The sequence below is a fragment of the Protopterus annectens genome, chromosome 2.part2 (assembly GCF_019279795.1).
Source record: "Protopterus annectens isolate FY-2018-M chromosome 2.part2, PAN1.0, whole genome shotgun sequence".
Taxonomy (NCBI): Eukaryota; Metazoa; Chordata; order Ceratodontiformes; family Protopteridae; genus Protopterus; species Protopterus annectens.
The window spans coordinates 1,145,185,867-1,145,257,955 of record NC_056730.1 but is presented as its reverse complement, the minus strand read 5'-3'; positions in this window follow the sequence as shown (position 1 = coordinate 1,145,257,955).

The following is a 72,089-nucleotide window of genomic DNA, read 5'->3' as shown; positions in this document are numbered from 1 at the left end:
GACTTTGTATCCTTCAGAAAATACATGCTAGCACAAATCCTGTTATTCTAGCAACTTTCTAAGATAAAAAGAGCAATATTTAAACTCTAGCCCTGTTTTTTGGGCCATTGTATCCACATTATTTTAGGCTTTGTTCAGATTTGTGGCACTAAGAGGTTGAGAGATATCATGACATGGTATATAATAGTTGCCAATTATTTGGTGCATATTAAAGGGGGATAGGAGTTCTGCATTCCTGGGTGTGTCCTTCTTTGTATAAGATGCCTAGTAACTATGGACTTGTTGTCAGTTTCTCATTCATTCCCTATTGTAATATTACCAGCTTACCATTTTTTCTTTAATGTAACATAGGCAATTAATTCTTCAAGAACAGCAAGCACTGAATTTGTAGCTGAAACACCGAAATGTAAAGTTGTTTGCCAGTTGCAGTCTCTTCATTAGTTATGAATCTCTGAAATGTGGAATTATTCAGATGAATTTTACTTCTATGGAAATTGTGCTTATAGATCAATACTGGTGGATTGCAATGACAAAAGTTTGAGCGGCCTTTAATGGTTAAAATGTTTTGAAATGGGCAGTTTTGTCATTATTGGGTCATGCATTTTATTTCATTGCTTACTGGAAAAATGTTCAAAACTACAAATTTAAAGCACACTCTAACAAGTAGTGCCGTATTATACAAGGAATATAATTTAATACAATCAGGAAAGTGAATCAAGTACACATACATGCATGCACAGCCCTAAAATGTTTGCAAGGAGAGCCTATGGTATGAAAATAGTCCAAAGATAAACTTAATTCTACAGTAGCCAGATGCATTTTATTTGAATGTGGGTTTTAATACTGCTTCAATGCACGTGAGTTTTAATGGCGGAGAAGTTTACTGCTCATGCTAAATCTGTTTTCATTGTGAGACTATATTATTTGTTTAGAAAATGGCTGTTAGTGTTTGTGCATTTTATTTCAATATCTATAATCATTGTAGAAATATAAAAGAAAATAGTACACGCACTGATAGGTTTGAACAGTGTTCATGGCAACTGGGGAAAACAGCTAAGCAATGGAATACTGGTATGGCTGGGGAGGGGGCTGCTGCAGGATGGGCTGCTCGTGGGGGCCCCAGTCTATTACCTTGCCTAGGGTCCCATTTGACTATGATCCGGTTCTTCTAATAATTAAACTATGAGAATAGTTTACATGGACCCTTTAAATCCTGAAAAAACACTCCATGGTGGCAGCATCTTCTCCTTTAAGGAGGACCATGTGTGCTTCACCTTTACGCATGCCGATTTGAGTTAGGGCGGCACAGTGGTGCAGTGGTTAACATTGTCACCTCACAGCAAGAGGTTCTCTGGGGCTGGGGTGCCTTCTGTGTGGAGTTTGCATGTTCTCCCTGTGTTTCCTCCCACATTCCAAAGACATGTATCTGGAGCATTTCTCCCCGGGCCTCTGCTGAAAACAGGCTCTGTGGAACCTAGTCGGACTTTCCCGGTCAACAAATGATAAATAAAATAAAAAATTACTGTTTTCAAAAGCTGGTCTTGGCCCATAAAAGTTTGGGAACCACTGCATCAAGAAGATCTATTGGTGAGTGACCTTTCCTTATTTGAGTGTGTGCAGCCCTTTTATTCCTCTTCCTCTGTCTTTGCTCATGATGAGAAATAGTTTTGATGGGCTTGGGAAGTATGCCTGGATGCTTGGGTGGTCCAAAGAAATAAGTCCTTATGTCAAACAAGCTACTCTTCTCTTCGAAAGAAGTGCCAGCTTTAAATATAACTGTTAAGGCCTTCAGGAATTATTTCCCATAGTTTTATGGATGGTAACAGACATTACAACAATAATGTGGTATATAAACTAGCAAGGCAGTACTGGGTCATAACAACTTTGCAGGCAGGCCATGCAACACTGAGAATTAGACTAGCATCAGAACTTGAAATTCACAGGTGTTTGTTGCTAAAGAGAAATCCGTGTCCTGAATGACTAAATCACAACGTGTATCTGGACCATAAATGACAACACAATCTGGAGATCTTCAGAAGGCTAGCATCCATAAAGTGGTACTAGAAGTGGTCTTCTTTGTACCTTGTCTGAATGTGTAGTTATTGATGCTTTACACAAGGCAGCAGAATGCTGTATACAGAAGACAGGGAAGGATCCATTAAAAGTTTTCTTTCACTTTTCTATCTTGCTCAGAGTGATGATAAAAGTGAAAGAAAAAAAGTTTTTTGTTGCTCCCTGCCAGCTAAGACCACCTTTGTTCTTCTTATTTTTATACACTATAAACAAGCTTCTTCATCTTCTTTCAAGAGAAATGGTGGCCATTTCTGTGATTGCAGTATATCAGAGTATTATCCCTCTTCCAAGGAATGGTGATCTCATTGTTAGTGTCTATATATATATATATATATATATATATATATATATATATATATATATATATATACATAAAAATGAAAACAGATTTTTTTTAAGTTTCTGCAGGGGGGCAAGTCCTTCTGCACCTCTCACACCCTCTACTAAATAAATATTCTAACTCAGAGATCCTACTACAGTGAGGAAAATGGTAAATGTCCCATTCTGCGCTGGACGGCGATCTCCATTCAAAATGTTCAAAGTTTCAAAACTTCGATCTTATTGTCTTGACCATTTGCAGTTCGAAGTTTTGAGCTTGTGAAGGGAATCCATACTTACATATATATGCAGCATCAGTGTTTGAAGTGCAATACCACACATTGGAGGATTTTCCCCTGCAAAAAAATGCTTTAATAATTTAAAAATGAGACAGTAAGTTATAATACTCTCTACTTTTGTAGAGCTGTATTTCAAAGTGTCAGGACTTGCATTACTGGGTCTTGCACGTCTGATAAGAGTCTCCAGGGAAGATCTTTGGAGTCACTAAGAAAGCCATATATCCTGCTCTGTCTCTCTGTGTCTTTTTCTAACACTATAGCTCACAGCATGGAACCTGATATTCTAATGCCTAATTGAAATCTACTTTCTTTTTTTTTTTTTTAAATTCTTTTTATTGATTTTTAGTCATAACATAACAAATCATATCCAACAACATGACTAAAAGATATGTACAGACAAAAATTCCTCTACATACATTAACTATATACAAAGCCCATCTATGTAGAACCCCCACGCCGGAGGTTCGAATGCTGTGTGATTATGTTAATATACATTCATATACCAATTTCCATGCATCCCTCTGTGATGGATTTAGCCTCATGGAATACCACAAGTATTTGTGAGCAGAAAAATGCTTCCCAGCTATCTGTTTGAGTCCTTTCCATGAAAGGGTCGATCTATCTTTCCAATTTAGGGTGATATAGTACTTTATCAGCATAAAGGATGTTATTAGGAAATGAATATTCTTAATGTCCATGCCTACCGGGGGTATATGAAGGAGGGCGAATTGCCATGAAAGCGTAGATTTTTCATAACCCATTTTTTCTAATTTGACTCTGAGGGCACACCAAAGTCTGTAAGAACATTTGCAACTCTAAAGATGTGGATAATATCTGCTTCCATCATAGGGCAGAATTGGCAAAAGGGTGGGACTTCCTTGTACATCTTGTTTTGTAAAGCAGGGGTGTAGTATGCATCATTAACTATCATAAGTTGGGTATACCTGAACTTTAACAGAGGAATAGCTTTAGAAAATTTTTGAGTGGCTTGGGCAATGGACTTAGAGGAAATCGAGGGGTCTTGTTTTAACCAAAAATCAGAATGGATAGCCTCTTTCGAGCATCTAATCGCTGAGATTAATTTATAGGAGTGAGAGACCATTTTCTTTTTACGAGTTAGTAGATTCCATAGTACCTTACACAACTCTATTTGAGGATCGGGAATATCTGTATCTCTCCAGAATTTGTTGCAAATGTCCATTAGTTGTCTAATCATGATGGTATTCATAATAATAGGTTCATAAGTTAGTACTAGGCTAACTGCCCTTGCGAGCCATTTTAAGCCTAACCAGTTATCCCCTGTGAGATTCAAACCCTGTACCTTGTGTTTGTAAGGCAAACACCTTAACCATTAGGCCACTTGATCGAAAGCTTAAACTTGTTTCTGATGGAAGAAGTATGTTCCATCCTGCATGAGAAGAAGTCCAGAACAGTTTTACTTTTGATCAGTGGGAACGTATTCAAATTAACCAAATTCTCGTTTAGTTTAATGTTAGGATTAAGGTGTAAAGGTTGGAGAAGATGAAAAGCAGACTGTAGATCTAGGGATTTAAACAAGTTTTGTGTACATTTGATTTGAGACCATAGGTCATTTTGAATTTTGTACTTTCTTTTGGCAGATATGTCTAAGAAAGGTAGGGCCATGGGATTAATGGAAAGAGACTTAATATAATTGTGATAAAGCTTGACCCAAGATGGGCACCAAGCATTTAGTTCCTCTCTGAAAGTTGCAACATTAATTATTCTACTGCTTCTATTTATTTCATACAATAGTCTAAAATCTGGAAGGCTTAGACCACCCTTATCTTTAGGGTATATAAGTTTTTTATAGCTTATCCTGATGGGTCTTGGGTACCATATAAACTTCGAGAGAGATGAGTGTATCTTATTAAAGACTTTATTATGAATCAGGTTGTTGGTAGCATTTAGAACATACAGTAGTCTTGGTAGAATGTTCATTTTGATAATGGCTACTCTCGCGAGAACCGGGAGTTTTAGTTGAGTCCATCTTTCCATATCCTTTTGTATCAAGCCCCAACATCTAGAGAAGTCCCCTTGGTGATGTATATTTCTATCTGTTTGGAAAGATACTCCTAGGTATTGAAAATGGTCATTAACTTTTATGCTAGGTAGAGATCTTTCACTGGGTAATTGCGAGTAAATGTTAATTGGGAAGATCGTTGTCTTATCTAAATTCACCTTATAATTCGAGAATTTGGAGAAAGTTTGCAAAGCACTATTAATTTTGTTAATATCAGAGTTGGGAAGGGAGTAGTAAATATTCAAGTCATCTGCATAAGCTGATAGGGGTATTTCAGTATTAAATAATCTTGGAATATGGTGGAATGTTCTCTGTTTAATTAGTAAAAGTAAAGGTTCAATATATAGGTTAAATAAAAGTGGTGATAGAGGGCATCCCTGCCTGATACCATTATTAATCATTATCCTTTTGGAGCTATATTTGTTTATTTGTAAAGTAGTATATGCATTTTTATAAAGGGTATTAAGAGTGTGTATAAACTGTGCAGGGAAATTAAATTTTTGTAGAACCGAGATCAAGAATTCTTTGCTTATTCTGTCAAATGCTTTGGATGCGTCGATTGCAAGGGCGTAGATAGGGGTACGCTTAATCAATGATAAAGAGGACATAGCATTTAGGGTAAGAGTCTGGTCAAAGGTTTGTCTTTGGTTTATAAACCCTGATTGTTCAGGAGAGATGATTTTATTAATCACAGATTTCAATCTACAAGCTAAAATTGCTGCCAAAATTTTAATGTCTATATTAATGATAGAAATGGGTCTATAATTATTAGGGTTGGTACTGTCTTTATTTGGTTTGGGGATTAGAATAGTTCGGGATGCATTTAGGTGAGGGTCGCAGACATCTTTCTGAATAATGAAGTTAAATAGGTGACATAGAATGATTGTTAGTTTCTGGCTAAAAGCTTTATAAAATTCCACCGTGAATCCATCTGGTCCTGGCGCTTTATTGTTTTTAAGGTTATTGATCGCAGACATAGTATCTCTTTGAGTGATATCGGCTGCTAATAAGGATTGATGATGCTCATCTATATTCGGTGTAGATAGATTGTCAAGGAATATGTTTAGTTCCTGCTTGTCTATAGTACTAGGGATAGGATCGTATACTTCTTCATATATATCTTCAAATATCTTTATTATGTCTTGTGTGTTACATATATAATTTTGATGGACCTTAATTCTTGAGATAGGGGGAGTATTACTATGTTGATTAATTAATCTCGCCAGAAACCTAGAGGGGAGTTGAGCCCAATGTGAATAATTAGCTAAGGTTTTTATCTCATAGAATGATAGGTTATCAGCCTGTAGTGATGTTAATTTTAACTGTAGTTGGTTAATCTCCTTTTCTAAATCCGATGAGTAGTTTTGTTGAATACATGTTTCCAGGGATTTCAATTCCTCCTGTATACTCCTCTCTTTAGAGATATACTCGTTCCTATAATAGGTGGTGAAATCTACTTTCTACTTAGGAGCTGCAAGAACTGTAGAAGATGAAGCCTGTTGCAAGAAAATATTTGTTCAAGTGCAAGATATTTTCATTCTGGTAAAAAAACGTTGTTCTCTTTCAGGTAGACTGTGCCAAAATTTTATATTGCCTGCCTCATCTAAATGGATTAGGACCTTCCTTTTTTCCCCAAAAAATGTCAGTTATACAGTGTTGTCTACCATGAAAAACAACTTAAGCTTCATTTACCATAGTGAGATGTTTTTTAAAGTAGTTCTTCATCTTATATCTTTAAGCTTCTTCAGCGCTGTTTATTTGGTGACCTTGACATTTATTTATTTATTAGAAAGTGCTTCTTCTTTTAGTGATTACTTAAGAGAATTTCAGAATTGCAGGCTATTATATTCTCTAAGTTTTACATGACTTTTTGTAGGGATAGGGCAGCCTTTTGCACTAACCCTTCCTTATGAATAAAATGATGCCAGACAATACCTTAATCTAGAAGGTTCAAGTTTCCATCTTTCCTCACTCTCAAAATCCAAGAGAGCATATTTTGTACTTCTAATGCATAGTGTTCTGCCTGTATTTCTGGAACTAGAGTTTTATATGTTTGATCAGTTTGTTTCAGTCCAAGTACATGGGGCAAAACCTGTCAGAAAGGAAACAGTTTCAACTTAGATTGCCAGCTGTTTTTATTTGTGTTATGATTAATGGACACATATTTGCAAATACCCATCACATCTTTTTAAAGAGGTTCTTTTGCATCTGCAGTCATCTTTTGAAGTGTTGCATTGTCATGTTTTTGTGTAACAGCTATGTCTTACTTGATTCACAAGTTCTCACAATATAAGTTAGAATGCATATCTAAGGCTAGAGAAGGCTTTACTACAGCTGTTAAAAACATACTCAATTCACTTGAATGTTAACTTCCATTTATTTTTATTTTACCAACAACGTGCTTTCATCCCCATACAACTTGAAAGAATTCCTCCCCACCAATGAGCCTAGTTATATCAAAATGGTCCAGTCAGTAAAACCTATTAATTTGCTCATTACATCCAAGTGACACCTCCAGGTGCATCTGCAGTTAATTCCTACTGACACCACTAGGCATCAAATATTGCTTGTTCATATTTGCATCAATAATTCCAAAACCATACTATGCAAAACATTTTAAAAGATTTCATCTTAAAGCTTACACAATGACAAACATAACTGCATTAATATTTGACCTCTGTCAAGCGCAGGTAAAGAGATACTAACTGCTGCTTTTATGACATTAATTTATATAGATATACTTTTCACATTTTTCTAAATATCTCAACAACCAAGTAACACAGACAGAACTCCTTAGCTTCATATGAAACTTCTCAGCTAGATGAATAAAATGTTGCAGACAGTATGCGTGTAACATGAGTGGTTGCTGAGATATTGTAAGTTGTTTACAAAATATTACAAATGTAATAGTTACTGGTGGAGATTTAATAAACTCTCTGAAGGAATGGTGTAAGTCCTACATGGAGGTTGCCATGACTGTGTCTGCAGCTCCCCCTCAGCAGCGCGCCTTGTATATTAATGAAGGTGTGCTACTGAGGGAGAGCCATGTAACACGGTTACTGAATCAGTGCAGGGGGTGTATTATGGTGTCCAGAGATGAGTAACGCACCCCCTACACTGTCAAAGTGCCAGATGGCACTGAAATATAAAAGTTAAAGAGTTTATTCCCTTTTTCTAATGTGTGTTTGACCAGTGTGGCGCTTAGCAATGGACATGTGCTAGATATCTAAAAATTGAAACCGGAATACTTTTAATTTTAACTTCAAAGGTTATGTTTAAGCATAGCTGAGCGTGTTTGCATGGCACAGCACAGTGCTCAGCAGTGCTTAAACATAGCTGAGAGCTATATAGCAGTAGTCATCATATCCATACAGCTGAATGCTTAGAGTCATGGCCCTGTGTGCAGTAGGTGCATGGTTCAAATACACAGGCCATTCAGCTTTTACATCTGATAGCAAAGTTTTATAAATTAATTAATTTTTATTTTATTGATGTACGTATTGACAAATGTTAACTGAGTTAGTCCAGCTGGGCCAGTAGCCCATTATCAGTGGGGACCCGAGGAGAAAAAATCCAGTTACACACAAGTCTACAATACCTAAAATACATACTTCAAGATAAAGAAATGAAAATACACAAAGTCAGGAACTATAGAAGTGCAATACATACACATAATAATAAAGTAGTAGTAATGAACAAATGATTTAGTGTTAGCTATTTTTTTTATTTTTTTAAATGTGGTTTGCCCTTAGCTAATCTCTGCTAAGCACTGCTAAGCCATGCCAAGCAGTGCTTAAACAGGACCTGTTTTAGCACTTCATAGCATTGCACAGCTCAGCTTAGCTACTTTGGGCACTGCTAAACAAACCCTGTTTAAGCAGTCCTCAGCTAAGCTGGTTTGTGCACTGCTAATCATTGCTAAGCATTGCCAGTTTAAGCACTTCTCAATTAAGCTCAGTGGGTTTGCGCAGTGCTAAATGAAGCACCACATTTTTAAAAATGGCCCAGTGGCAGCAAAGGGTGGGAAAACAGCCTTATTTAAGTGCAACAGGTGGGAATACAGCCAAAATCTGTTGGAGTTTGAGCTTGGCAGAGACTATAGCAGGAGTTGGAGAGGGTGCATGCTTCTGGAGTCCAGGGTTATGTTGCACTCCTTGTTAAAGACCATGACGTCTGGCTGCTGCAGGGTCAGTTCCAGGGATTGGAGTACAAGGCAGAGGCCTGAGACTGGCTGGCATGAGACCTCACCAGTGCATCTGGTATCCCCCGCACAGGCAAGCAGGTAAGTCATCATTAAGATGACCTGAAGCATAGGAAGGGGGATCTCTTGGCCACCTGGTCCAAGATGCCACAGATGGGAATGTCCCACCAGTCTGTAAGTATTGTTATCATTGCTTTACCAATTTGTACTCTGAATGTGTGACAGACAGGTATGCATAATGGTGTGTTTCTCTCTCCACAGCTGCAGAGGAAAGAGCTCACAACCTGGAAGCCCATGCAGGGCACCTGGCCTGGCTGCTCCATGAGTGTGGTGAGTACAGATGTATCATGCAATCTACAGTCATATAAACAAGAAAGAGTAACTTAATATCTGCCTGTAGATGTATTCAATTTTGATTGTACTGCAATGAATGTGGTCATAGACCTGGACTGATATAACTGAGTAATGCCAGGTACAGTTCAATAAAGATGAAAACATAAAACCTGATAATGTTAAGGAAATAAAGTTTCAACTGCATTCATAATTGTTAAGGAAATAAAGTTTACTACTGAATAAATTGTAGAATTACAGCTGTCTTGCAACACATACATTATCTGAAGGGTTCATCAATAAAGACTGTTAGATGTATACCAATCACTGCTTGATGTCACCCATAATAAATCTGTATTGTGCAAAATGTGTATATTTTGGGCTGTTGGTTGATAACTCGAGTATTACAAGTCCTGTGAGATAAACAGGGGAATAATACCGTGAAGTGACTGAAGGTTAGCTGATAAAGACTGTTTTGCTAAAGTGTAGATGTGGAGCTGTACTACAAGATATAATGCAGTTTTATATGTGTTCTGCAATAAGATATAGAAACTAGAATAGTAATGGCTAAGGTATAATAGTGTGTTTATCTGAGGATTGCCTTGTGTTAACCATTGCATTTCAGCTATATGCATTCCTGAACATAGTTATGCTGCTGTAGGCAAGTATGAAACTGCAATAGCTGTAGACTGCAAATATACCATCTGCAACTGTATATGGGTCAGATAGTCAACTCAGCAGTTGAATATGGTCTGTACACATCACACATACTCCCATCCACTAGGGATTAAATGTGTACATCTGCATTCCAAGTATTAAAACACAGTTCACCTAGTATCTCTGCCATGCATGAATCTCATCCATGTGTGTTCAAGTGTCACTGCAGTCTTGTATAATACTCTACTGCTATTACTAGGTCACAGTTTGTTACCAGGTGAGCTCTAGTTATATATTAGTCCATCAATATTCAGCAGTAGCTTAGTGTAGTAAACGCTAGATATGATATACATTTTCTCATACACAGACCAGGGTTTGAATCCAGGGACAAGTACTACTAAATATTTATAGAAATGGTTATGTATTGTTAACAGATGTTCTCCCCACAGGAATTACAGGTAAATAAATGGCTGTAGTAGCTGTTCAAATGGGTTAATAATTTGTGTGTCCAGATGTACCAGAGTGTTAACAGCATTGCTCAGCAAGGTGCTTTGACTGCAATAAATAAAATGTCAACAAGTACAATACTAATACAAGTTATTGAAACAAATAAAACTGTTTAATATTGGCATGGCTGTATGCCTGGTGTGTCTGTGAATGTCTGCTGATAGTCTAACCTCATGCCTGTCAAGGATAGCATGATAAGCGTAAACTCTCTGTACTGTGCACAATACATGTCTCCCAAGTGTGATGCTGTCATAGACTGTGATCACTGTTGCCAAATCCCTGAGACACAGATTTAACAACCAGATTGGTGGATGCCCACGTTAGTGTAAAGGGCTGACAGTGGGTGTCCTCTACTCAGCTGCAACAAAGGTGCTATTCAGGTTTTGGTTGAATACAGTGCCCTCTGGTGCTGCAAGGTCATGCTTGGGGTCATGTAGGATGCATCCTGTGATATTCTCAGCTCCCATGGTGGCTGTATACCATGACTATGAGATGGCACAGATGACCTGTTCCCTACATATAAGGGGAAGGGACAGGTACTGGGGATGTCCTGATGTACTGATGGGGGGGGCAGGGGGTGAAGTTTACACTGACTGTCAGGCTTCAAGTATGCTATACCTACAGCACTTGTATATCTGGTTTCCTTGACCACCTCTACTGAGCAGATCTGAGTGCTTCCTTTGATGTTGCAGAGATATGTGAAGAAGAAGATATGATTGTCTGTAGTGGATGTCACCAATGCGGGCTTGGGGTTTGCTTTGCAGGATTCCAGTAGTGCTCTTACTTGCTTTTGCAGGCTAAGGAGACATTGCTTTAAATTGGGCACCTGCACCTTCTTTGTTTTGGACAGCAGTATGTCATCCCTGGTATAGACACTATTTATTGCAGATGTCCACCACACAGGTTTACGTACCCTTGCAGAGGATGATGTAGTCCTGTCGGGTATACCTGACTCCATGCATGTATACAAATGCATGGATAGCACTTTTGTGTATTATTGGATGTTGGTGCCAGTTCCTACATGGTGGTGGGGGCTGAGAAGCTGTTTAAACCATCCCTCAGGAGGGTATATTCAGCTATGGAGTTGTTTGTATGTCTGACCCTAGCTAGATGGGTATTGTGGGAGATAGTGACTGCAAATGTGGACCACTTTATGGTTGGTTTGACCATGGAGGATGATAAAGACCTTCACCTCATGTGGGAGTAGAACCTAGCTGCTCCAAGGTGTTTGCATTTCCACTGTTGATGGATCTCTGGGCATTTGTGTGCTGGCATGAGTAAGTCCTCCAATGTATGTTTGTGTAGTTAAATTCACCCAGGAGCAGTACAGATTTGAATCCTGATGGAGTTGATAAGGTCCATATAGGCAGCATGGGCTTCCTGGTCGCATGTGGGAGTGGTAGTTACCTGTGCTTTGAATAGATGTCTTTGCAATGGTTAACTGCTCCTGCAGTGTCTCCTGTGTGTCTTACTGTTTGAACAGCCTGGGGGTGTGTATGTCTTTTATATATAGTGAAACCTCACATCCCATTGCTTTACTGCCCACACGTTAGAGTATGACTGTATGATAGGATGGTTGACCATGTAAGGCTGGGGTGCTCTCTGCAGCTTTGAACCATGTGTCTGTGACTACACACATGTCAGCATTTCCCAGGGTTAAGACTTATTGCAATGGGCACAGATTCATGTTTAGACTTCTAGCGTTTAGCAGCATGGCCTTCAATTTGTGATGTGCTGACAGTTGTATGTTGGTAGTGTTAACCTCACCACTTTTCCTAATAAAGGCACTATGGGGGTGACATGAACCATTGCCAGATGCCTGAAGTCGGTTGAGACAGATAGAGGCATTCTCTGGCAAAGCATCATGGTCTGTTGATCATATCATCCCAGGCTGTCAGGTACTGGATCCCCCTTGAATGGCACCTGAAACCAAGCCAGTTGTTAAGGTCAATAATTTCCTGCATTGTATTGTGGCATCATTCTGGGTGACAGCATAATGCTGCATAAAGCTAGGGACATACCTGCTGGGACACATAATCAGCGTGCTCAGCCATGTCTCACTGCATATAGTCCAGTGAGGTACGTCTTAGGTCAGGCACACCAACATGGACTGTGACAGACTCATAATATTACCTGTTGTTGAGTGACAGCAGTGTGTATGTGATATGGAAGATTCTGGCACCTGACAGACAAGAAACTGTGACCTTCCCCATATACAGCCTGGTGAGAGGCACATTTGTGTGACTCACAATGGAGTCTCCTATGACTAATATGTTTGACTAATGGTAATGTCTTTGTGGCTATGGATCACAGGTGTGTGGTTATGTGTGATATGTGCTGTGGAGGGCTGTGGAGGTCACATATGTCTTTGCCTCGGAGGTCTCCTTTGTTTGTGAATGTGTATGTTGAGGACCTCCACATATGTGGGTGTGTGTTGTGTAGGTGTAGGCTGTGTAGGTGTGGGTGGTGTGTGAGGTGTACTGATTGTGTTGACAACCTGTTCGGTGCTAAATATGTGGGCTTGAGAGGCAGATAACATGGACTGTAGGTTCCTAATGTCATTGCATGTTTCACAAATTGTGTTCCTTGGTGGTGTTTGTAGATGGCTATCCATGTACATGAGGCAGTTGCTACACTGTGCCAGGATGCCCATATCAACCAGACTGGCAGGGGAAACTGTAGGACATTGTCAAGCCATATCTTCCAGAATCTGAGGAAAGAAGGCCAGGGAGGCCTAAGGGGTGGGCCTAGAGCCCAGGTGTTTAAAATAAAAGTAGGAGGCTGATACTACTGCATACAATGTAGACAGGCTATAAAAAAGCAGTAATAGATGCAACCAAAAAGATACAGTTGAACACCTTAGAGAACACGCAGCAAGTAGCAGAAAACAGCAAGATCAGGTGGTAATGCATGATGTATTGCCACTATGTTGTTGATAGCCACATACATACTGTGGTGGTAGATGGTGGGGTATGATGTAATAGTTAGCGAAAGATAGTGCTGGCAAATGTGGATGTGCAGGGTGTGCACATAATGGAGAGCAATGTATGTGGTCCTGTCATGTATTCCCTCTTCTTGTCTTTCAGGAGTGATGTACAGATGCAGGAACCCACCATTTTCAGCAGCAGAAAATTATGCCATAGTTGATGGACTGAGACACCATCACCAGATCCTGCTATCCAGGAGTCACCATAATCAGCAACAATGTGCTGCAGTGTGGGCAGACCTCATGGCATCTATAAATCACATTGGGCTACAGGAAAGGAGCTATGAACAGGTATGTCACTGGGCCACAGATATGATAAATGATGCATGACAAAGGGCCACAGCTGTGGCCAGGGACTGTGCTGGTACACAACAACCACTCTCGGCCACAGAGGAGTTCCTGCTAAACCTGAGATCAGCCATCAGCTTGCAAAGATCCATCACCCCATATGTTATGGAGGCAAGTGGCACAGCTTCCACAGTGGAGGAGCATCCAGGTAAGCCTTCTGTGGTCATCACTTTAATACTGTTGCAGTCATAGTGGCAGGCTGTGCATATATGTATATGGTTGTCAAGTCAATGTGGATTTGGGTGGGGCTTTGCAATGCACACATAGTGTGAATGTCAACAATGTGGGCAGTGTCACAGTTCATACTGTACATGTTGATATATGCACATATTATCCTGTATAAATGCCACATTTGTGTCTGCTGATGATACTGCTCCCCCACAATTCCATAGGTACCTCTGGTGTGGCCAGACTCCAACATCCTGTAGATGGTGAGTGTGAAACTGTTTTGTTATGACTCATCTATACCCTAGGCATGTTAAGGGCTGCCAGTTTGCTGTGAACACAACTATGAAGGCTTAGCCATATTGCAGTACTTGTATGTTCAGTTGTGGAGGGGTTCACTGCAGTGCATTACATCGGTAATCACGTTAGCATAAATGCAGGAGTTGTAACATATTTGCATGTATTTTTGTGATGGTCTAGGCAGTTTGCTATAAAGGGAGGCATTAGTATGGTGGAAACAGCTGTACTGTGTTTTAGGTGAAGGTCCATCACATACACTAACATGTTGCTTATCTCACAGGTGTATAGTACTGGCAACAGTAACTGGACATAGCTGCACTTCATTTTGTTAAGGGCCTGTCTTGTCTGTATCTGTTGTGGTCTGCTTCTGTGTTTTGCATGGGATCAGTAAAAAGATGTGGTATGTAGAATGCATTTGTGACACCTCACCTGTGTGTGTGTGTGTGTGTGTGTGTGTGTGTGTGTGTGTGTGTGTGTGTGTGTGTGTGTGTGTGTGTGTGTGTGTATGGATCAGCAGACATAATAGTGCAAGAAATAATGGAATCATGTTGTCTTCCTTCTCACAGGTGACTGTGGGGTTTGGAGTTTGTCCTCCTCACAACCTGATATCAGTGTCTCATCGGACTCTAATGATGATGGTGGCCATAGTGAGGCACAGGTGGGGTTGTTGGGGCCTGAATCTGCCACATGGGTTGATATCCCACTTCCTCCTCAATGTCCCCGCATACAGTCAGTATACCCACACATACCCAGTCACCTGCAGCCACAGATATTGGACAGTCAAAGGGTGGTAGTATCAAACAGGAGATTGTAGTGACTATGGCATTTGTGGCTGTAGACAGTAGCCATAGCCAGACAGATGGTGAGGTTCCACACAGGCAGATTGACAGGGGTGCTTGAAGAAGGACTGCTGCCCATCCACCACCTCTCAGAGGTGTCACATTATGTGTCACCCAATGCATGTTTTGGTCCATAATGGAGGCACAGGCACACTTTGAATGCAACTCCAGGTGGATGCTCAGGATCATGGATGCATCACTGCCTGGCATCCATAACTCCATCCATGGCATTGATGATGCCTTACATCATTTCGATGATGTAGTGAACAGATTGTGGGGTGAGACATTGTCACTCATTAACCATGCAATGTCTGTGCTTGAAAGTGTGGTGGGGGTAGGGTGTCAGACACATGGACTTAGATCAGCAACAACATCAGCTGAGAACCCACATGGCCATGCACAGTCACACTCCTGTAGTGGCAGTCCCACCAGCACTACTAAAGGGAGTGTGCTGTCCATACCACAATGTGGCAGGCTATGGGCACGTGATCCTGGGTGGTCCCATGAAGGACACGGACCCAGCAGACACCAGTCACCATCAGCAAGTAGTACCACATCTGACCCTGGGCATGGTGGTGTCAGTGCCACTCCTTGCAGAGCCAGTTTCCATGTTCATGGCCAGAGATGGGTGAACTGTATATTCTGCCATGTATGGTCCACAGCTGTCCAACATACCCTTGTATAAGGCTGGCACGTGGCTTGACTGTGTACATGCACATACTCACACATCACTGTCACATGCAGGTCACCACCAGGCATGCACAGCTCCTCTCCATGGCCCAACTGACCACCACCTCTCCAGACACACACATATGATGTCAACTGTGTAGCACAGCCTAGGCCTTTGGCAACCCCACACCACACCCTGTGCATGTGATGATACCTGTGACACATCCCTGTCATCCATACCATTGATGCAGGGACATGCAAATATGTATCTGATGCACAGGGTGACTATAGTACAGTTAATGACAGTTTGTAGTGCAGTACTGCTATGCATTGTAAGGTGCTGGCTGCTGGCATGTGTCATGAGTACACATCAAAGTGTATGTACCTTTGTTCCATGATGCTACATTGCTGTTAGTATTGCTGAGTGATTGTTGTCTCCCAGACCTTTTTCTGTTTCTGTTCCAGGTGCCTGTGTGTCTACGCCATGGGGACCTGGTGCCAATACAGTGGCTCAGGATAGCATGGTGGCAGTGCAGAAATGTGACTTCACCAAGGTACAGCTGTATATGTGCATGGTTACCAAGGTGCATATGTGTAGAACAATGTATCAGGCACAATGGGGGCAGACAGCGTAATCTTGCATGCATACCCCATGACACAGCATGCTAATCTTGATGCATATCACCTGGGAGTTCAGTAGGATCATTGGTTCATAGAATCATAGAAGGTTACTAGCATAATGGCCCTGTGTCCCTTGCAAGGCTAACCATTAGTTTATCCCCAACAGAATCATCAATCAGCAGCTGTTGCTTCTGTCACTAAATGACACCAGTGGGACCACTGAGACAGATTTGTGGTTTCCCAGCCACTCATCACAGTTGCATTTGAAGAGGGTCTGCATGGTATTCTGTTTGATGTGCATGGGAAGTGCATTAGACAGGGCAGCCTCTGGGAGACAATCCTGTCATTCCAGCAGGTTGTGTTGATGTGGAATATCAGATTCAGGTATGTCATGCTTGTAATGCAGAGGCATTAGACTCACATATATGGGGCAGCTGTTGAAGGGCATGGTCCAACATTGCCTTGTAGGTGTGACACAACCCACCTCTGGGCAACCTGTTGGATACAGAGTGGAGCACTACTAATTCAAGCCTGTCTGCATGGTACAGGTGTTGGAGGCCATGGATTACCATTGTGGGTATTACCATGGCCTTTCCAGTTGGTGCAGATGTCTGGATAGGTACACACCAAACAGGGTGTTGTAATACATTATTGGTCTACTGACTGAGGACTATACAGAGATAATGACCATCTTTTTTATGAATGCAATCCGTTTACCTATGAGGTGAACCATGTACAAGGCTTTTCTGACCACTGCCACTACATGATGGTTGAATGCAACATTGTTATCAACCTGAGTACCCAGGTCTCTCAACACAGGTTGTGTGTTTAGGGAGTTTCAATTGCTGTGGCAAACAGTGGGGCTGTGTCCTTGTTGAATGGTATGTTGGTACAGTTTTCTGAATTTAGCTTGAGGCCAGGACCTTGGCACCAGTCTGTACTTGATGTAAGACCCTGCTGCAGTGTGTTAACATCATTTGGTGGGTCAATGACAGACAGCACACAGCTTACAGTCACCACAGCCTTGCTCAGTACCTACAAATGTGGATAGTGCAGTTAGTATTCATGCCTAGATACATGTGGGTTATTTAGGGGCGGCAGCTACTCACAGAGCCTCAACAGGTATACATATTGCACACACATAGGCAAGACAGATTAGGGTTGCCACCTTATCAAATGGCCAATGTGGGACACTTCTGGTAGTATTGTGAGTGTTGCCAGGACAAACCATACCCATGGCAAGTGCAAAGGACAGGACTTCTCTTTTTTTGCCAGTATGACAGCTAATTTTTGTAGCATTTGCATAGATTATGCTATTACTTATAACATTAAGGTGTTTCTGATGTAAAATGACTGCTTTATGCAACTATTACACAAATGTAGGACATGTTTGTTGTCCTACACTCTCATTACATATGTATTGTTTTAGTTGTTTTCACAGGCTACACCTGGCCAAACATGGACTACAACCTGCACGGTGGGACAGGTGGTGGCCCTAACACAGTCACACTGCTGCAAGGGGATATATAGACACAGACACATACACATACACACACACACACACACACACACACACACACGCTCATGAACTGCCCTTGAGAGTAGAACTCCTACTTGTCTAGTTGTACATATTATAGTGCTACATACATATCATATGCACCACAGAACTTATATGTTTTTGCACTGTCTGCCACTACTATTCAGGTGGATGACATCTGCAGGCACAGTAAAGATCGCCACTGGGGCATTATCAGGTTTGCACAGGCCCTTAAAATGGTATAACTGCTGCACACACAGGAAAGACAGCCACGCTGCTGCAAGGAGATATGCTTACACACATGCATACATTCACAGTGTTGCCAGATTTGGGATTAGAACTTCTACCTCTGTAGTTGTATACATTATAGTACTGCGTACTTATCACATGCACCACAGAGCTACTGTATTTAGAGAGTGCCTAACTGTGCTTCTAAGATGAATGACATCAGTAGGGCCTGACTAGGTTGCCAATGTGGGGGGTTAACAGTTTGCATAGGCCCTTAAAATGGTATAACCATCACACACACACACACACACACACACACACACACACACACACACACACACACACACACACACACACACACACACACACACACACACACACACACACACACGACAGCCACACTGCTGAAGGGGATATACTTACACACATATACACTTACTGAGTTGTTAGATTTGAGATTAGAACCCCTACCCATCTATTTGTATGTACTACAGTGCTATGTATTTAGTGTATGCACCCCAGAGCTTATGTGTCTAGAGAGTGTCTAACTGTGCTTCTGATGTGGATGATATTAGCAGGCCCTGTAAATTAAGCCAGTGGGGGGGGGTTAACAGGTAGACACAGGCCTTAATGTATTAGCATTGCACACACACATAGGCAAGAGACACACACTGCTGCAAGGGAATATACTTACACACACTCACTGAATTGCCGTTGCTGGGATTAGAACCCCTTCCTCTCTAGTTGCATATACTACAGTGCTATGTACTTATTGCATGTACCACAGAGCTTATGTGCCACCACGGAGCTTATACATTTGGAGAGTGTCTGCTACTGGGGTGTATCACATCAGAAGTTGTGATCATTGCACAGACACAGGCCTGTTGGGTGTGTGTTTACTGCTGTATGTGGAATATCTACACAAACACACACACAAGGTGGCTGATGTGAGACTAGAACCTCTATCTACCTGCTATTACACACTACAGCTCCCTGTACTAATGGCACACACCACTGATTACAAATGGTGTACAAGTGGCTGCAGCAATACATCACTCTATGCCTTTCTGTGTCTCTTTCTCTCTATCAATCTCTCTCTCTCTCCCTCCTCTGTATCTCTATATATATGATACATAATATATATATATATATATATATATATATATATATATATATGGGTTACCTTAATTTCATCAAAAGCTCATTTCACTGACAACTCATTTCACTGAAACTCATTTTGTCAACAGTTATATATAGCCTGTTCCCACTGTAGTGCAATCCTGTAGTTAGAATATATAGTAAGGGGGGTGTGGGGGCATACCCCCCAAATATTATAAACTTTTTAAACTATACAGATGGATACTTACAAGTGCAATGAATAACTGTTTCCAGAAAACAATATAGAACCAAAGTATGTGGGGGCTTTGCCTCCCACACCCCCAATGTGGGAGGCTGTGCCCCCCACACCCCCCCTTACTATATATTCCAACTCCAGGATTGCACTACAGTGGGGGACAGGCCATATATAACTGTCAACGAAATGAGTTTCAGTGAAATGAGTTGTCAGTGAAATGAACTTTCAGTGAATTGGTCCTACTGATTTGACTGTCAGTGAAATGAGCTTTCGATGAAATGAAGGTAACCCATATATATATATATATATATATATATATGTGTATGTATATATATATATATATATATATATATATATATATATATATATATATATATATATATATACATACATGTATCTATATAAAACTCTACAGATCCATATATATCTTATATGTGCTACATATTGATAAATAAGGGCGATCATGTCTGATGGGGATAAGGATAAACAGTTATGTATACATAGCTGTCTGCATGCACAGAGATATATGGACATTTCAGTTCTATAGTCAGATGTGGCTTTAGACATGGGCTGACATTGGCTAAGTGTAGGAGCATGCACATTGTGACCATCAGTAATTACAAGGGGACTCCAGGTCAGACCTAGCTGTACTCCAGTCTGGGATTTTGTGTGCTACAGACAATAGGTTGCTGCACCTGATTACACAGTCCAGCACCTCCCTGATATGATGCCGGAGGGATTTCCTGGCTGTACGCTGTCCGTAACATCTGACTCATATCTAGGGTGTGTACTGAGTGTATTAGACTGAACAGGGTTTTGCATCATATGATTGGTACATTTTACATAGCAATGCGACTTCCTGGTACATCAGTGGCAGATCATTATAGATTGATGTGAGGAAGCACTGACAGACATTTGGGTTACTGACTCCATACACTGCTGGGAACCCATGCTACTGCATGAACTGTTCTATTCTGTACTTTCTACATTTGTCTGGCCAGTAGTTCCTCCTTCTCCTTATATGTGGGCTTTTGTCCTCCCCAGCTGGAGTTCCTGGCTTTCTCCACTGTTGCTGCTCTATGTAGTTATAGGTATGCTGTGACTGGGGTATGTGATGTGACACCACACATAGGGTTACAGACGTCACACCTCTGACTGTACCTACTTTGCAGGATGTCCAGCCTTGTGCCCCATATGTCTGCTCTGGTCCTCAGACTGTTTGTGTTGTACTGCTATTATAAGGCTACATGGTGTCCATACCTCTCAACCTCTTAGAGACAGAAATCTGGACAAAGCCATATATAAAAATGGGACACAAACACAGGCACAAACATAGCAACAAGTTTTTAATATTACACTTACAAACTTAGACAGTTGGTATAATAACAGGCTTTGTATTCGCATTAATTTTCTGATGGGTATGAAGTGTGCATCTCAACTGTCTGCCATTATTTTCTCACATCAACATTTATTGATTTGCCAGTAGTTTACCAGAAAATTTCAATGTTATGAAAAATGGTCCATAAATAATGAGGCATAAATGTGGACATTCTGTGACACTCTGTAAATATGAGGGGTATGATGCTGCCCACTGACTTGTTGTAAGTACTGACACAGTTACTTGATGGGCTTACCATCCTGCTGCTACACCTACTTGTACAACCTGCTGTTCTACTAGCCACTGGGCAGGTAACTCAGAGCTATCTGCAGCCCCCTGTCCCTCCATTATCTCTGTCTTTGTCCAGCTTTCTTGCAGTGACAAATAGTGACATATGGACAGTCTATAGAACTCTTACCATAGGTGTAGCTCACATGCAAAATAGTAGGCACAGCCAGTCTCGAACCATGGTAATGTACTTAGCCCACTAAGCCATGACAGCCACCAGACAATGCAGTTTAATTCCTGACACTATCAAACACAGACATACATAGCACATCGACCCCTGCATATTGTGGAAATGGAACATATCACCAGGCTGATTCAGACAGCCCTGGGATTGTGTGGTCTGCTGCTACTACCTTGCATGCATAATGTTGCTGCAGTTGTATGGGAAAACAGATGTGTTGAAAGTAGGTGACTCTAGCATTGACAGTCAAATATCTGTCCTATGACCCCGCTGTTTGTAATTCCATTGCCTAGTGCAGTGGATTTTGCTGGCTTGGGGCCTGCTGCACATTATGGGGTGGCCGGTATTGGGCAGAGAGTTTGTGTTGTCCCACATAGCTGACAGTTGTCTACCGCTATCCCAGTAGCCCACTCTATTCCCTTGCATACATGTGGCAGGTCCATACCGATGCTACCATAGTGTAGTACCCCATACATTTGTTGTAATGAAGAGTGACTTACCTTGCACCTGCAGCACTTGATATAATGGTGCTTCAGGGCTGACTCTGTCGAATGCATGCAATACACAGTCAGTACATGTTAAGGTACAGGTTGTGTGTTGTGGCTGACATCCTTTTTAGTATGTATGTGAGTCGAAGTGAGGTGTCAGTCCCTAGGATGTCAGTGCATGTGCTATGTGTTGCCTCTTTGTCAGGACCAGGGCATACTGGGCATGCCTACATCTGCCTACAGGAACAGGCTCAAGGGGTTCCTCCTCTGAGTCCCACTATGGCTGTGGGGACATTGGCACTGGTGGGAGTCTGTGTGTCCCTTATCTGTGATGTTCCTGCCAGAGCTCTTTCGCAGGATCATACTGTGTAACATGGCACATACTGTGAACATGTGTGCACATGTGACTGGAGAGTATTGCAGGGCTCCACCAGATATATATAGAGGCACTAGAACCATGACTTGAGCAGCCCAAACACACACTCTATGATGTTCCTAGTTTGTGCGTGTGCCTCATTATGGTGTTCTCCGATAGGTGTGTGTGCATTTCTGATGGGTGGTGTCATCATCCATGGTTCCAGTGCATAGCCAGTATCCCCCGGTAGATGGCTGTATGGGATGTCACCCCTGGCAAATGTCTGGTACAGCTGTGATGCATGCCAGATGTGAGAGTTGTGATAACTTCCAGGGCTGCCAGCACACAGATTCATGATGGTGCCCTGGGCATTGCACATGACCTGGCAGTTGATGGAGTGATACCCCTTGTGGTTGTTGTAGACTCTGCCCTCTTCACCAGGTGGTGCTTTGATGTGCACATGAGTGCAGTCTATGGCAACCAGTACCTCAGGGTAGTGTGCTGCATGGTGGAAGAGATGCATATTGCTGGCCCTCTCCTCAGGGGTGTGGGGTAAATAAATGTGCTCACTGGCATGTGCCTGCATGGCATCCAAGAACTGGTGGAGTACCCTGGATGCAGATGCCTGTGAGGCCCCCATTATGTCTCCAGTTGGTCTTTGAAAAGTGCCTGTAGCTAATATTTTAAGGGCTACACATACTTTTGTTTCCACTGGGATGGGTTCCCCTCTGTTGGCTCTGGGTCTGAGTTGAGGGCAGCAGAGCTCAGTGAGTTCTTCTAGTATGTCCCTGTCCACCCTGTAGCACTCTACAGTCTCTAGCTCATGTAACCCCTGGAAGGTTACCCTGAGTCTGAACACTCTTCTCCTTCTCAGTGTGGGCCTATTGTGAGCATCAGCACTGACTTCAGCCTGTAGCACTTACAGAAGTATCAGAACAGCAGCAGCCCCTATAATTTTGTCAGTTAAAATTACCAAGTGTGTACTCTAATGGTGCAGCGTATGTGGGAAAAATGATATTGTAGGGTGTATGCATACTTGATAGTGATGTGTTGCAGATGCATCCTGTGTGATTGGCACACTATGATGGGGGTTTGAATGGGCCAGTGTGTGTTGAACAGGGCTTATCCACCATTTTATTTATTTATTTTATTTTACATTTGTTGACCGGGAATGTCTAACTGAGCCAGAGCCCTTTTTCAGCAAAGTCCCAGGGAGGAAAGCTCCATAGTAATACAAACAACCAGAATAATCACAGTTATACTAAGAAGTTAAAAACTTAAAACAGTGATTTAAGACTAGACTCCATATTCTAGACGTTAATAAGGTTAAAAGAAAAGGGAAATGTCAGGGATGCAGAAAATGTTTTATAGTAACTGAAACTGTAGCTAAGTCTAAGGATGTTATTGTAGGGAAGGGAAGGAAAATGAGAGTGTACAGATAATGGGAGGGAGTAGACTAAGAAAAGTGTACAGATGATAGGAGGATGAGAAAGTAAGGGAGGAGTGGGTTAGAGGAAGAAGGGGTGGATGGAAGTGAAGAACAATAGAGAGTGGAGTGCTAGTGATATGTTAGTTAGAAAATTTGTTTTCAGGGAGGGTTAGAGCAATGGCAGATCCATTGTTGTTTGAAATGCTCTTTTAAGGCCAACTTAAATTGTTTGGGATGCTTTAGATTTCTGATTTCAAGAGGAAGTTTGTTCCGGGCTATCGAAGGGTGATAGCTGTATATATTTTGACCTGATTTGGATTTAGGTTTATAAATATCTAATAGATCAAGAGATGAGCTCCTAAGATTTCTAGTAGGGGAGTAGTGAGTGATGAGAGAAGACAGGGCTGGACAATAGGTTGGCTGATACAAAACTGAGTGTATGGTTTGGAGATGGAAGAGCATGAGAAGGTAGGGTAGTTCAAGCCAGTTTAAGTGTTTCAGGGATAGACAGTGGTGGGATTTATAGGTTTGCTGAGCAGCAAATCTAGCTATATTATAGTATGTAGATTCAAACTTTGTTAGTAGAGAGGAATTTGAATTAGTGAGAATTTGGGAGCAGTATTTTAAGCAGGGTCGAAGGTAAGCATGTGTAAGTGTGATTCTAGCTTCATGGGTGAGAACATTTTTGTTTCTGTATAAAAGTCCTAATTTCTGGTGAGTTTTTGTGATACAATTATTAATGTGATGATCAAATTTTAGCTGATCATCAATGGTAACACCGAGGAGTTTTGTGCTTGATTCAACTACAATAGGGGTATTGTTAAGTGACATTATAAAGCCATGTCCAACCCGGAATTAATGGACATGCTGCTGAACCTCAGCACTGAAATAAATAGGACATGCTGGAGGGACAGATTCATAACCCAGAGGCTCCCTTCACTCTGGAATAAAATCCCAGTCCAGGTTAGGCAGAGACCCTCATTGACTCTCTTCAAGAGGAATCTTGATGAGTGGATGGGAGATCGTAGGTTTACCCCGGGTATCACTTCTGTGTCACTGTTAGACGGAGGCACAGTATATTAACCTCGAAAAAGGGCATAGCCAAATAAATTTAAAATGGGTGGCGAAAGCCAAACACATTCTGACTAGGCTTATAAATGCCCTAGGGCAGATAGCCTAGTATGAACCTATGAACCTATGAACCTATTATAGAAAAGGAAGATTTGATATGGTTAACTGTTTGGGGGAGAAAGAGTAGTAGTTTTGTTTTTTTTAGGGTTGAGGATGAGCTGATTGTTAGAGAGCAGTGTCTCTACTGAATTAAATGAGGATTGGGTCGCAGATAAGAGCTCAGAGGGGTATTAGCTATGGTTATGACTGTAGAGTCATCTGTGTATTGGACTATGGAAGAATGTAGACAGGAAGAATAGAGTTAAGTTGGTAAATTTATTAAAAAGTAGTGGTCCGAGAATGGGTTCTTGAGGGACACCCATTTGTACGGAAGGGGAGTAGATAGTGCAGAGTGCCATCTGACTGATTGCAGTCTGTCTATGAGCTAGCTAGAGAACCAAGCTACAGTGTCAGGGGAGATATTAAGATCAGATAGTTTGTTCAGTAACAGAGAGTGAGAAACAGTATCAAAGGCCTTTGATAGATCAAGGAATAGACAAGAGACAAGTTTGTGATTGTTTTTAGGTAAAGAAATAGTGTTAAGGAAGGAGAGGAGAGCAGTAGTGGTGCTATGTTTTGGTTGGAATCCATGCTGTGTAGGAGTGAGTAGTTTTTCCTCTAAGAGATGTTGTATAACTTGTGTGTGTATGCATTTCCCTAGGACTTTGGAGAGAGGGGAGAGAATAACAATAGCTCCGAAATTTGAGATTTCAGAGGAGTTACCTCCTTTGTGAATGGGTAGAGTATAGAGTTGTTTCCAGATAGATGGGAGTTTAGATTCAGAGAGAGAGAGAGAGCGATTAATAATGATAGATACAGACAGAGCTAAAGAGTGGGCAGCTATCTGGAGAAAGTATGATGGGATGTTGTCAGAGGATACATAGCATGGTTTTAGCCTAGAGAGCAGAGCTTTTATGTAGGAAGTGGGAACAGGTTTGAGGGAGAAAGTCTTAGGAAAGTTAGCAGTAGATGAAGTCTCGTGGCAGTTGGAAAGAGTAGTGTTAGGGAGGTTGGGATTAAATAGTTTGGATATAGATTCTATGAAGTAGGTATTAAAGGAGTTGTCAGTTTCGTCTGGTGATTTGTCAGGAGATGGGTTGGGTGAGGTAGGATTGCCAAGATGTAGTATAAGGTTTATAGCATTCCAGAATTTTTTTGGATCTGATTTTAGAGTGGTTGGGGTATTGTGGTAGAATTCCTTTTTGTCTTTATTAATGAGTTGTTTTACCTGATTTCTTTGTTCTTTGTAGGTGGACAGTGTCTTTGGATTGTAACCATGTTTTCCAGGCTCTATCTCTGGCTTTCATAAGGGTGTCAGTAGTTTTTGATAGCCAGGGAGATATGTTTGCTTTGATCCTTATTTTTCTAAGTGGTGCTACAGAGTTTAGGATGTAAAGGAAAGTTTTGTTAAAAACTTTGACAGCTTCATCTAGTGGGAGCTGGGTAAGAAAGTTCCAATTTATTCTGGATAGGAGTGTTTTGAATGTTTCGGGATTAAAGTTAGAGAGATTGTGGCAAGTGATGTGTCTGTGTAATTCAGGGAGGTGGTTAGTATATCAGAGAACTTTTATGGGTGAGTGGTCACTCAGGGAATCAGGAAGTGTTTGGAGTTTATAATATTTTGAGGGATTAGAAACAAGTATCCAATCTATGAGAGTACTGGGAGAGTGAGAGTTATTTAAATGGGTTGGTTAAGAGATTAGCTGAGTAAATCCATATAGATTTATATGATGTGAGGAGATAGGGTTATTAAGGGTTAGTCAACTGATATTTATGTCCCCAAGGAGGATGCTTTTGTTTGGTATGTTTTGAGAGAAATAGGAAAGTATGCTTTCCAGCAGGGGGATATTATTGCCTGGATGAATGTAAATGGCTACTATGGTAATAGTAGTATAGTTGTTGAGTAGAAGGTTGACTGTTAGTATTTCAGCAGGAGAAAAGGATGGGATGGATTGTGAAGGTTGGGAGATAGTGAGGTAGTTTGAGTAGACAATAGGGACTCCACCACCCTTTTTTTTGGTACGGTCAAGACGGATTATATTGTAGTCAGGTGGGAGAATATCTTTGTCTAGGTTATGGGGTTTAAGCCAGGTTTCTGTTACTGAAATAATATCAGGGAGTGATTAGATACCCATGCATGGAACTGGATGACTTTGTTAAGGATGCTTCAGGTATTAATAGAGTAGAAAGAGATTTGTTTATTTGTTGAGGAAGGGTGGGCAGAGTTTGGATGACTATTTAAAAGTGAGCCAGTGTTGGAGTTTGGTCCAGAATTCGAGTATGTCACCTGATATCAGTAGTCTAGTTAGGTAGTATTGGGTTTTTCCTGCAGATGAGTAGAATCGTATATACTTTGTTTTGTTTTTAGAAGTTAATGAATGAAGATGAGGAATTTTTATTTTGGGGAGTTGGGCATTGATTGGAAAGATAGAGGCAGAGATAATTATAGGCTGCTGTGAGTAGGAGAAACATTTATATGTGGATAGGTAGGGTGTTTATAAAAGGGAGATAAAGGAGTGGAAGGTGATATAATGGTAAGTAGGAGGATTAAGGAAAGCAGCAGTAAGGTAGAGGGAATTGAGCTGTGCATGGTAGAAGAGGGCAGTGTATTTATGGGTGGAGTTAGGGTGAGGGAGGGAGGACTTAACAAGTGAGTGATATGGTAGTAATAAATAGAAACAGGTTGGCTGTTTAATAGTAGGTTTGAGGGTGTGGTATGGTAAAGTTTGATATATGAAATGTAAATTAGGGAGAAAGGTAATAGGAGTATGTGAGGTGGGAAAGAGGTAGGAGGGGTTTGTGTGAGGGAGGAACCAGGTGGTTAGGTGTAAAGGAAATGATATGGGGGTGGGTGAGAATGGGGGTGGGAGATGAATGAAGTGAGCCTGAGCGGGGCTACACTGCACTGGAAACAGAGAATATTCACAGGAAAAAGGCAATCAGTAAGTAAGATAAAAAGGGGAAGGAAAGGTAATTGTCCAATTTAGAAGAGTAGGTAAACAGTCCTAGCCTTGCTAGCCCAGTTTACAAGGGGGTAATTTTAATTTGCTAGAAACTTTTAAAACAGGGATAAATGGACACCAGGTAAGGTTTCAAGGTTAAGGCAGGAATATGGGATAGGGAAAGATTCACAGAGAAGTAAGTCAAGGGAGTAGGGAGACTAAGCAAAAGTGATTTTGTGCTCACTGCAGCTGCTCTGTACTAACAGTAGTCACTAGTTAGGATATTATTACATTTGAAATAGTTTAGGCAGATTAACTATTTCTCATACTTTTAGATTTATTTTGAATGGTGACGCTGTCTGATGAATACTTTGGCCGCACTGTTAAACAGCTTTTTTATTCCAATACTGGCACTGAGTTACTGGCTTACCATGGGATAGAGGGGAGTTTTAGATTTATTTTGAGTGGTGATGCTGTCTGATGAATACTTTGGCCTTACTTTTAAACTGCTCCTTTATTCCAATACTGGCACTGAGTTACTGGCTTGCCATGGGGTAGAGGGGAGCTTTTGATTTATTTTGAATGGTGTCGCTGTCCGATGAATACTTTGGCCGTGCTGTTAAATGGCTCCTTTATTCCAATACTGGCACTGAGTTACTGGCTTGTCATGGGGTAGAGGGGAGAGTTAGATTTATTTTGAATGGTGACGCTGTCCGATGAATACTTTGGCCACACTGTTAAATGGCTCCTATATTCCAATACTGGCACTGAGTTACTAGCTTGCCATGGGGAAGAAGGGAGTTATAGATTTATTTTGAATGGTGACACTGTCTGATGAATACTTTGGCCGTGCTGTTAAATGGCTCATTTATTCCAATACTGGCACTGAGTTACTGGATTGCCATGGGATAGAGGGGAGTTTTAGATTTATTTTGAAAGGTGACACTGTCCGATGAATACTTTGGTTGTGCTGTTAAATGACTCCTTTATTCCAATACTGGAACTGAGTTACTGGCTTGCCATGGGGTAGAGGGGAGAGTTCCAAGTGAGCACACTATTACCTAAGCCACCAAGCAGGGGAAGGACAAGATTGTCTTCCCCTAGCTATTTCCTTTTTTTTTTACATTTTTTAAAATTCTTTCACTGCTAAGCACCGTGGTGCTGTGCGCAAACCCTCAGCGCTGGTATAAACAGTGATCAGCAATTTGGTCACACCCCCATGCACAGGCACATTCACCTTTTCTTAAACCAGCTAAAACACGTGCTGCAGGACAAAACACAGCTCAGCAACATCTGACACACCACCCTACTTAACTGTGCTTAGCTGAGCACAAACAGGCACCTCTGAGCTCCAATCTGCTTACACATAGCATGACACATCCCCTTTTGAGGTCAACTACCTGTTCTACTAATATCTATATAGTTCTAGCTCTAACACGGGTTGTATCTGGGGACACAGTGGCCCTTCTTGCTAGTAACTCAAAAAGCCAAATGCAGTGCTGCTATCAGTTGAGGCAGGAGACTCACGTAAACATAAAAGAGAGCAATCCAAATCCAAGTGTGTGACCCTCCAGTGGCAATGAAAGCAGAGATTCAAAGGAACTTCAAATAAGATGCATTCATAAAATAATAAAGTTTATTCAATGAGGCGCCAAGGCTTCTTCAGACTCTTAAAACAATGAATAAAACTGTTTGAATCATTTTTAAACCATCCTTAAGCTTCCTATTGGACATTACAAATTGATATGTCACATGTTATCTTGTCTTAAAGGAACAGATACTCAAAAAGTTAACATAGTTAAATGCAACAATATTTAGAAGGAATACTTCCATCCAAATATACAATTAATGATCAGAATGTCCATGCAAATAAGTAAAAATATGCATATCCTGATACATTCTAAAAATAAAAGGAGCATTGTGCTTGGTCTATATCATTCTACAATCATTAAAAACTGTTGCTACATTCATTAAAAACCCTGAACATTCTCTCTCCTCATGGTGTTAAAAACATTAAAATCCTTAGATAAACAGCAAGTTTTATCGCGTTTCAATATCTAGCATCTCTACTAAGATAGTGGTGTGTCGAATGCAACTTTGCATATATCAGGTTAAAAAATTAATATAGCGAGAACTCTGTACTAAAAATGTAAGCGTACCTTTACCACAAAACAACATAGCGAATATAATGTATTTCGCGATGTGCCTCATCAAGGAGTCAGACCTCATCATATCGGTGAAAGGCTGTTGTCCAAGATTAAAAAATTCCACAAATAGGAACCTCTTAGATTCCACGTAAAACAAACTGTTTACAAGTTGTAAAGTGCCGTGTGCTGTAGGAACTCTGAATGCAATTGAGTACACCCTAACTTCATGCGCTATGGTAACTCAACGTGCGGTGATTGACACAATAAAGCTTGACACAATAAAGCTTGACACAATAAAGCTTGAAATTAGCACAAAGCACACATATAATAATACCTAAGTATAAAGCTCCATAGATGATAGGGTCCCTAACTAGTAAAAAAGCAAAAAAAAGCAACTACTTCCATGTACATAGTTGGTGCTAAATATAACAACATTCTAAGTTAAAAAGGTCAAATGAAAAATGTGAAGAGATAATTTCAAGCTTTATTGTGTCAATTTTTATGTGTTACGCCTAGCATTCCACTATTTATCTGTTTTTATCTTTTTATTTTGTATTAGTTAATGCCATCTCTGCCATGTTCAGCGAACACTTTAATAAGTGTACTCATTAATATGTACACGTTTCATTGTTTTAAATAGTGACACTTTGTGATCAATATATGCTTCTAGGGCATAATCGTGCTTACAAATACTGTCTATTTTAGGCACAGGACAGCACGAATATAGGCTCACCTTTTTTCTTAGAAATTTAAACATTGTTTCTGTTGTTCAGTACTTAGATGCTTAGAACGTGCTCACCGCACGCTGAGTTACCATAGCGCATGAAGTTAGGGTGTACTCAATTGCATTCAGAGTTCCTACAGCACACGGCACTTTACAACTTGTAAACAGTTTGTTTTACGTGGAATCTAAGAGGTTCCTATTTGTGGAATTTTTTAATCTTGGACAACAGCCTTTCACCGATATGATGAGGTCTGACTCCTTGATGAGGCACATCGCGAAATACATTATATTCGCTATGTTGTTTTGTGGTAAAGGTACGCTTACATTTTTAGTACAGAGTTCTCGCTATATTAATTTTTTAACCTGATATATGCAAAGTTGCATTCGACACACCACTATCTTAGTAGAGATGCTAGATATTGAAACGCGATAAAACTTGCTGTTTATCTAAGGATTTTAATGTTTTTAACACCATGAGGAGAGAGAATGTTCAGGGTTTTAATGAATGTAGCAACAGTTTTTAATGATTGTAGAATGATATAGGACCAAGCACAATGCTCCTTTTATTTTTAGAATGTATCAGGGTATATGCATATTTTTACTTATTTGCATGGACATTCTGATCATTAATTGTATATTTGGATGGAAGTATTCCTTCTAAATATTGTTGCATTTAACTATGTTAACTTTTTTGAGTATCTGTTCCTTTAAGACAAGATAACATGTGACATATCAATTTGTAATGTCCAATAGGAAGCTTAAGGATGGTTTAAAAATGATTCAAACAGTTTTATTCATTGTTTTAAGAGTCTGAAGAAGCCTTTGGCGAAAGCGCTCACTCATTGGAATAAACTTTATTATTTTTTATGAATGCATCTTATTTGAAGTTCCTTTGAATCTCTGCTTTTCGTTTCATTGCCACTGGAGGGTCACACACTTGGATTTGGATTCTTCTTGCTAGTAAGCCCAGCTCATTTGCATACATCTACTTGAATATACCCTGGATACGTCACTACTCCAGGGCCTGCCTTCTTAACAGCCACTGCAACCTACCATTGTACAGTCTGCATACAGGGCACTATAATGCATTATTTTTGCAAATGTCTTGTTTTCATTTTTTTCAACATTTTAATTATTATTTTTTTTTTGCATAATGGCATGTTTGCGAGTTGCTTTGCACCGTGCAAACGTAATATATGTATTAAAAAAAATAATATTTTTTTAAATACATTTATTACGTATTAAAAAATGAATATTTTTTATTCATGTGCATTGCTTTTTGGACTCACTGGCCATAGCTTTGGCCATTTCAATACATACAGTGCAGAATCCAGCCTTCCTTTTTGGCTTTTACAGCCCCTGTTTAAAATTTACATTTTGGTACATGATTTTTTTTCCATGTACATTAATGACACCAACACAGCATTTATACGGGTGCCTTTCTGCTAATTGGATCACAAATTACCTTCATTTGTCTGGATTTCACCAGGTTATGAAGTGATTTACATTCCACGGACACTTCTGTGTCCACATGCTTGTGCACATCCCTCTGCTCTCTTTATTGGGTCACTCGCCGGCTGATTTCTGTGTTGGGGCCATGCCATTATGCCTACATGGAAAATTACTCCATGTAGGCTTTATTGAATTCCTCCCACTGTGTTTATTGTGACTTATAAAATTCTTTTTAATAACTAGAACCTAAATAATACTACCACTATAAAAATAGCTTGTGCTGAAGGGTTTACCATTTATACTTCTTTCATAACCCCTGTGGTTTCAAAGATATGGACATTTGTTTGAAATGTGAGGACATCATTTGATTCTGTCAAAAGATTAGGCTCTGCCCATTCGAAGTTACAGTTCAAACTTCCTGATCTCCACTGGAACATTTAAAACAATGTCATGATTCCTGTGCATATTATAACATTGCCCCCATTCCACCCATCACAATTCAAAATAGATAGAAAAACAAAAATAAATAATAAAAAAAATCTTATAAAATGGTAGCTATGTGCCTCAAAAAGCCAGAAAGGAAAATTTGGTCATTTATCCCTGGATTCATGTTGGCATTTAACCTCAGCTGCGAAGTCAACTCCTTTAGTTCTGGCAAAATGTCAAAGTCACCACCCCTCTCATTAAAGTTTTGACGGGGCAGTTAGCTGGTCTTCCTGCTCATCACTTGGTATTCTGTTCATAAATTATGAATAACCACAAATTAAGAAGTATAGCTGTGTGATGCCCACAACATTACATTACTTGACAGAATCCTTCTCATGTCCACACAATATGCATCTGCCATATGTCTCTTGATTCCTTTTTTCTGATATTTGTTTTATTTTGTAATAATGAAGTCTGATATGAATACAGATTGACTGTAGGGTGTTTGATGACATAAGGTTATAGAACTGGTGAGACTATTGGCATTTTAAAAGCTTGAGTATGTAAGCAAAGACATGGTTATTCTTTTACTATGTTACTTTGGGAACCTTAACAAGATATTATGGGCATGGTGCACTGGCAAGATCTTTTATGAAACCATTCTGTTTTGTTCTCTCAGAGAAGCATCTTCTTTTGCTGTCACTATAGTTTGGAGATAATAGCACAGACTTTAACACATCATTGCTCTGGGCAATTGATGGCTGTCCATGTTTTAATTTTGTCATTATTTGCACTTGCACTTATTTTTGTTCCAGAGTCATGGATCAGTGAACTGAGTAACTTCCCCTTCCTCCCTGCTCAGATGTAAGTAGTAGAACTGCCAACCAATCATTGAGGCTAGTTATTCCCATATAAAATTTGCTCTGCAGGAATTCACAAAAAGGTCCATACCCATGAATTATGAATAACTGTGAAGGCACAAAAAGGATTCAGTCATCTATTCTTACAGAAAGAACCTTGTGAAATTGTACTTTCCCGCATTTGATGCTAAAAGCACCAAAGACTTTCCAGGTGCCCTTGTGGTCATTAGTTTGTTAGTCAAGACCCACAGCTAGCTGGCCTCTACTGTCTCGTCCAAAAGCACAGTGTTGAAGGAGTGACACAAGCAGCAGCATTTCAGTATGGCTACAATGTGGAGAAGAGACGGCACAAAAAGCTTGGTCTACATGACCTGTCATAAGATGACAGTACTCGATGGTAGTCAGTATGGGGACTTGTAAAATGCTTTCAGTGACTGCTGTCAGGACGTGGAATGCAGAGAGAAGATAAAGGAGCAGGAGGTCAGGACTGGTCACAGCCTCCTCTTTCAAAGCCTGCTGGAAAAGCAGTCCCACCCCATCTATCATTTACTTTGTGATTTCCTTCAAGAAAAAAAAGGAGTAAAATCCCACACTTCATCAGCTGATGATAAAGATGGGGGATATCATGTCTTCTAGGCTTCCATCTGTGAGGCTGACTCCGGGAATATTAGCATCTCCTACTGTGCTTAGACATTCAGGACAATATGGTTGCTGGCCTGTTCATCTGAAGCAAGTCCTCAATTTCCATTGAAGGATTTATGGTTGAACATTTGCTCAGGGAGTCTATTTTTTTGCCTCTTCCAAAGCTGACCTAGGATCAAATGTAAGCTCTGAGAAGAGCCCCACGGTGGCTCTACCCAGTGGGACCACAGTCCTGCCAGTGATGAGGGTAGTCTTTGATGTGTTTTGGAAGCTGACCTCAGTAATGCAAGAATGAACTCTTAGGGGAAAACAACAGCAGCACAGGTCCCAGTGCAGACTTGTCAGGGCAAGGTGCCAGCTTTCATATGTGCATCCAAATTGTTGATTACCTGTCATGTGGCACACAGGGCTTTCTTACATTCTGACACAGTTTCTCATGCTTGGTAATGTTGGCTATCCAGTTCTGGAGTTGGAGAGAGAAGAGTGTCTCCTTCCCCTTCAGAATCAGCTTTGGTGGTGATTCAGATCCTTGTTTCAGAGAAGCTCTGACAGTGTAGAGGATTAAGGCTATGAGCTGCTTCTTATAGTCCAGGATTTTATTCCCTCAGCCTTCATTTGCCTAATGTGTAACTCTGAGCAAGTCACTTTATCAGACAGTGTTCCTGAATTGAGTCTGAAAAGGTACATGCTGCTCAGAGCCCTACTCCAGTTAACAAATGAAAAAAAATAAAAATAATAATATTTTCCTGTGATGATCCTTATTTTGAAGAAACTTACAGATGCAGTCAGTAATTGGTGAAGGATGAGGACACATGGGATATTTCCCTCGGAACCTGTCTTAATAGGATGCCATCTTGACAGCTTCAGAGTAAAAAGATTCTGTTCTTCCTGCATCTAAGAATGTGATTTACTCCATAAATCCTTAGTGGGATGGCTGATATCCTCAGGAAGCATCAAAAGGCAGATCCTTCATGATCTCAGGATTGCAGCACAGGTCACAGAGACCATAATTTTTCCACCTTGTCACCAGGTGGGCAGTCTAATATTTTGGACAAGGTTGACAGGATGGCCATGTCCTCTACTTCAGGTCTCTAAATTACTTGTCACATTTATTCCAATTCTAGCTCTGCCATGTGGAACATAATCTGAAAAAATGGCAGTGTTTCCCAATTCCTGGATCACAGACTCCCTGGTTTCACACAACCCACACTGAAATTTACTTACATTGATGCTGTAACTAGTACAGTTGATCTGGGTGCATGCCTACATCACATGTCATGGTTTAAGATCCCTTGTTTCAAGGATGAATCGGGAAAGGTAATTTGTCATGCCACACTCCTGGGAAGAGGTACTGTCTGGTCAGGCTTTACAAGAGTTTATTGAAAACTTGTAACAGTGGAAATGGGCACTTCCCACTATGGAGTTGTCTACCAGTTGCCTCATTGTCTTTGCCAACTCGTCCTAAGAAGACACCCTCTTAAAGGATGAAAACAAGTTGTTAAGTATCAGGCAAACCTTGCTCTTTCAGCTCCTTGCTGAGATGCTGAGAAGGCCACCTCCAGTGGGAACTGACCAATAATTCTGCTTTTACCACCCAAAACTGCACACAAGAAGCCAGTTCTCTAAGTTTACTCAGATTATAAAATAATAATAAAGGGCCAGTAGATTGCAGATGTGCTTTCAAACAATACCATGCCTTACAGTGGTCTTAGGTTCTCCCCAGTTAAATGTTCATGGAACAGTTGCAGACTCTATTCTAAAAAGGGGGCATTATGTCAGTTGCTCCACTTGAAAGAGAAAACTGGTTATATTCCAACTGCTTCTTCATTCAGGTAGGGATAAGAAGCTTCCATCCCTAAAAAGGCTTCCATCCCATTCTGTTATAGACCTCATTTATTTCAATTATTATATTGCATATGCAAAATTCCAAATGGTGACTCTCCATGAGATCTCTTCCCCTGCTTCCACAAGGTGCCTTGGTCATTGGTCATGTCACTGGACTTAATCAATGCCTTCTTGCACATTTATATTTTTATTTATTTATTTGTTAATCAGTTAAGCCTATTGAATACAGGTCAAGACACATTCTGGTTAAGTGACTTGTCCAGATTCATACAGTACATAAATGGAGGCTGATGGAATCAAATCTTGGCCTACAGGAAGCATCTCATTAACAGCTCATAACCTTAGTTTTTCGCATAATGGCATGTTTGTGAGTTGCTGTGCACTGTGCAAACGTAATATATGTATTAAAAAAAAAGAATATTTTTAAAATACATTTATTACATATTAAAAAAATGAATATTTTTTATTGATGTGCATTGCTTTTTGGACTCGCTGGCCATAGTTTTGGCCATTCCCATACCTACAGTGCAGGATCCAACCTTCTTTTCTGGCTTTTACAGCCCCTGTTTAAAATTTACATTTCAGTACATGTTTTTGTTTTCCATGTACATTAATGACACCAACACAGCACCTACACAGGTGTCTTTCTGCTAATTGGATCGCAAATCACCTTCATTTGCCTGGATTTCACCAGCTTATGAGGTGATTTACATTCCATGGACACTTCCGTGTTCACATCCCTCTGCTCTCTTTATTGGGGCACTCGCTGGCCAATTTCTTTGTTGGGGCCATGCCATTATGCCTACATGGAAAATCACTCCATGTAGGCTTTATTGAATTCCCCCCACTGTGTTTATTGTGACTTATAAAATTCTGTTTAATACCTAGAACCTAAAGAATACTACCACTATAAAAATAGCTTGTGCTGAAGGGTTTAGCATTTATACTTCTTTCATAACCCCTGTGGTTTCAAAGATATGAACATTTGTTTGAAATGTGAGGATATAATTTGATTCTGTCAAAAGATTAGGCTCCGCCTATTATTGGAAGTTACAGTTCAAACTTCCTGAGCTCCATTGGAACATTTAAAACAATAATGTCATGATTCCTGTGTATATTATAGCATTGCCCCCACTCCACCCATCACAATTCAAAATAGCCAGAAAAACAAAAATAAATAATAAAAAATCTTATAAAATGGTAGCTGTGTGCCTCAAAAAGCCAGAAAGAAAAAGTTGGTCATTTATCCCTGGATTCATGCTGGCATTTAACCTCAGCTGCGAAGTCAACTCCTTTAGTTCTAGCAAGATGTCAAAGTCACCACCCCTCTCATTAAAGTTTTGACGGGGCAGTTAGCTGGTCTTCCTGCTCATCACTTGGTATTCTGTTCATAAGTTATGAATAACCACAAATTAAGAAGTATAGCTGTGTGATGCCCACAACATTACATTACTTGACAGAATCCTTCTCATGTCCACACAATATGCATCTGCCATATGTCTCTTGATTCCTTTTTTCTGATATTTGTTTTATTTTATAATAATGAAGTCTGATATGAATACAGATTGACTGTAGGGTGTTTGATGACATAAGGTTATAGAACTGGTGAGACTATTGGCATTTTAAAAGCTTGAGTATGTAAGCAAAGACATGGTTATTCTTTTACTATGTTACTTTGGGAACCTTAACAAGATATTATGGGCATGGTGCACTGGTAAGATCTTTTATGAAACCATTCTGTTTTGTTCTCTCAGAGAAGCATCTTCTTTTGCTGTCACTATAGTTTGGAGATAATAGCACAGAATTTAACACATCATTGCTCTGGACAATTGATGGACGTCCATGTTTTAATTTTGTCATTATTTACACTTGCACTTATTTTTGTTCCAGAGTCATGGATCAGTGAACTGAGTAACTTCCCCTTCCTCCCTGCTCAGATGTAAGTAGTAGAACTGCCAACCAATCATTGAGGCTAGTTATTCCCATGTAAAATTTGCTCTGCAGGAATTCACAAAAAGGTCCATACCCATGAATTATGAATAACTGTGAAGGCACAAAAAGGATTCAGTCATCTATTCTTACAGAAAGTACCTTGTGAAATTATACTTTCCCGCATTTGATGCTAAAAGCACCAAAGACTTTCCAGGTGCCCTTGTGGTCATTAGTTTGTTAGCCAAGACCCACAGCTGGCTGGTCTCTACTGTCTCATCCAAAAGCACAGTGTTGAAGGAGTGACACAAGCAGCAGCATTTCAGTATGGCTACAACGTGGAGAAGAGAAGGCACAAAAAGCTTGGTCTACATGATCTGTCATAAGATGACAGTACTCGATGGTAGTCAGTATGGGGACTTGTAAAATGCTTTCAGTGACTGCTGTCAGGACATGGAATGCAGATTGAAGATAAAGGAGCAGGAGGTCAGGACTGGTCACAGCCTCCTCTTTCAAAGCCTGCTGGAAAAGCAGTCCCACCCCATCTATCATTTACTTTGTGATTTCCTTCAAGAAAAAAAAGGAGTAAAATCCCACACTTCATCAGCTGATGATAAAGATGGGGGATATCATGTCTTCTAGGCTTCCATCTGTGAGGCTGACTCCTGGAATATTAGCATCTCCTACTGTGCTTAGACATTCAGGACAATATGGTTGCTGGCCTGTTCATCTGAAGCAAGTCCTCAATTTCCATTGAAGGATTTATGGTTGAACATTTGCTCAGGGAGTCTATTTTTTTGCCTCTTCCAAAGCTGACCTAGGATCAAATGTAAGCCCTGAGAAGAGCCCCATGGTGGCTCTACCCAGTGGGACCACAGTCCTGACAGTGATGAGGGTAATCTTTGACGTGTTTTGGAAGCTGACCTCAGTAATGCAAGAATGAACTCTTAGGGGAAAACAACAGCAGCACAGGTCCCAGTGCAGACTTGTCAGGGCAAGGTGCCAGCTTTCATATGTGCATCCAAATTTTTGATTACATGTCATCTGGCACACAGGGCTTTCTTACATTCTGACACAATTTCTCATGCTTGGTAATGTTGGCTATCCAGTTATGGAGTTGGAGAGAGAAGAGTGTCTCCTTCCCCTTCAGAATCAGCTTTGGTGGTGATTCAGATCCTTGTTTCAGAGAAGCTCTGACAGTGTAGAGGATTAAGGCTATGAGCTGCTTCTTATGGTCCAGGATTTTATTCCCTCAGCCTTCATTTGCCTAATGTGTAACTCTGAGCAAGTCACTTTATCAGACAGTGTTCCTGAATTGAGTCTGAAAAAGGTACATGCTGCTCAGAGCCCTACTCCAGTTAACAAATGAAAAAAAAAAAAAAATAATATTTTCCTGTGATGATCCTTCTTTTGAAGAAACTTACAGATGCAGTCAATAATTGGAGAAGGATGAGGACACATGGGATATTTCCCTCGGAACCTGTCTTAATAGGATGCCATCTTGACAGCTTCAGAGTAAAGAGATTCTGTTCTTCCTGCATCTAAGAATGTGATTTACTCCATAAATCCTTAGTGGGATGGCTGATATCCTCAGGAGGCATCAAAAGGCAGATCCTTCATGATCTCAGGATTGCAGCACAGGTCACAGAGACCATAATTTTTCCACCTTGTCACCAGGTGAGCAGTCTAACATTTTGGACAAGGTTGACAGGATGGTCATGTCCTCTACTTCAGGTCTCTAAATTACTTGTCACATTTATTCCAATTCTAGCTCTGCCATGTGGAACAGAATCTGAAAAAAATGTCAGTGTTTCCAAATACCTGGATCACAGACTCCCTGGTTTCACACAACCTACACTGAAATTTACTTACATTGATGTTGTAACTAGTACAGTTGATCTGGGTGCATGCCTACATCACATGGTTTAAGAACCCTTGTTTCAAGGATGAATTGGGAAAGGTAATTTGTCATGCCACACTCCTGGGAAGAGGTACTGTCTGGTCAGGCTTTACAAGAGTTTATTGAAAACTTGTAACAGTGGAAATGGGCACTTCCCACTGTGGAGTCATCTACCAGTTGCCTGTTTGTCTTTGCCAACTCGTCCCAAGAAGACACCCTCTTAAAGGATGAAAACAAGTTGTTAAGTATCAGGCAAACCTTGCTCTTTCAGCTCCTTGCTGAGATGCTGAGAAGGCCACCTCCAGTGGGAACTGACCAATAATTCTGCTTTTTCCACTCAAAACTGCACACAAGAAGCCAGTTCTCTAAGTTTACTCAGATTATAAAATAATAATAAAGGGCCAGTAGATTGCAGATGTGCTTTCAAACAATACCATGCCTTACAGTGGTCTTAGGTTCTCCCCAGTTAAATGTTCATGGAACAGTTGCAGACTCTATTCTAAAGAGGGGACATTATGTCAGTTCCTCCACTTGAAAGAGAAAACTGGTTATATTCCAACTGCTTCTTCATTCAGGTAGGGATAAGAAGCTTCCATCCCTAAAAAAGGCTTCCATCCCATTCTGTTATAGACCTCATTTATTTCAATTATTATATTGCATATGCCAAATTCCAAATGGGGACTCTCCATGAGATCTCTCCCCCTGCTTCCACAAGGTGCCTTGGTCATTGGTCATGTCACTGGACTTAATCAATGCCTTCTTGCACATTTATATTTTTATTTATTTATTTGTTAATCAGTTAAGCCTATTGAATACAGGTCAAGACACATTCTGGTTAAGTGACTTGCCCAGATTCATACAGTACATAAATGGAGGCTGATGGAATCAAATCTTGGCCTACAGGAAGCATCTCATTAACAGCTCATAACCTTAGTTCTCCGTGTTGCAAGTATCCAAGATTCTACCAGATGCGGCTTAATATGGCAATGAACTAGCAACACTTTCAATCTAAAATGCTGTTGTTTAGTTTACTTTTGGTGTTTAGTGCATCTACCGAGATATTAGGGATTGTGGCAGAGTCCTTGCAGAAGTAATGTTTCCCTACTGGTTGACTGGCTTCTGGTGACTGTCAAAGAATTTCCTGGTAGCAGCTGTATTTTGAGTTATTCTATAGCAGCAGGCATAGGGATCACCATTAAATGGAAGAATTCCTCTCTTGCCTTAGCAAAGAAGACTCTTTTCATGGGGGGACTAGATGCTCTCAGTAGTCAGTCATTCTTATAGCCCTGGCATCCTGGCTAAGGACACAGAGGTGGATGGAGGCTCAAACCTTGCTTGCCTGTTAGTTCTTACAACAGCAGCCATCTTCACAGTCACTCACCTACAGTTGAGAGTACTTTAGTGGAAGGTGAGGTGAGGTGTCAATGACTACAGAAACACTGTATTCTCATGGACCATCCATTGGCTTATTGGTTTCAGGCACTTGTCATCACTCTGTAGATTGGTGGACTCTCAGCACAGGGTTATCACATTTTAGCTGAACTAGTTGCATATTTTGATAACCGACTTCCTTGGTGGATAGAGACTCTACTAGATTCCTTTGTGGTGCATATGTGAAGCTCCTAGGAAGCCTTCTCGAACAGAGGGTGACATTTCGTACATCTTTTGCACTCATAAGATAACTAGTATGTATGATATGAAAACAAACATGGGGGCATACACTCATACCTCTCTGCAGACAGGCAATGTGGACTGGCAATGGAACATAAAATGGAACACCTAGGGTTATGAACATGTTGGTGGCTGCCATTCCAATCCTGTTCTGGAACTAAGGGTAGGGGGCACCTGCCTAGTCAGGATATTCAACAAATGGGGTATCATGGAGATTGATTGTTTACCACTGAGGAGAACTGATATATTTCAAATTCTCAGTTTAGTAGTACATGGGGGAATTGATTGTGGAAGTATTCCCATATCTGTGGTAGGCAAGACTCCTGTATACATTTTCACCCTACTCTCTGATTCCACACCTGTTAACAAAATTCAAGGACAAGTACATATCCTCCTTAACCCATGGTGGCTAACAAGTGTATGGTTTTAGGTTTTCAGGCCCCTGCATTTGCACAAAAGAATCCCAGTACATTAAGGCAATTTCCTTCAGCTGGAGAGGCAACCAGCTCCACATCTAGGCATCACTGTTCCTGTAGGTCCTATGATCTGTCTGAATCTTCCGGTGAAGGTCTCAGAAGTAATTAAAGCTACCAGAAAAGTGCTGAACTCATCATATAGAATCATAAATGGAAAAATATTCCTTGTGTAGGCAGAAAGGTTTTCAATGTCATATAAGTTATACAGTTCACCACTGATTCTGGCCAGTCTTGGGTAGGCAACTTTCTGACTTGTATCTTAGTTATTCCACAGTCAAGGCACATTTTTCCACCATTTCAGCACATCGCAACCCTGACAGCAGCACAACCATATCCAGCAGTAGTTAGTTAAATGCTTGTTAAAGGGGTTCTGCAGTGTTGATCTCCTTTTAAGAACCTTTCTCCTCCTTCTGAGGTCTGACCATTCTCCATTTGGCCCTGATGTTCCCTAAGATATAAACTCTATATTTCTGAAGATCCTTTTCTTGGAAATCATTATTTTCCTGAAATTACAAGCTATTATCTGTAGGGAAGTCCAGCTTGACTTTTACAAAGATCAAGCATTCCTTAAGACTAGCCTATAAGACCAATATTTCTTACAAGAAGTGTTTTTGGAACAATATCTTAACCAGTCAATTCACCCCTCCATTCATTTACTAGGGGCAGAATTCAGGAGAGAGATCATGAAGTCCCTCTATATACAACGTTAGTGGGTGGGGTGTCCTGTAAGTTTGTCAAGTATATAATTTTATATTTTTTGTTAATGTTTTTGCAAGTGTGCTGATTTAGTTTCAAGCTCTTTAAGTATGGGATCTGGGTTTGGCCATCTAATGTGGTGCATTATGTCATGATGTATGCTGATGGGAAGCAGGAGACCTAAAGAATATAATAATTTTGTGTGTAAACTGGTATCTCAGCAGATTAAAACCAAAAACTTGCCTGTTGTGGAAAACCAACACACAGATCAGCTGGTATGGTGACTATACTTGTATGCAATTTACTAGTGGGGTCCACATGGTTCAGAACTGTGGCCAGTACTTGGTCTGGTATTCTTTAAATCCAGTATAAGTAACATTACAGGAATGAAAAGAAAAGCTTGACTTTTCCCAGATGACACAGAGATGTGCAACACAACTGACATGCAGGCTGAAGTGGAGAGATTGGCATATGATATACCAATCCTGGAGAAAATGTGCAATCTAACCCAGGTCAGAATACATGCAAAGATATTTCAAAGTTCAGAGTTAAACACCTTGAAGAGAAAATCAGATAAAAGTGCTCTGTGGATTAGATATAACAACAGTGAAAAGAAATCTTGATGCAAATCTGTTAGATGAATTAAAGGTGGGAAATCAATGCAAGAGGACAGTATGGAAAACTGAGAATTCAAGAAATGCATAGACAGAGCAAGAGTGTGTGTGTGTGTGTGTGTGTGTGTGTGTGTGTGTGTGTGTGTGTGTGTGTGTGTGTGTGTGTGTGTGAGTGTGTGTGAGTGTGTGTGTATGTCTGTGTAAGAGAGAGGGAGAGAGAAAGGCATCATTTCTAGAAAGTGGGAAGACAGTAGTTATTCTTCTGTTATTTGCTATTTATAGAGTTAGTCAGACCCTATTTCAAGTGTTATGTGACATTTTGAATACCTCACTTTTGAAAAACATATGGATGAATTTAACCAGAGAAGGACAGTTAAATGGTTTAAGGCGATGAGCCATTATAGCGACTGCAGTCTGTGGGGGCACTCTGCCTTAACTTGAGCAAGACCATCATGAATACATGAATGGTTGCTTAATTACCAAACATTCAGTTAATGCTCAATCTGTCATGTCAACCAAATGTATGGAACTTTATTAAAAATGATTTTTTTTATTTAAAGGACATTGCCTCCATCCCACATACACTGGAAGATATCTGCACCCTCTCTTTGATAAAAACTGTCTCCAAGGTTGTCAGACATCAGATGAGGCTATTTGTTTTGCAGCAGCAAAGCTCCAATTTTTCAGTTAGTTCCAGGTACATGCTGTTCAACTAAATAGTCAGAGACTAAGCAACCAGAAGCTAGGGGTGTGTATGGGGAGTCGTACTGCACATGAGAGGTGTAGGGAGGCTTGCCCCCCTCTGTAAAAACAAAAAGCTTTCATTGCTGTTTGCTGAAAATGGCTTTCAACAAAGATTTTTTTGCACTGTTGTCCATTGAGGAAATATGGATAAATTATCCCAAACCAGTTTATATATGGGTGATATGGGATTTACCTGGGACTGTGGATAAATTTAACTGAAAAATGGTAATTCTTGCACACGTATGGTTAAGCACAGTGATTATTATTATTATTGAACAATGGAGTTAAGCTAAAAAGATATTTCTTTCTTTTTCATTACTAAAAAGATATTTTATATTGTTTGTTTGTCTTTCGTCTTTTCCAGTTGCATTGTATAAAAGATCTTTCCAGTAGCTGGGTGATTTAGCAGAAAACAGAATGTGATATCCCTCAGATGTACTGAACATGTGCACATTCCCTATATATCTGCACAAATGCAGTGCATTCACAGAATGTAGTTTGTACCACTGATACACTAGCATTTACTAATTGTTTCAAGCTCATTTTAAAACACCTTAACAATCCCACAGTATATATCGCATAGGATCATAGAGTCATAGGAGGTTACTAGGCTAATGGCCCTAATGCACTTGCAATCCTAGCCAAGTGCAACCCTATTCTGAGGTATATCAAGGTATTAAGTGGAACTAAATCAACAACTACTGCCCCTGTCCAAGAGGGACACAGGTGAAACTCCTGGGGTGAATTTGCAATTTCCCATCCAGTCATCCAAATTACACTTAAATAGAGTCAGCGAGGGGCTCTGCTTCACTTGAATTGGAAGTTTGTTCCAGAGTAGAGGTCACCTCTGTGACAATAGGAGATACTGCCAGTCATGTCAGGAGAAATAGGACAGTGGATTTGTAACATATACCAGCACAGCTAGCTGGAATTTTGTAAATAATTATATGTCATTTGTATATCAAACTGGTTTGTACAGATACTTGTGCTGAAAATGTATTTGTGAGATTTGCTTGTATTAAAATGTATCAACAGTGTGTCCTGCTGGAAGGAAGTACATGCATTATTGTAACTGTTTAAATGTATACATTGTAACAGCATATATTGGAAGTGAAGAGGTTAATCTTAAACCACCTGACTTTGCAAAATATTCTTGAAATTAAATTACTTTGTGGGTTAAGCCATAAAGATCTTATCCCAGAGTTTTGAAGGGAGCCAGGGACACAATGTCTGTACTAGAGAATAGTTGGTAACTCCTGGTTTTATCGTTTTATGACTTCAAGCAGCTGCACTACATCTGAGCAAAGCTCTATCTGTGTGTATTGGTGCACATAGGTTCTAAACCCTGCTAGCTTCTAGTGATGGGGGATAGTGCGGGAAACAGAGTCAGATGACCAGATGTATGTGATGCCATTCTGTACAGAAATAATGTTTTAATATTACAGGAGAATGAAGTTTCAGCAGCATTCTGTATTATGTCTTGAATCTGATAACAAGGACCACTCACACATCTTCCCTTGCTCTATTCAGTAAATAGGAACAGTAATTATTTTAGTCAATCAGGAATAGATAGTGAGACTAGTTAAATACTGTTTTCTATAACTGTGTGAAATGTTCCATCGGTGTTATTTTTAATATTCCCTGTGATTGAAACTCTGGTATTTACTGTAAATAGATATTTAGTATTTTCATTTTCTTTTATTATTTATTATTAAATAGATTTAAGCTTCTCATTGTGGCTGGTCCTTTTTAGAAAATATTTACACTTTGAGAGTATTTGCACCTTTGCAAGAGCCTTAAAGTAGTTGGCAGAGGTTCTGCTGGCAGTGATAACTACCTTATTGTATGGGCAAAATTTTCAAGCTCCCATAAATCCAGAGAACACTGCTGCCTATCCAGAACTGTTCACAGAAACCCTGTACAAGCATGTTAATAGCTGCATAGAGGCAGCTGTACCCACCAGGAAAAAGTACAGAACTAACTGAAAAAACAAGCCATCCTGAAGGAATCACAAAATCAGTAGGCTGTATAATAGAAGAAAGAAAATCATGGCAAAAATTAGGAGGTGCAGACCCCAGCAGGATAAAAGCACTCTCATCAAACTAAACAAACATCTCAGAGAACAAATGAAGTCTAGCAAAGTCAAATTTGAGGTGAATTTGGCCTCCCAGGCCAAGAACAGCCACAAGGCATTCTTTACCTATGCCCAAACCTTAAAGGTAATACACAATTGTGTGCAGAGCTCATTATAAATGGAGCCACCTATACTGAGCCAGAAGATATAGCAAACCTACTGGCTGATAAATTCAGATCTAACTTTACCCCCTCTCCTCCTCAACTTACCCTCAGGAAATGCCATCAAATATAACTCCCCATGCTATCACTAGGGAACAGGTCCTTAATGCTCTCTCTAAGGCCAAGAACACTGCACCAATGGGCCAAGACAATATCCCAGGATGCCTTCTAAATAGTATGAAACATGACCTATCAGGGCCTCTGGAATTGCTATTTAACTATAGCCTCCAAACAGGCTTTATGCCTGATGAATGGAGAACAGCAACAGTCATCTCTCTGCACAAAGGTGGGCCATTTACAGACCCTGGAAACTACAGACTCATAAGCCTCACTAGTCTTATATGTAAAGCCATATAAAGAATATCATGAAAATGGTCAGTAGTAAAATAGTGAACCTCCAGACACTGGACCCAACCCAGACCCAGTTTGGTTCTGTCAAGGGCAGATCATGCCTACTCAACTTGGTAGACTTCTTTGAGAAGGTCACCAAAGCAATGGATGAGGGCAAAATGGTTCACACTGCCTACCTTGACCTGGCCAAAGCATTTGACACAATACCTCACTCAGGCATTGTTGACAAACTCAAAAGATTTGGTATAAATGCATATGTTACGGATAGCCAAATGGCTTACAGACAGGACCCATGAAGTTAGAATTGGGGAGTCCACCTCTACAAAGAGAACAGTTACAGGTGGAGTCCCTCAGGGGTCAGTTCTTGGACCACTCTTTTTTGGCATTTACTTCTCTGAAGTCATGGCCAATGTCAGGGGTCTCTAGCTGTCTAAATTTGCAGATGATTGCAAATTAGGAGCTGTCATTGAATCCCACATTGACACAAATGTTCTCCAGGAGGGGCTGACACAGGCAAACAACTAATGTCAGAGCCATGGACTAAAACTAAATGTTAAGAATGCATAATAGTATCCTTTGGGAAGTCATACACCCAAGGTAACTATCATATTGACAGCACATCCTTTAGAGTTGACCCAGTAGTCAGGGACTTAGGGACACAGATAGACAGTAATCTAGCCTTTGACCATCATGTATCTACAGTAGTGAGGAAATCATTCTATGTTCCACAATGTATAAACAAAGGTATGGCATCTTAGTCCAAGGAAGTCATTCTTCCACTGTATTTAGCATTCATCAGACCTATCATTGACTACAATGCTCCCTTTGGTATGTACCTAACCAGGCATATCCAACAATCAGAATGTCAACAGAGGTCCCTCACTAAAATAATACAGGGTTTAAGTAAAATATCCTGTGCAGACTGCCTGAAGGCTCTATCTCTATATTCTGGCTACTACAGGCTTTTGAGGTGAGATATATGCCTGACATACAGGGCATTGTCAGACCCCACTCTGATGGACCTTCTGCATATCTGCAAAACAAACAGCACCAGAATTACCCATTCTAAAGTCTTAAATATTGCCTATGATATAAATAGGACCTACTGGAGAGACAGGTATGCATCCCAGAGATTACCTCGTCTCTGGAACAGGCCCCCCATCCATGTAAGATCCTCCCTAACCCAATTCAAGTGCAACCTGGAAAATTGGCTGGGGAGCAGGAAATTCATCCTTGGTTTGGCACCTATGTCTAATGGACACAGGCAACCTGTAAATGATTCATCTCCCAAGGCCCTAGCTTGTAAATGTTTCATCTCCCAAACCCCTGCTTACACTTATCAAGGGTATCAGAACTTGTCAGAGATTTGGGATGCATAGCTAGGCTTAAAAATGCCTTTGTGTTTCTTAGCCTAGTAAATACCTATGAACCTTTGGCAGAAGTGACTCTATGCCAGCCTTTCCCAGGTGTGTGCAAATCAAATCTTAAAGAGTGTGTGTGTCAGCTGCTTGGAGCAGGGACACGAAGCACTGGTTTCACAGAGAGGGTGTGGGAGGACTTAGTTTGGAACCCCAGCTAAGGACTCAACTCTAAGCTGTGCCAGTGGGGAATCTTACTGGGGGCATGGACAGAGACGAACCAGGCCCTGGACTGAGTGTGTTCCCTGGGTGCGCTTAAGGGAAATTGTGCTTGATGCAGAGAGGTCTGCATCTGGAAATATTGAGTGTATCCATTTGTATTCCAAATGAACATCCCTCTCCAGTCTCTTTGAAGGTGTGGAGTCATCACAAAACTTGTAAGACACATCTGTCTCTCTAGCAAGTCCTGTTGATGTCACATACTAGGCTGAGTTCCCTAGAGGGAGTGCATCTTATACCATCTGATTAATGAATGTGCAGCATTTCCATTAGAGCAAGATCTGAGATTGCTTTATATGCAAGGCAGAGGTCACCTTTGACTAGTCTGTAAGACACAGAGTATAGTGATCGTGATTTCAGTCTGTCAACATATGACATATGCTGAAGACTCTGAATTTTCTTTGTAGGAAATCTTTGATGTCTTTCCAGTTGTTGCATGTGCCTTGTAAGGTACATACCAAAGGCAGCTTTGTACTCTGTTATTGGCCTGATGAGTGAGGAGTACAGGGGGGGGGGGGTTATAACCTCTTTTGTTCTGGATGCAATGCTCTTACTTATGAGGTGGGGGATGTAGAAAGCCTTTCTTACCACTGTGAGATGTGGTTGTCAAAGGAAAGGTTGCTGTTAACCTGTGTGCCCAAATCTCTCACCACTGATTGCATACTTAGGGTGTTTTTATTAATATAATAATCTGCAGGGACGTTGCCCTTGCTCGTGGGTATGACAATGCATTTTTGGGCAATCAGTTTTAGCCCATGGCTTTGGCACCAGTCATTTGTCTAAGTCCCTCTTGTAGGATGTTGACATCATTTGGGGACTTGATGACTGCACCCAGTTTGCAGCCATCAGCAAACTTTGTCAGTCATAGGCCTTTTTGTTTTAACTTGTACATTTGAGAAGCAGATAACCAACAACAGGGGGCCCCAGCACAGATCCCTATGTAACACCACTGGTTACAGGTCTGCTGGTGGAGGTACAGTCACCAACTTTGACTGTATGTGTTCTGTCAGTGAGCCAGTTTACAACCCACCTGACAATATACAAACTGATCTCCAGCTGTGTGAGCTCTCAATGATGCCTGACTTGGGAATAATGTCAAAGGCCTTGGAAGCTCCAGCTAGGCTGCTGTATGCATGGATTTACCTTCACCCAGAGCTTTGGTGACTGTCTCAAAGAAGTCCACCAAGTTATTTTACAAATAAAACAAACCAGGAAGTTTATGATTCTGTGACAGCTCATACAGTAGAAGACAGATACAATATCCTGGCAGACAGGTTCAGTGCAAACTTCACCTCCCCTCTCACCCCCAAAAGGGCCCATAACCATACCAGAAGAATGTAGTGCCCCTGAAATCACAGGCACTCAGGTTAAAATAGCCCTCTCCAAAGCCAAAAACACAGCATCAATGGGACCTGACGGTGTCCCAGGCTGCATCCTACATGAGCTCAAAGATTAACTAACCCCTCACCTAAACACACTGTTCAAACTAAGCCTCTCCACAGCCTACATGCCCCTAGAGTGGCGCACAGCAACGGTTATTCTGCTCCATAAAGATGGAGTGCCAACAGACCCCGGGAACTATTGCCCTATAAGCCTGAGTAGCTTGGTCTGCAATACTATGGAGCGCATCATCATAGATCTCATTAACAGAGACATTGGGAACCTCCAAACACTGGACCCTACCCAGTTTGGCTTTGTTAAGGGCAGATCATTCCTCCTAAACCTGGTGGACTTCTTTGAGACAGTTACCAAGGCTATAGACAAGGGAAAGGTGTTCCACACAGCCTACCTTGACCTCACAAAGGCCTTTGACACCATTCCCCATTCTGGTATTATAGACAAGCTCACCAGCCTGAACATAAACTGCTACATCATGAGATGGGTTGCCAACTGGCTCATGGACAGAACCTACATGGTAAGAGTTGCAGGAGCTAGGTCTGACTCTAAAGCGGTTACAAGTGGCATTCCCCACGGCTCAGTCCTAGGACCTCTCCTGTTCAGCATATATGTCTCAGAGGTACAGGCAAGCACAGAAGGACTATGGCTGACCAAGTTAGCAGACAGCTGCAAACTAGGTGCTATAATTAACTCTCCGGCTGACACAGACATCCTTCAAAAGGGTCTCACTGAGAAAGATACCTGGTGTCAAAACCATGGCCTCAAGCTAAATGCCAAAAAGTGCATAGTCATCCCTTTGGAAAAAACAAAGTACCCACAAACTACCACATAGGTGATAGCCCCCTAAATATGGAAGATGTAATAAGGGATCTGGGGACCAAGTAGATAGTAATCTCTCCTTTGATAATCACACTGCCAAAGTGGTTAGAAAATCCTTCTATGTGTCATGTGACATATTTTAAAGCTGCAGTTCAGATATATAAAATACAGATGGCTTTCTACACAATAATGCAAGTATATCTGAGAATTTACATAGCTATGCAGTATGATTTATAACCATTTCTATAAATATAATATTTTAGTTTACTGGCAATAATAAGTATGAGAAAAAAGCTTTGATGCAAGTAATTTAAAGTCTTTTGGAAGCTGTCAACTGCATTTCTATGACAGAAAATAGGTACATCTTAACATATGTAATCTCTGAACCATAATAGCCTAAGTTATTGATTTTAAATGAACATCAGAACTTATTTTTACAAACTTTGAATAAATTAATATGTAGATATGCCCTCTTTTTTTTTTTTTTCTCTCTCTCTCTCCCTCTCTCACTTCTTTTATTTCTCTCTCTTCTTGGTTCCTAATATCAAGTTTATTTGAATGCTATTTGATTATAAATGTATTATATTAAATAGATGTACATAGCAGTATGAATTGTTTTTAAAAGTTTCTATTTGTTTATATGATGCTGATTTATCAAATGTGTAGCTTTGTCTTACCAGATAATCTAATTGAAAGTTGTTAATTTAAGTTAATAATAACTAGTATTAAATTGATAAGGTGGTAGCTGAGGTACTGCTGCTTAGGGTAGGGGGTTAACTTGAGTAGTATGTGCTACACTAAGATGGAGTTTTTAACTCCAGGCTGGGTGCAAGGTTTAATCCTTACATTATTTTCTTTTGTTCACTGTTGTGTGTATATAGTTCTGACATCCACAATACATTTTGTAAGCTCATTGTCACTACAAACAAAATTGAATTTTATACAAAATCCCATAAGAGATTCAATAAATACAGCTATATTTAAAGGTACACCTAAAGGAGGAGGTATAACATTATTTATTTTGTTAATTGTTATTTTGATTATAAGTTTTATATGTTTTAAAAATGCCAAATGACTTCTCTAAAAGGAATTTCTTTAAACATTAATGGACTGAATAACCTGTGTAAAAGGGCAAGCTTAATAAGATACATTAATTTACATAAGGCCAATTTAGTATTCCTTCAAGAAACACATCTCCTGAAAAAAAATATTGATAAATTAGCCACAAATAAATATACAGTATTGGTTAGTTCAGAGCACACACAGAAAAAAAGAGGAGTGGCTATTTTATGGAATAAAAGTATGCCCATTCCTAAAACTATTAAGTCTTATCAAGATGATAAAGGAATGTTTTGTATGATTACAATACAAATTAATGGAAAGACTTATACATTATTCAATGTATATTGGATACCAGGAATTGGTATTAATACAGTGAAATACCATCTTGATAAGATCATATCATTTTCTATAGGAGATATTATTTTGGCAGGTGACTTTAATTGTATCCTACATGAAAATGATACTACTACTATAGGAAAAAGGAAAATTACATCTAATGCAAAACATTTAAAGGATTTTGTTAATTCTTATCATTTAAATGATATTAATAATCAGATAGACTCAAAATCATTACCATACACATTTTTTCTAACAGATATAAAACTTATTCAAAAATAGATAGAGTCTTTATTTCTAACCAGATGGTAACAGAATTAATTAACTCTAAAATCATTTCATGTCCTATATCTGATAATAATTCAATTGTTTTTGAGTTCATGATAAAAAATACTTACAATGTTCAGATCAAAAGGATACCAGCATACTTAACTCAACTAAAAGACTATAAAGAATATATGCTTTCAGAAGTACAACATTTTTTAGACATAAATAATACTCCTGAGGTTTCCATTGTTTATGTTTGGGATGCTTTAAAATCATATCTATATGGACAAAGTATCAGATGGTATAATAATAAAAGGAAATCTTGGGATAAGGAATTGTTAGATATTCAAAGTAAATTAGACTCTTATAAACATAATAATAAAGAAAATATTATGGACAAGAAAGTCATTGAAGAAATAAACAAACTAAATGAGAAATACAAAGAAATTTTAACCCATAAAGTTAAAATAACTTTAGAGAAATACAAGTTTCTGTCTTACTCAATAAGCCCCAAATACTTACATAGACTTAAAAACAAAACAAAAAGTTTGAATAAGCAAAATCATATCAAAGAAATTTTCTCTCTAAGGAAAAAGAAAAATGTTTCTAGTCTACCAGAAATATTAGATGAATTTAGAAATCACTTTCACAAAATTAATCATAATAACATGAACATGGAACCTAAAGATAAAATAAAGGAATTTATAACTACGAACATGAATAAAAAACTTAATAAACAACAGATTAAACTATTGGATAAAAGTATTTCATATACAGAGGTTGTTACACAAATAAACAAGCTTAAATCAAACAAAGCACCAGGTAATGATGGTATTATACCAGAGATATATAAAATTCTTTCTAAAAGTACATACTCATTAATACATAAGGTTTTTATTTTGGCCCAAAATGAGCTAATAACCCCCCCATCTTGGCAATACACATTTATTTCGCCAATTTTAAAACCCAATAAAGACCCAACTAGATGTACTTCATATTGACCCATTTCATTACTTAATGTTGATTATAAAATGTTTATGAGTATTTTTGCTGATAGATTGAAGACAATCATCCCAGGCATTATAGATATAGATCAGACAGGCTTCATTGTAAATAGAAACACTTTTGATAATATTAGGAGGACTCTAACATTAATTGATTTTGCAAATAGGAGAAAGAAAGATTTAACACTTATTAGTCTTGATATAAGTTCAGCATTTGATTCAGTAAGTTGGGACTACTTGTTTACCTTACTGAAGTGCACAAACTTCTCAGATGCATTTGTAAATCTAATTGAGCATCTATACAAAGGAGCATTGGCTTACATTAAGATAGAAACATATGTCTCACAAAAAATACCCATTTTTAAAGGTACAAAACAAGGGTGTCCACTCTCTCCATTATTATTCACTTTAATAATGGAGCCTTGGGCTAATCTGATCAGAAATAGTACTGATATAGAGGGATTTGAAATAGATGAAAATACAACATCTAAAATTCAACTTTTTGCAGATGATGTTCTAATTACATCAGCAGGATCTAATTCTTCTATGCAGTCTCTATTTGATAAAATGATGAATTTTAAAAGTATTTCTGGTTTAATATTCAATGAAGAAAAAACTAAAATACTACCTATATATACACGAAAAAATGTTCTCATTAGTGATTTTAGTAAATATGTACCCAATTCAGGTCAGATAACTTATCTAGGTATAATATTAACTAAAGATATTAAATCTATTATACATAATAATTATAATGCCTGTCTTCTTAATATACAAAATCTTTTCAATACCTGGAATAATATCTTTTTTACTATGGAAGAGAGACTTACAATTATTAAAATGATAATATTCCCCAAGATATTATACTTAATACAATCAATAATACTCCCACCTACAAAAATAATTATCAAGAAATTGAATACACTAATGTTAAATTTCCTATGGGCACCTAATAGACCTAGGATTGCATTAAAGAAACATACTAATAGCTGGTCTCAAGGGGGTATTTCTTTTCCAGACTTTAATTTATATACTATCTCTTCTATTGTAAAAGTTATTACTTTATTAATAGATCAGTCATATGTTGCAAAATGGAAAGATTACTGGGAACTAATTAGTATTCACTTCATGAAAATCTCCTTAACACATAAAAATATGATTGTAAATAACTCCATGCTATGGTTACTAAAAGAATTTTGTACTTCACCTATTACACCAAAATATATAGTTAGTTATCCATTAAACATTATTATTAGTTATCGTAATGTTATATTCATGCATCCTAAATATAAGGAATGGAATTTTATTATATTCCCTATAATGTATACATGAGGTATGCTTTTGTCATCCACTTCTGAAAGAACTCACTTAGCTACAGATAATGATCTAAAGTACTGGTATCAGTTGCTATCTGATAATAAAGTTAAAAATCTAGACTTCTTAAAACAAGAATTTGATCTGAGAGAAACTTGTTGGTTAGAAGTTCAGACCTTTAGACAACATCTCATTAATAAAATTGATTTAATGTCTATAACAGTTAAAGAATCTATTCCAACACTGATTGATTACTTGATATTAAATTTACAACATAAAGTTTCTGATAAAGGTAAGCTTTCATACATACATAAAATTATCAGAGAAGAAACTTTTACAGTGTAGATACCTACTGGAATTATTTCACTTCCATTAATGGTGACCCACCAAATCAACAAGATAAACAATATATATTGGAATCTGCCTATAAAACTACTTCTTCCATTGTCTGGAGACTTTTTACATGGAAATTTTTACATAGATCCTTTTATAAACCTTTGATGATGAATAAAATAAATAATAAAGATAATCTATGTAAAAGATGTAATGTAGAAATTAATGCTGACTGGGCTCATATGTTTTATGACTGTATAAAATTGAAAGAATATTGGAAGTCAATCAATGATTTTTTGCAGGCTCTTTTTACAGATAATTTCATTATTTCTAAATCTCTTATATTATTCAACACTCCTGTACCTCAAAGTGTTAAAAAGGTTAAGCTTCCCTTGTTATGGTCTATTCTAGCAGTGGCTAGACAAATAATAACCAGAAATTGGATTTCAGATACACCTCCTTCGTTCAATGAATTTAAAAATGTTATGACTATAGTGTACCATATGGAATTGATGACAATAAAATCAAGAACTACTAGAAAAACATCTTATTATATTATATGGGATACTTTACAAAACTTGTTAAAAAAATCTTAACTTCAATAGCATGGTATTTTAGTTTAATTAATTGATTTGATTGTGGTGGATGTCTTTGTAAATACTTTGGTTATTTTATTGATTGTTATAATCATATCTATTTTAATTACTTGTATAAAATTGTTATGATATTTCTCTTGTATGTTAAAAACAATAAACTTGTTTTAAAAAAAAAAGAAAATCCTTCTATGTGGCCCACCTAATCACAAAAGGGTTTGCATCCAGATCAAAAGAGGTCATTGTCCCCCTCTACGCATCACTCATCAGACCCATCATAGAGTACAATGCCCCATTTGGGATGTACTTTAGAAGGCACCTGCAACAGCTGGAAAGACCACAGAAGTACCTCCCCAAGAGGATCACTGGCCTCAAACAGATGTCCTATGCAGCTTGACTGAAGAAACTCCAGCTGTACTCGGTTGCATACCGCCTACTCAGAGATGATTTCTGCCTGACATACAAGGCCATGTCCAACCCAGAATTGATGGACATGCTCCACCTAAAGAAAACCATATCCCCTTGAGCCACACGCTCTAGGGATCTAAACCTCACCACAACAATAAATCGGACGTGCTGGAAGGATAGATTCCTGTCCCAGAAACTTCCCAGGCTCTGGAACAAGACTCCAATCTACATTAGGCAGAGCTCCTCGGTAACACTCTTCAAGAGAAACCTTGACGAGTTGATGGGAAACAGAAAGTTTACCCCGGGGATCATTTCAATGGCTCTGCTGGACAGAGGTAAAGGGAACTAATTTAAGGGGGAGGTGAAAGCCAACACATTCTGGCTAGGCTTATAAATGCCTTCGGGTAGATAGCCTAGTACCTACCTATGAACCTATAATTAACCATACAAAAGGCATATTGAAGCTTTTTAAAGATCACAATAAAACTGGTGTTGTACCAGAGGAATAGCTAGTCTCAGTCTATCTATCTTTCTATCTATCTATCTACCTATCTGTCTATATATATATATATATATATATATATATATCGATTTATCTATCTATCTATCTATCTATCTATCTATCTATCTATCTATCTATCTATCTATCTTATATCTTTCTCCTGAATGTGTAGTTTCAGTACATAAAATAGGATAGCATATGGGGCTTGTTATGCATCCTTATGGTTACACATTTTAGATATTAAGTAGGATTTGGAGTCTGACATTAAATGAAAATATGTATATCATCAACAGATTCCTAATATTATGGATTAAACTTGCAAATATTTCAGTAACTGCTGTTCTGGTTATTTTCATCTGTCTAGCAAATTTAGAGGGGAGTTACAGATCTATACGGATGCATTTAGTTGTTTTTTTAGAGCAATTCCTTTATTTCAGTCATGAGCAATAAGGTCTAGAAGTTTATAAAATACTGGTGTATCCAGCTTGTTGGAGTTCGACATAGAGCTGGGAGTTTTGATAACGTGATGTTATAATCACTTCCCATTTAGATCTGGAGTGTAAAGTTTACTGTTTGGTATTGTTTAGTACGTTTTAAGACACAGTAAATGGATACAACTTTGCTTACTTCAAATATAGTACCAAGTTAGCCTACAAAATAGAGTCCAGTATACACCCAGTTTGGAAATGCTAGTATTTCACAAAAAAAAAAAAAAAAAAAAAAAAAAAAAATACAAGTTTCAGTATTTCTGTGTAACATTTAAAACTATTAAGTCTCTCTTTTTTCTTGAATTTAAATAATTATAGTAAGCTTATTCTTTGCGATTTATTTTTTCCAAAAGGAAGAAGAAATGATAAATGAGATTTTTTATTAAGACTTGATTGAATTAAACTAACAGAGCTGTTGTTTGAAAATAGGCTTATCTACTTCTTTGTAGAGCATGTTGCCTTACCACTAAAGTTCAATTTTATCCCGCTCATTCAATAATGATGTTTTTTTTCAGATTATAGTTACATTAGGGCATGATTCATGATTAAAGTAATCTCCTCTATATTTAACTTTCAGCGAGTTAACTAGCATGCCTCATCTGTTCAGGACAGACTGGAGTACCTTGGGGGTTCAGAGAGAAAACAATGGTTTTATTGATATTCATTTTGTAGTCTGATACCAGAATGGACTGCAAAATTTTATTTAAAAGGTTAAGTATTTAATTTATTGGATTAGAAAACTCTTATTAAGAATATTATTGGCAAATTCTATTACTAGCATGTGGTGATTAAAAAATATATGTAGGCTCATGAAGTACAACAGAAAAGACATATATATATATATATATATATATATATATATATATACATATATATATGTATATAAATATATATATATATATATATATATATATATATATATATATATGTATATATATATATATATATATATATATATATATATATATATATATATATATATATATATATATATATATATATATGGGTCTACTTCTATTCGCTGACATCCCATTTCACTGAAACCCATTTGGTTGACAGCCCCATTTCATAGACAAAAGTAATCAGGGCAAAAACCTGGGATTTGCCCCCCTCCCCACTGTTGTGCGACTGTGGAGTTGTAATATATAGTTGGGGGGGTGTGGGGTGCGAAGCCCCCCACCTAGAAAGTTTGTCTATGAAATGAGCTGTCAACCAAATGGGTTTCAGTGAAATGGGATGTCAGCTATATATATATATATATATATATATATATATATATATATATATATATATATAAAAAGTGGCGTGATACACAGTTGAAGGCCTCAAATATGTTTATGGTTTTACTTATTGAATACTATGAAAAGCAACTTTCCGTTTTGTTTGCTGAACTTAATGAATGTCAAGAGAATGTTTTGCAATTTTAATCTATGTCAGAATACAACAACTTACATAAGAAATTTATGGAGGACATTGATAAACATGAGGCTGAATTAAGTGCACGCAAAATGAAAAAGTTTCACAGAGACATAAATGACTTTAAGAGTGATAAGGTGTTCAACTGGAAAAGGGAAAGAAAGGAAGTGCATTTCGGGACTGAGAAACAAACTAGGCCTAAACGCAAAAGGGTGCGGTCGATCTTAAAATATACTACAGCAAGCACCTCGGATGGGTCTTCATGTTATTCAAACACTGATACTGAAGTTGAATCAGAGCCTACAATAATGGGTTCACCAGAATTACCTTTTTCTAAAAAATCCAGAAACCCTTTAGACGGGGTGGCCGCAAACATAAGAACTCATATGGACATTTAAGTCTAATGGAGGGGGTTAGCCCCACAGTACCGGTTTCTGCTTTGTCCCTTGATAACAATGATATTTATGATAGCAACAATATTGTGGTTAATTTAACTAACTACCAGTTCAGTTATTCTGAATTAAAGTTGCTACATAAAGGATTAAACTTTGTGCCTTCCTTTTATTTATCACAATATGATACTGTTTGTGATGTTAAAAATTTTAGTAGGTTGCTTAATTTGAAATGTTATTTTGCTAATCAAACAGCGAAAATGACATCTGTATCTAAAAGTGATTTTGTTTTCAAAAAATCTGACTTTGTACCAATATATAACAGCAATGTTAAAGTATTTGAACAAATGGTGCTAAAGGATTTACAAACTAGACAAACTGAAATCTTTAGAAATGTTAACTATAATATATCCAGAGAAGAAAAACTGGCTCTGGATAGATTAAAACAAAATTCACGGATAGTAATCACTAAAGCGGACAAGGGAGGTGCAGTGGTGATATGGGAAAAGAATAAATATGATGCTGAAGCCATAATACAGTTGGGTGATTCTCATTTTTATAGCCAGTTGTGTGCTGATCCTACATCAGAATTTAAAAGTATTGTTGATACATTTTTACAGCAGGCAGTATGTGAGAATTGGATCAGCCCAGAGTTGGTTAAACAGTTACAGGTTGAGTGTCCAACATCTCAATATTTTTACATTCTGCCTAAAATACATAAAAAACTGTGTGATCCTCCAGGTAGGCCCATAGTTTCAGGTCGTGGTTCCTTGACAGAACCATTATCTGAGTACCTTGAAAGCAAATTAAAACCTCTTTTAGTGCAGGTGAGAGCTAGGATAAGAGATACCAAGCAGTTTTTGAATTTGATGGAAGATTTACAACTGTCTAGTGATAGTAAATTAGGGACTCTAGATGTCCAATCTCTGTATACCAGCATTCCGCACTCAGGTGGTATTGAGGCGGTAGAATTTTGGATACAGAGATCAGGACTATACACTATGGATGAGAAGAATTTCTTGGTCTCTTTACTTAAAATAGTTCTTGAGCACAATGCTTTCAAATTTGATAATGAATGGTATTTACAGATAAGAGGGACAGCTATGGGGGCTACTTTTGCCCCTATATATGCTGACCTATTTATGGGCTACCTGGAGGAATTATTTATCTACAATACTCAGTTTCCTTTCTCTGAACAGCTTATCATGTGGAGACGGTTCCTAGACGATTGTTGGGTTGTATGGAGTGGCAACATAGAAGGCTGGTTAAAATTTAAAGAATATTTAAATTCCAACAACTTTGGTATTAAGTTTGTTGGGAAGTTAGAGTTATTTACAATAGATTTCTTGGATGTAAGTATCACTAAGACAATTGATGGTACTATTATTACTTCCCTATATAGGAAACCTTTTTCAAAAAATTCTTTATTATATGCCACTAGTTGCCACCCTCCCCATACTATTAGGAACATACCCAAGGCACAATTTAGGAGAATAAAGACTATTTGTTCTGATGCAGTTGATTACAACACAATGGCAAAAGATTTATCTTTTAGATTTAAAAATAGGGGTTACAAAACTGGAAATATTAGGGAGGCTTTTGATGCTAATAGGAACCTGGGAAGAGATTTGCTTTTGAAGGATAGTGTAGATGTACCAAAGCAGATATTGAAGGGTGAAAACATTCGGTTTATCACTACTTATGCTACTAATACCTATTTAATCAAACAGGTTATTGATAAATATTGGTTTATTCTACACAATGACCCATTATTACATTCTATTTTGGGTAATAAGTGTCATTTTGGATTCAGGAGAGGTAAAAATTTAGGTGAATATTTATCCCATTATAAAAAGAGTAAAGCCATTAGTTTATCAGATTCATCTAGGAAGGGTAGTACTTTTTGTGGACACTGCAAATATTGCAATTTAATGTCAAAGACGGTAACTTTTACTTCAGCCAACACTAGTAAGGTTTATGATATCAGATGCTTTATCACGTGTAGTACATCATGGGTGGTATATATGGCTTTGTGTAGATGTGGCTCTTTTTATATTGGACAAACTTCATGCCATCTAAAACAAAGGATTGCCACCCATCTTAGTGATATAAAATGTAAGAGGATGAGAAGTGCACTGTATAAGCACATTTTAAACCATCCTGCAGCTCATTTTGTTTTTGTTGGTATAGATAAAGTAAATGATATGATTAAAGGGGATGCACTTAAACACAAAATACTAACTAATAAAGAACGTAGATGGATAGTAAATTTAGGGGCTTTATTCAAGCCGGGCTTGAATGACCATTGGTAAATGTTCCATCTCCGGTTAGATAATTTGTAGATTATGTTTTTTTTGCATTCCCACTTTTGTAATTTGTGCTTTTTTGCATTTTTGCGTGTTGACATATATATACATTTCTTCTGTATATTTTTGGATGGGGATAATGTTTAAGCACATGTGGGTGTGCCTGTGTGTATATATTTTGATATGATGATATGATGTTTGTGCATGTTATATGCATTAATATAACATATCAGCGTTTAAGTATTGTGACTTACTTGTATGCGTATGCATACACACATGCACACATGAAAATATATATATATATACATAAGAATATATATATACATATACTTGGTAGAAGTGTGTGTTAATTTTTGTATCCCCAACAAACAATTTATAAAAAAATGTCCCCTTTTTATTTTTATTTTTATATTTTTTTATTTTTATTATTTATATATATATATATATATATATATATAAAAATATATCTTTATTGTATATCATTTAATTTATTTTTTTGAGGGATTTATTATGTTATATATAGTGTATTTAGAAGATTTGTATGCCTGGGATACTGTTTATGTAATGAATATTATAGAATAACATTTGGTTTTTATTCTAAAATTGCATCTTTAACTGTATTAGCGAAATATCGCTTTAAGGGAGAGAAGTGTAAATTTGATTGCACGCATATATGCGTGATGTGCCTATACTGCTGTATCACACTGATGACGCTCAGTTAGAGCGAAACCGGTCTGTGGGGCAGACTGTTTTTGGCTTAATAAAGCCTTTACTTCCAAAACGGCCGATTTATTGTCTTTCTTATTTGAGTGCTGGACTTGTTTGGTGTGCTATATATATATATATATATATATATATATATATATATATATATATATATATATATATATATCTATATGTATATATTGAATAACTATAAAAAGGGCAACCCTTGTCTAGTGCTACTGTTGATAACTATACATTGTGAAAGGTATAGCTGATTATCAACAGACAATCCAGTTGTGGGATTTTAGTACAGATTAGAGAATGGGTGACTTGTACATCACTACCCTAATTGGAGAATGAACGATGTTCTTCATATTGATCACTGCTGCAGTAGTCTGAACTATATGGGTTATATCCTGCCAAGGATATAACAGCAGATCAGCTTCCAAAGTTTCAGGGCGCCTTCCATGCAACCAAACTATATGGCAGCTCGAGCTAAGCTGACTAAAGAACTAAAGAACAAGTTTGAGTTCCAAGCCCTTTAGAGCTTTACTGCTGCCAAAGTGCTACATGTGAAATCTGTGACTCTTTTTACGTTGGCAAGACCGAGAGGAAATTGAAGCAGAGAATTTACGAGCATTTATATGAGATAAGGAAAAAAAAAAAAAGATAATAATGCTCTGTTTAAACATCAGAACAATTGTGGCAAAGCTAAATTTCATTTTTTTTGTCATAGAAGTAGTCCTACGAGACCCCAGGGGAGGGCCTTGGGAGACCTGGTTGGAATATAGGGAGCTATATTGGCAAATTATTCTTGATGCAAGTTCTGCCCCTGGCTTAAATTAAATGTTATCTTTGAAACGTGCTGAAATTGAGATCAGCTAAATTATAGTATGTTATTATTATAATATTTATATTGTTAAATAATTTTATATATTATATATGCAAGCATTTTATGGTTTATTTTAATAATAATACATGATTTTATCTTTTAACAAGATGAACATGCATTTACAAGATGGTGTTATTTCATTGGATCTTGGATTCAGTTTAGCTTCTGCTTTTGAAAAAACATTTTTAGAAGCATTTCAGGTTTGTGCTGGTAATGCTTACATTTAACAAAGCAATTTTAACTAAGGTTTATATTTGAAGCATTTTATATAACAAAATGTATATACATATCTATTTATTATATATACTTTTGTTTTTAACTTTAAGGTTCATGTGTTTTAATGCATTTTGCATGTGTAATTGAATTTGTTCACTCATTGGTTCATTTGAATTAGATTAGTTTATTTATTCACCAAAGGAAGAGAGGTTAGTATCTGATGAAGTTATTGTGACAAAAACGTATGTGGATTAAATTTACAGCATTATTGTGCTGCTGCTTGTGCTTTGCAATTTCGTTTACTGTGCTGCTGTGATTTAGCTTGCTGTGGATTGTTTTTGTGCTTGTTCATTAAAGCAGTTGTCCGTTTTGCTGAGCTCCGTGTGTGCCTTACTTCAGGTTTACCAGTTTTTATCTTGGGCACTCAGACCACTGGTTTGATTCCTTGTAACGTTAGCTTTAAAAGATGCTTATCATTACATTCTGATTTCTTAAGGTTTTTTGTGACTGGATCACATTACCAGTACTCTGCTTTACCCTTTGGACTATCTGCACCAAGAGTGTTCACAAAGTTTGTAGCTCCAATTATAGCTCATTGCAGGCTACAGGGTGTCCACATTTTTTTCATATTTAGATAACTTGCTTATCTTTGCAGAGTCTTTTTCTGTGTTAGGAATCTCTGTCATGGGTGAGAGCTCTCTTACACAAGCTGGGATTTCAAAAGAACATTCAAAAATCTTTCTTGACTCCTTTTAACATGTTTGTGTTTCTGGGATGTCAATTAGACACCACAGTTCAAAGAGCTTTTCTTCCACAGGAAACACATAAATCCATATCTAGATCTATTGCTAGGGGTTTCCTCTCAGAATTCAATCACTGGAAGGGATTACCTCAGGAATTTGGGTCTCCTGGCTTCTATGATTTTCATGATATCCCTGGCAAGACTCCACATGATAAACATACGGTGGTATCTGAAGTCTCTTTGGTTCTAGCACCAACACCCCTTGTCTTTTCAGATCAAAGTGCTGGAGCTTGTCAGAAAGGAAATCACATGGTGGAGGCAACAGATATCCCTAAATCCAGGTTTCCACTTCTCCCTCCCTGTTTCAAAGCAATCAGTCACCACAGGTGCTTCGGACTCTGCTTGGGGAGCAGTTTTAGGATGGATAAAAGTCCAACATGTGTTTGACAGCACGGATAGATGCAAGCATATAAATATAAAAGAGATCTTTCCCTGATCAATGCAGTCAACTCTCTGAATCATCTTTGTCCCCAAGATCTCTTCAAGTTGTTACAAACAATACCGCAGTCATATAATATATCAACAAGCAAGGAGAACCAGTATGTACCCCCTCTGCAGACTAGCCATATTAGATTGCAATATAGCTTCACAGCACAATCTCACTCTGCAGGCATCCTGCATTCTGTCAGAATAATACTTTGTGGCAGACATGCTGAACAGGATAAAGACAGACCCTCATGAATGGAAACTAGATCACAAGAGCTTCCAAGACTTGATCCATCTGTGAGGAATTCCTCAAATAGACCTCTTTGCCTCCTCTCTGAACAATTAGTTGGCAAGATTCTGCTCCAGGACTCTGTGCAAGAAGGTCTGAAAGACAGATGCCTTTTCTTTTCCTTGTACAAGAATATTACGGTATGCCTTTCCACCCTTACCACTAATACTCAAGGTAGTTTCAAAGATTCAGAAAGAATCCCCCAAAATCATTTTGGTGACTCCCTTCTGGCCCAGGCAACTATGGTTCATCATCTTTTGGAAATGGCCAGGGGCAATTAACAGAAGCTTCCTCACAGAATGGATCTACTCACATGTAAACGGGGGTGTTTGATACACTCCATCAATCAACTTCAATTGACTGCCTGGATGATAAGGTCTTTATTCCCTTTAGACACCTGTTTACTAAGGGTTTTTAACAGGTATTTATACAGGCAAGAACATCTGCTACTAGAAAATCATATATTAGCAAATGGAAAAGCTTTTCTAGTTTGTGTCAACAACATCAACGGCACCCATTCAGGCCCAGCTGCTGTCTGTGTTTTTTTAATATTTGTGTGAATTACTATCCTATGGCCTTTCTTACCCTTCTGTATAAGTTCATTTATAATCAATTTCAGCATGTCTGCCCATGGATCATCCTCTTTCAATGCATTCTCATGTCAAAATATTTTTGAAAGGGGTTTTGAATAAGATGCTTTCAAGAAAACTGGTGGGTCCTCCTTCGGATCTTAATTTTGTGCAGAGAAGCTAACATTTGTTCCATTTGAACCAGCTAACCTGACTGACTTGAGGTTCTTATAATGAAAAACAGTTTTACTGATTGCCCTAATCTCTGCAAGAAGGGTGTCTGAGCTGCAAGCTCTTATAGTGAGTCAGCCCTACCTTGTTTTCAACAGGGACAGGATTTCTTTGAGAATGAATCCTTTTATGCATAAAGTGGTCTCTGAGTTAAGTTTAAGCCAAACTTTCCATCTTCCTGTTTATTTACTGAACCTAAAAATGAAGGAGATACTTCATACCTTGGAAGTCAACAAACAACTCAGGAACTATCTTGACAGAACTAAATCTTTCAGTTCTTTAGATTAATTGCTCATTTCTTGTGAAGGTAAGAAGATAGGATAGCCTGTGTCAAAGCAGACTATTTCCAAATGGTTGTCTAAGGCTATTACCTTTTGTTATACTCACCACAACAAAACTATTCCAGGCAAGGTCATTGCCTTGGCTTCATCTATGGCTTTTTGGAAATTAGTGGATTCTAAAAGTATTCTAGAAGCAGCAACTTGGTCCTCTGTACACATTTTTACAAAACACTATAAACCTGATTCTTTCCCTAGGTCTAGATTAAGCTTTGCTAAGACTATTTTCCAGGTGCTCCTGTTCTTTTGTCCTTCCACCTCTCAGAATTTGTGAGCCATGGTCATCTACCCATGTAGCTCAGGCTGCTAAAATAGTGATCAATATAAAGAACATAGCATAGCATAGCTGTGTATGTAAATTTACCATAATAGTAGATGTTCAAATGATCACTGTTGCAGTAGCCACTCTCTCCCTCCACCCCCTTGTTTCTTGGTGTGTTGTTTATGTCAAAGTTTGGTGATTTATTTTTTGTTCTTCCTAATCTTGTCCTTTCAGGGCTCAGCCTCTCTTTGTTGTTGGCAGGAAAGCCCTGAAGGGCTTGGCACCCAAACGTGCCTTATATTCAGCTTAGCTTGAGCTGCCAGACAGTTTGGTCATGTGGAAGGTGCCATGAAGATTTGGAAGCTGTCCAGCTATTATATCCTTGGCAGGATATAACCCATATAAATTAGGCTACTACAACAGTGATCCTTCAAACATCTACTGTTATGGTAAGTTTATTTACACAACTGTACTTTCTCCAGCAAGATGTTAATGTTCAGGTAATGGCTGACAAAAAACAAGTATGACACTTCATGGCACCATATTAAGGTACAGAGAAGATTGGACAGAAAAATAAACAAATGGCCACCATTTTTATGCTCTTTAAATGAGGTTTTAATGTTTAGTTTGGGCAAAATTACAAAAAAGGTAAATTTAAAAAAATGAAGAAACGTGTGTGTGTGTGTGTGTGTGTTTGTGTGTGTGTGTGTGTGTGTGTGTGCGTGTGTGCGTGTGTGCATGTGTGTGTGTGTGTGTGTGTGTGTGTGTGTGTGTGTGTGTGTGTGTGTGTGTGTGTGTGTGTTTGTGTGTGGTGTATGTATTTTTGTGAAAAAGGTGTGATAGTACACCTGTGCATGAATGTGAGAGTGAGTGAGAAATACAGTGAGAGTAAGATAGAGAAGACTAATGACTTTAGATTGCAGAATGTAATTTATCAGTTTGCAAACCTTACAGAATATGAAATGTGATGTCTGGCATTACTGAATGACCTTAATCCTCTAAGCAAACAAGAACTAGGATGCAAAATCAGGGACAGGTAAGAGACTTGTGGGGGGTTGCAACCAATAAGCTGTGACTGCTGGTCCTTTGTGTGTGTGTGTGTGTGAGAGAGACAGACAGACAGACAGACAGAGAGAAAACAAAGAGAGTGGGGTAGGCAATGTGACGTGGATATCCCACCACTGCCAACCAATTAATATGTGATGTGGATATCCCCAACACTGCCCACCAATTAATATGTGATACTCCTACACTGACCCAGTAATCAAGGAGCCTCAATCCTCACCACTGACAACAGTGGGGGATGTACACAATGGGGAGGATGACAAGTATACACACAGTAAAGTGCAATTTCCCTTAAGAGATTGCAGTCAGTTTGGGGCTTGTTTCTCCCTCTTTCTTCAGGTCCCCACTAAGACCCCCACTGGCAAAGCTATTGGGTTGAGATCTCAGCTGAGTGGCCAAACTAAGACCTCCAGCACCCTCTCTATTCAACCAGTGATTCGTGTCCTTGCCCAAGTAGTTCACACACACACACACACACACACACACACACACACACACACACACACACACACACACACACACACACACACACTTACTTTAAGGTTTGATTTGTACACAAACACACACCCGGGAAAGGCTGGCACAAGTTTACTAGCTATGCTCCATTCTGCCCAGACTATATGGTAGTTCCAGCTGCCACCAGCCACCTTTATCAGCTACTATAAGGCCCTTAACAAAGGGTGTCCATTCCTACAGTGTAATGTTACTATTATCCAAATGGTGCTCTAACCAAGCAAGACTATTGGAGTGGCCTGTACAGTGTCACCAAATACATACGCAAGTACTCTCAGAGATTAAATATGTCTCACAAAAATATCAGCCACAAAGATAGGTGTAAATATATTTAATAATAAATAATAAAAGAACAAGACAATACTCAGTCAATCAACACAGTAACTTCAGAGTCACACTGTCCACCAATTAATAATTGATGGCCCTGCACTGGCCCAGTAATCAAGGTGCCTCAATCTTCCACACTGGCAACAGTGGGAGATGTACACAATGGGGAGAATGACAAGTGCACACACAGTAAAGTGCAATTTCCCTTAAGAGCACACAGAGATCATGGTCAGTCTGGGGCTGGTTTCTCCCTCTTTCTCCAGATCCCCAATAAGACTCCCCACTAGCATAGCTATAGGGTTGAGATCTCAGCTAAGTGGCCAAGCAAAGACATCCAGCACCCTCTCTTTCCAACCAGTGCTTCATGTACCTACCCAAGTAGCTAAACACACACACTTTGAGATTTGAATTGTACACAAACACAAACACACACCTGGGAAAGGCTGGCACAGATTTAATAGCTATACTCCTTCTGTCCAGACTATAAGGTACATCCAGCTCCACCAGCCACCCTTATTAGCTACTATAAGGATTTAACAAAGAGTGTCCAATCCTACTGTGTAATGTTACTATTATCCAAATGGTAGTCTGACCAAGTAAGGCTATTGGAGTGGCCTGTACAATGTCACCAAATACATATGCGAGTACTCTCAGATCTTAAATATGTCTCACAAATATCAGCCAGAAAGATAGGTTTAAATATATTTAATAATAAATAATAAAAGAACAAGACAATACTCAGTCAATCAACAGAGTAACTTCAGAGTTCAAAATCACAGGAAATATTTTAAAACAACATTGCAGAGCAATCTCAAATAAATACAGAAAACATCTAAACAAATCTTTACTATATTCCTATCTATATCTAAAATAGATACTGTCGTCTAAGTCTTTTAGCAAAGCAAGTGCAGATGGTGATGATGATGAGTGGATGTTTCCAGGTCAAAGACAAAATACAAAACGCCCAGTCTCTCTCTGAGAGAGTTCCCAAATTAATATCAAACATTACTGCTGGGCCAGATCGGATGACATCAATCTTTGTCACCTGACTTCATTCCTCAGGCCAAACAGAAACTTAACAGAATTTAACATCTCTGTGTGAGAAATACATATCTCATGGATCTTTGCAGTTGCTAGAAGACATAAAACAATAAAACACTTACAAAACAATACAGAAGGCACCCTATTACTAGATGTCCTGTCTCCTTGCTGCATCAAAACTAACTTTTATAGCACAATCGTAAAGCACTTAATTTCAACTTATTTTCTTGAAGTTTTGTAAGTTGATCTTCTAAGTTCCAGCAGTATATGCTATTGTTACATTCTTGAAGCTCAGTACATAACATGCAGTTCTGTATAAATCATATCAATATTTACAAATGGCATAGAATTATTTACAAAATTCCAGGTAGCTGGGCTGGCAGCATGAAATCCCCCCCCACCCCCAGAAAACTCAAGCTAGTTTTTCAAGTGACCCTTGAGAAACGTTGCTTGAGAGGATTGACTATCTGAGAATACCTTACCCCATTCTCAGTCTTGAGAGCCCCTGAGTAGGGGATAACTGCTGGGACATTTCTACCCCTTCACTGAGGAGATCAGTCACCAGATCCCCCTTAGACTCCTCCTGCCATCCACTGCAAATACTCAGCACAAGAGCCACCCTATAGTGGTAAGGTTTCATTATGTTAACATGGTACAAGTTCTGCCCCGCCTCCTGCCTAGCAGTTCTACCATGTAGTTAACATCACTGACCTTCCTTACCACTTTGTAGGGTCCCTCCCAAACTGCCTGAACCTTGTTGTGTCTGACAGGAATTAGAACCATTACCTGCTGCCCTACAGCATACCCTCTACCTCGAGCATTCCTGTCATGCCAAACCTTTTTCTGCTGTTGGGCTTCTGCCAGGTTCTCCTGGGCCAAGCCCATGAGTTCCTGAGTCTTGCCCTGAGGTTTAGGACATATGCCACAACAGACTCCTTGCGTGAGTTACACTCACCCTCCCACTCATTTCAAATCAAATCTATCGGCCCCCTCACCCTATGCCCATACAGCAACTCAAAGGGTGAACAACCTGTGGATTCCTGGGGAACCTCTCTAGAAGCAAACAACAGATAGGGCAAATATTTGTCCCGGTCCCTCTTAAACAGGTCTGCAAATGCCCATAGCATGGACTTGACTGCAGAGGTTAACCTCTCAACAAGACCATTAGTCTGGAGATGGTAGGGGTTGGTCTTTAGGTGCTTCACCCCACAGTGCTTCCACAGACAAGCCAGCAGATCTGACATGAAATTGGTTCCTCTGTCAGTCAGTATTTCTTTTGGGAAACCTACCCTGCTAAAAATCTCTAACAAAGCATTTGCCACCTTTTCTGCCTCAATGGAGGACAGAGCCACTGCCTCAGGGGATCTGGTAGCATAATCGACTACCAATAGGATATACTTTTTCCCTGTGGAACTTGGAGTAATCAGAGTCCCCACAATATCCATAGCTACATTCTGAAATGGCTCTTCAATCACAGGCAAAGGCATCAAAGGAGCTTTCACCTTGTTTCCTGCCTTGCCTACCTTTTGGGACTGCTCACATGTGTTGCAGTTCCCTCTTACATCTCTGGAAATCTCAGGCCAATAAAAGTTCTGCATAATACATCTCTTTGTACATTTTATGCTCATATGACCTGCAAAGGGAATATCATGGGCTATGGCTAGAAGTACCTCACTAGCTACCTCCCTCAGGCCTTGTAATGTGGTATCTGAGAGTTGAGCCTGTCTCAACCCTCTCTTAGTAACCCTTCCCAGCTCCACTTCCACAAGATGCTTGATATTCTCTAACAGAGGTGCCTCACTGTCAGCCTGGGTACTACTACTCACCTCTGCCCTTGCAGTCACTCTGTCCAAGGGAACATCAGTACCTACAACAGCTGTGGCTCACCTTTAGTCTCACTGCTACATGGTAACTCCCTTCCTGAAATAACCATCTCACCAGTCCTGGCTGCAAGTGTGCAGCCTCTCTGGGTCTCCCCCAGGCTACCAGACCCACATGCTTGTCTCCAAGTCTGACTGCATGTAACTGCATGCTCACAGGGTACTGCATTATCAAAATAATTTCCCATCAGGACATCTGCAGGGATAGCCTCAAACACACCTACTTGCTGGCTTCCTTTTCCACCCTACCAGTCAAGGTGAACCCTATCCAAAGGTATTTGGAATAGGGTCCCTCCTAAAGCCCTGAGTGGAGTAGACTGCCCAAGCATGTAGTGCTCCTCAGTAACCATTGCAGGCTTCACAATGATTAGGTAAGAGGCTGTGTCTCTCTTAACAGTGGCCTCTTTCCCACCCACTAAGATATGATATAACCTCTTGTGGTAGTTTGGTGCCCTTGTTGTCTCAAGACAACTTACTGCTGGCATTTTGTCATTTCCACTTACATTTTGTTTCCCACCTTACAGTTCTATACAATCATATCAATATTCACAAATGACATAGACTTATTTACAAAATTCCAGATAGCTGGGCTTGCCATGTGACTGGTAATAACAATGCATTTATGCAACATGCAGTCTGTTAATATCCAGTCTTTAAATATGAGACTGTAGTATCTGATATTATTGCCTGACATTAGTCCTTTGTGATTTGTCATGGGGGGTAGCTGCTAATTATGTGTGTGTGAGTGTGTGCATGTGTTTTCTGTTTATATGTGTGTTTGTGACTGTGTGTTGCTATGTATATATGTATGTATGAGTCTGTCTGTGCTTCTGAATGTGTGTGTGGGGGGGGCAGGGGCATGTGTGTGCTTGTATAGACATTACATATTTGCATAACTTTTATTCTGAATGCAAAATATTTTCTTCAACAGAAATTACATATGCTAAAGCACATTTGAAATATTACTGTGAGGAACTATTTAATGTCAAATATATATTTATAAAATAATTTATTAATAAAAAATAAAAACAATTTAACTGATAGCTCATTATCTAAGTGCAATAATGACCAACAGGGTGGGCATTTTCAGGAAATTAACACCCTTCCAGGGGTGGTAAGGCTTTCTCTGCCTGTGGCATTAATTCTCTGATAATGCCTGCTTTGTCAAGCATTATTGCTTTCTTGCTTAACAGCTATGGTAATGAGGAATGGAAAAGTTGGCTTCAAGTAAGAAAGGGACATAAACTCTACCAAAAGTGTATCTGTTGTAGTAAGGACGTCGTTTACTTTTGTGAAAGTGTATCTGCTGTAGTAAGGACATTGTTTACTTTTGTGAAAGTGTATCTGTTGTAGTAAGGACATTGTTTACTTTTGTGAAAGTGTATCGGCTGTAGTAAGGACATTGTTTACCTTTATGAAAGTGTATCTGTTGTAGTAAGGACATTGTTTACTTTTGTGAAAGTGTATCTGTTGTAGTAAGAACATTGCTTACTTTTGTGAAAGTGTATCTGTTGTAGTAAGGACATCGTTTACTTTTGTGAAAGTGTATCTGCTGTAGTAAGGACATTGTTTACTTTTGTGAAAGTGCATCTGTTGTAGTAAGGACATTGTTTACTTTTGTGAAAGTGTATCGGCTGTAGTAAGGACATTGTTTACTTTTATGATAGTGTATCTCTTGTAGTAAGGACATTGTTTACTTTTGTGAAAGTGTATCTGTTGTAGTAAGGACATCGTTTACTTTTGTGAAAGTGTATCTGTTGTAGTAAGGACATCGTTTACTTT